A 61,877-nucleotide genomic window follows, 5' to 3' on the forward strand; every position below is an offset into this window, starting at 1 on the left:
TTGAGCCAATCCTGCAGCTGCTGCCCCCCGAACCTCAGGACGAACCTTCAGCTGTCATTCTGGTAAACAAATCATTCATTTATTTACTAAAACCAATCAATAGATTTTACAAGGTTGTGTTTACTGTAAAGAATGTTAGTATGAATCTGATTTGATAAGAAGCACTTATGATCTTCATGCTCTCCATTTCACAGCCGCTCGATGCTGATGAGCCGAACAACGCCTGCCGCGATGTCCAGTGCGTGTCTGCAGACTCCTCTCTCTCCCAGTCTGGGGTATTCTACAGTGCTGCAGCTGAGATACAAACACACAAACACCCTTCTTTACAAGTTCTAATGTTTACTTTTGTTTCTCTATTTCTAGCCAGTGGACATTAGAAGAGACATAGCTGGAATGATAAGGGGTCCAGAGAGTCGGCTCTACTGCTTTGACACTGCAGAGACATGCTGCTTGACTCTCGAGGTAATCACAGTCTTTATTACTCTGGTGAAGGGAATGGACATTTTTAAATTGACATGGTTTTTAGCATTTTGTTGAAATGTGGTTCTTGAACTTCATCTAATTGTCATTTGCAGGGATTCCCTTATTATACCAGCTATGAGGGTAGATTCACTGGCATTCAGGTAAGGGACTATTCATTGTGGCATTGTAAAATTATGGTAATTGCGGTGACTAATTTTGTTTGTGTGTTTTAAGGTTGTTGAGCCAACTGTTCAGCTGCTGCCTACTGAAGAAGACCAAGACTCTTCACCTGTTTTTCTGGTAACCAGAGCTTTAAGGAAAGCTATAGAATATTAGTATGAAGCTGCTATGATCAGAAGCATTCACGATCTTCCTGCTTTTCTTTACACAGCCACTCGATGCTGGTGAGCTGATCAGCGCCCACCGAAACATACAGTTCCTCTCTTCAGACCCCTCCATCTCCCAGTTTAAGGTATTCTACAGTGCAGCAACTGAGATACAAACACACAAACACCCTTCTTTACAAGTTCTGATGTCTAGTTTTGTTTCTCTATTTCCAGTCAGTGGACATAAAGTCCTACTTCTTGGGGATGATAAGGGGCCCACAGAGTCGTCTGTGTTGGTTTAAAACCACCACGACACACTGCTTGACTCACCTGGTAATCACAGACTTGATTATTCTGAGGAAGAGAATTGACCTTGATGATTATTAGATGCTCACGTTTGTGAAATAGATCTTGAGTTCCATCTATTTGTCATTTGCAGGGATTCCCTTATCACACCACCATAGAGGATTGTTTCTCTGGCATACAGGTAAGGGATTATTCGTTGTGGCATTAGGAAACTTTTGCTAATTGCAGTGACTAATTGTGTTCACTTTAAATTGTTCTTTTAAGTCTGAATCTGGGAGGGTTACAGAGTTCATCTCCTGTAACCGAGTGGAGACATCGTTCATCGTGCCACATTATAACACGGTAAATTTATTGCACTGTCATGAAGTGTATATTGTAGTTAGTAACTTTTGGAATTTTGTCAGATGTACTTTTATTTGTCTGCAGTAACAATATATTTTTTTATTCAGCACAAAACCGTTAAAACGGTAACCTGCGATTACCTGTATGTGGCTGGAGATGGGCAGCTGTACACCTCCACCTGGGAGTATGACCAGAACGACTCTGAGGTAATTCCGAGCTTCAGATCTGATGTGTATCTACATATGTTGCTATTCCCCTGATTCGGATCCTGTAAAATTTACTGTGTGAGTTTTAATGATTTAATGATTCGGACTGCAGGAGAATGAGGAGGAGGTGGAGATGGAGGTGCCCTTTATTTGGTACGATCCTATTCACTGTTTATTGATGTAATAGTGTATTGTATGTTTAACACACACTAAGCATTTACATCTCTTCTTCCTTAGCTGCCATCTCTTAGAAAGAGGGGTGACTGACATCGGCCTGAAGGTGCCCGCTGTCCGTGAGGCGTTCGCTGTGAGTAAAACCTTTCTTCAGCTGCTGTTATTGCGCAGGTAAAGTCCACTCTGCTTTAACGTATATTGTGTGCTGTCTTATATTCAGACTTTGCTTGCCAGCATCCACATCCAGGACTTCTTGTTCGTGGTGGGAAAAAGGATTGTCATGCGACTGGCAGCAGCTAACAACCAGGTGACTTTAGAATGATGAAAGACTGTTTGATTTTTGTGATGAAAATCCTTTCAGTTACTCAGTCATAGCCAAAGTGAGTTACAGAGATTTTCTTGTTTGTTTGAACAGGATGTAGTTGGTGTGCAGTTGGCATACGAGGCCCTGATTCGATTCCTGAGGACGCCTTCATATCAGGATTCGATTAAAGCAGAGCTCTCCGGGCCCGATGTAAGCTAATAAACGCCTGTGTGAAATGACAGATGTTTAAACAGAAAAGATTTTGATAATATAGAAAACTGAACGTCAATATGTGAAGCTAATTTCTTTTTGTACCTTTACTCCTCTGTGCAGGTCTACCACTACAACTTGCTGGATATTTTTTATGAGCTGATTCTCTTCGGCTTCTTTAAAAATGGCTCAACACCTCAGCTAGTAAGTGTCTCATCAGGAGATTTAAGTTTCAGAACATGGTCTATTTTACCTCATTTTGTTTTCCCTTATTTTTTAATCCTGATAAAACATGGCATTAATGAAATCTGTTGTCTTTCTTTTCTGAAGTTTAAGGGAGGATTCTTGGAGCGCCTGCTTCAGCTCATCAGCATGTGGGATATAGACGTGTGGGAGCCTGCAGCAGAGCTGTACTTCAAAGTGCTTATTGTAAGTGTTCCAATATCTTCTGATGCCACGATACACAAATTCTCAGGATTGTACCTTAAACTCAGTGACACTATGTTGAATCTGTGTGTCATTTGTCAATAGGATCACCTTACACAGCTTTTTGAAGTACTGTTCACTCAGCCTCTGGAGCTCTACAGCAACCCAGCAGCCTTAGCCTCCATAGTTCAGATTCTCGTCCAGCAGAACGTCCAGCAGATGATGAACATTTTGGAGAAGCTCTGAGCAATGTCTTTCCCTTTGCCCTCTTCATCTTTTCTTCCTCTGTTTCATTTCATATTTCTTCTTTTCTCTCACTTCTTTTTCCTACATTGCTCAGGCTCTCCATACGTGAGTATGAATTAATTTTATTTCTATTTTAGATTAATGTGATATTTTTAAAATCTCTTTTTTTTTCCTACAGGTTGTACAGTGAACCCCAGGACTGAAGAAGGGCTTAACCCTATCTTAAGATCCCTTATCCCTTAATAATCATCCCTTATTAATCTATCCCTCTATTCCTGTCCCACTCCCTCATTCCCATAAATACCCTATAGTTCATAAATAGATAAGTAGAATTGATTGTAAATAAACTTATATCTGTATAGTGCTTATATGCTTTAGTTTAATAAATTTTTATATTTGTTCCTATTTCAGTCTCATTCTGAGTATTTTTAGTCATCAGTATGTCTGTATATTTTTCCTTTAAAAAGCAACACAAAATGAATTTTTCACTTACATACAGATCCTTTTTAAAGAATTTCACAGTCTTTAAATGGTTCACTAAAATGTAAAAAATAGCATTTTATATTATATAATGTATTTATGTATTATATAATATATTATTTAATCTAAAAACACAAGCATGAACACAATGGCAGAAAAGAATGGAGCTCCACATTGAAGTGATAAAACAAGATGAAGGTCTTACAATACACTATACAGTTACTGGGGTGTGGTATAAATAAAAAACATGAGGTAATTATCATTAATTGGTATTCATAGTAATGTAAATAATAGGATAAGGCTTTCAACCCTCCCTCTGCTTAGTGCAAAGCTGTTCCCCACCTTTTCTACATGAGGTATCATGCTGACCAGAGAAAGGGTCAGTGTACTGCTCATGATTTTTGAGTCAGTGGTAAACACAAGTCAGTGTCATAGGAAGTCTCTTTCTGTTCCCATCCTCTCCTGTCTTCACTACAGCCATGTAAGTTAAATGCTCTCTTTCTCTCTTCCCCTCTCTCTTTCTCTCTCTCTCTCTCTCTCTCTCTAGATTTAGTTGATACTGGAGCTGCACCCTCGTTGCCGGTCACCCCGACTTCCTGGCCTGCCCTTTAGATACACCTCTACTGTGTAATAATTTAAAATCTGTGTAATACTCTGTAATCTTGGCATAGAGTCTTCATCAATAAATAAAACCAGGGAGCAACAATCACTTGTGTATTATGTGGGAGAAACTCTTACTCAGATCATAAAGAGGCAATGTTTGTGACATGTAATCCTGGAAAAAGTGTTATATGAGATGGATATTATATCATTATTATTAACCTATCCTTTTTAATAAATGTAATATTTTGTAAAATTTTATTCATGTTAAAAAACATTATTCCATGTTATTTAATTCATTCATGTTCTTATTTTCTTTTGGGTAATAAACCAGTATTTTCTTTTACCACCTGAATAGCTTGTTCTCTTTCCATAGACAATTATGTACTCTTTATCTTGTCTTAGGCCTACAGACTGCATAATGCAGATTTATCTTTATAACTGTCTGTTAGACACATTTCAACAGTATCCATCTGACCAATAACCACAAAGAAATAAAAAGTGACATTCTTTACTTCTGCTTCATTCTTGATTTACTATTGTTGCAGTTTCAAGCTGCTTGATAAAACAACAGAAAAGAGATGTTGAAATGAACAATTCAGAATACCTTCAGAGGACCTTGTATTATATAAAGCTGCTATAAAAGTGCATGTGCAGAAATAATCACTCCTCATGGAAAGTTTATTGAATAGAGTATTAAGAAGAAGAAGTATTATAATGTGTGTGTGTGTGTGTGTTGTTTCACAAAGACAGTAAGACAGTACTTAGACAGTAAAGTCTGATCCTGAGGTTGATGAGATGAATGTGTGGGACACTCGGATGGATTATCATAAAGGAGATTCACTGTGAATACCACAATTTTCACAGTTTTAGTTAAGCTGTTCTTATTAAAATGATCGTTTTTATTTATTAATCTTTAGGAATTCACTGCTTAAGAAGTGATCTATGAGCAGTAGATATAAAGAGCTGTGCAGTAACTCCAGAGGAAATGAAAGCCATTATTGAGCTGAGTGAAATTTAACAGTTTTTTATTTTTTATTTTATTAGCAGTAACAACAACAAAAAAGTCTATTTTTAAGAATTTATCTTCAGATGTTTAATATAAAAGCTGTTTCTTGGTTGACAGGTAATTTCTTTATTTTCTGCTCTCTGGTTGAGCATCGCCTGGCTTGCTTTCTACAGCTTCAGCCTCAGCTTCTTCCTGAACCATGTTTTCAGCCTCATCCACTTCTAAAAAAAATTAGCATTTTAAATGTGGTGTAATGTTTAGATTGTATTCATTGACACAGATAAAATGTTGCACTTCAATTCCTCATTAATTTAATATCAGCAGATCTCCAGGTACATAACTGACATCATGACATGATATTAATATTCGATTCGATTCGATTCGATTCAACTTTATTGTCACTGCACATGTGGGTACAAGGCAACGAAATACAGTTAGCATCTAACCAGAAGTGCATTCTCGCAGTGCAAATAATTAGCATATATAATCAGTATATAAACAAATAAATAATTTGCATATATAAACAGTATATATACAGTATACAGAGGGAGGTAAATACAATGAGTGCAAATGAGCAAATGATTATAGGTGGTGCAATAAAGAAGGTATTGTATACCATGAAAATAAATCAAATTCAAATTCATATTCAAATTTTATTTGTCACATACGAAATCATACATAGTACGACATGTAGTGAAATGCTTTTTACGACTGTCTTACATAAAAGAGGAAAGAATAGAAAGAAAATGTGTAAAAGAAAAAGTGTAACAGATATAAAAGTGTAAAAATATAAAAGTATAAAAACAAACACAAAAAATATATATGTATATATATATCCTGCGTGATGTAGACACCTAGGTAACGGAAACTGTCCACTCTCTCCACTGGGGTCCCGTTGATGGTGAGGGGCTGGTAATTCCTCTCCTGCTTTGTGCTAAAGTCCACTATCAGCTCCTTAGTCTTGCTGACGTTCAGGAGGAGATTGTTGACCTGGCACCAGGTTTTTAATCTCCTCTAGGTAGGCCGTCTCGTCGTTATTGGAGATCAGGCCCACCACCACAGTATCGTCCGCAAACTTCACGATGTTGGTGGAGCTGGAAGTGGCCACACAGTCAAAGGTGTACAGAGAGTACAGCAGGGGGCTCAGAACACAACCCTGGGGGGCTCCAGTGCTGAGGGTGAGTGAGAGTGAGACATGGTTGCCCACCCGTACTGCCTGAGGCCTGTCTGCCATCACGACTGCTCCTACAACTTTTTCTTTGTTTTTGTGTTTTAAATTAAGTTTCAGTACAGTAATACCGGCTAATTCTCCATCATGGAGTACATTCGTTACAACAGAGATACTCTTATTTCTATTGGTGTACAATGTACTCACAATTCGACGTTTTTGACCCCAGATCCAAGCTGGCCGAGTGAGATCCTGAGGGAGAACAAAGGACGCGACCCAAAGCGGCGGCCCCGAGGGAAACGAGCCGGCATCAGGAACACCGCACACCGCACACCGCACACCTCTGCCTAGCATCCTGCTCGCCAACGTCCAGTCGCTGGAGAACAAGCTTGATGACCTCAGGGCCAGGGTAAAGTTCCAGAGAGACATTCGGGACTGCAATCTCTTCTGCTTCACCGAGACATGGCTGAACCCAGCAGTGCCGGACCACGCCATCCAGCCGTTTATTTATTTAATTATTTAATATTTAAATAATTAAATATGTAAACAGTATTCAGAGAAGGAGTTATGTACAATGAATGCAATGATTTAGATGTATGCAGTGAGGAAGATATTGTTTACCATGGTAAATATTTGCATATGTGAACTGTACACAGAAAGGGTTATATACAGAAAAGGTTATATACCCTGATAATAATGTGTTCAGTCAATGTGTGAGTGATCGGGTGGAGGCGGAGTTCAGCAAAGAAACAGCTGTGGGGAAAAAGCTGTTCCTAAACCTGCTTGTCTTGGTCCGGAGGCTCCTGTAGCGCCTCCCAGAAGGCAGGAGGGCAAAGAGCCTATTGGCAGGGTGAGAGAAATCCTTTATGATTTTGAGTGCTCTCAAACGCTTCCTGTAAGTGTCCTCGATCTTAGGAAGTGGAACTCCTATGATGCGTTGGGCGGTTTTACCACCCTCTGCAGCGCTTTCTGGGCTGACACAGTGCAGTTACCATACCAGACAGTGATACAGCCAATCAGGATGCTCTCGATGGTGCAACAGTAGAAGTTCACCAGGATGTCTGAAGAGAGATGGTTCTTCCTCAGAGCCCTCAGGAAGAAGAGGCGCTGGTGAGCCTTCTTGACCAGACTGGAGCTGTTGGTAGTCCAGGAGAGATCCTCGGAGATGTGGATACCCAGGAATTTGAAGCTAGTGACACGGTCCACCACCTCTCCATTGATATGAATGGGTGCGTGTGTGTCACCTTTCTCATTCCTGAAGTCCACTATGAGCTCCTTGGTCTTTGCAGTGTTGAGCAGCAGGTTGTTGTCAGCACACCACACAGCACTCAGCACACAGCTTTGAGGTACTCCAGTGCCAAGGATGAGGGTGGAAGAGCATTGGGGATCCATCCGAACATGCTGGGGCCTGTTGGTCAGAAAGTCCAGGAGCCAGTTGCATAGTGATGCATTGATGCCCAGGTCTCCAAGTTTGGTGACTAACTTGGAAGGGATGACAGTGTTAAACGCTGAACTAAAGTCCAGGAAAAGCATTCTGGCATAGGTGTCTTTATTGTCCACGTGAGAGAGTACTGAGTGCAGCGCTGTGGATACTGCGTCCTCCGTGCTCCTGTTCTGACGGTAAGCAAATTGATGAGGGTCAAGGGTGGCAGGAAGACAGGTTTTGAGGTGTGCCAGGACCAGCCGCTCAAAGCACTTAGTGATGATGGGGGTGAGCGCTACTGGGCGGTAGTCATTCAGGCAGGATGCAGTGGAGTTTTTTGGTACCGGCACAATGGAGGTGGTCTTAAGGCAGGTGGGCACAATAGCTAGAGACAGGTTGAATAAGTCCGTAAGGACCCCCGCCAGCTCCCCAGCACGTGCTCTGAGGACACGTCCGGGGACACCATCAGGCCCTGCAGCTTTCCATGCATTGATCCTGCTTAGTACTCCACTGACATCATTAGTGGAGAGTGTGAGTGGCTGGAAGTCTGCCGGGAGCTCGATTTTGATTGCTGGCTCCAGATTATCCCTTTCAAAGCGAGCATAGAAGTTGTTTAACTCATTGAGAAAGGAGATATCAGTAGGGTGAAGGGTTGATGGGCTTATAGTTGCTAATGGCCTAAATGGAAGTGTAGCCTTCAATATCCAAGTGGGAACCACAGGTCGCCTGAGTGGCAAACATGCTCCAGTCGGTGTGTTGAAACTGGTCCTGAAGTTCAGAGAGAATATTCATACCTGCTTTGTTGACCTGGACTTTCTTCTTTCCTCCTCCTCATGTCCCTCTCCTGGGCCTTTACTTCCTTTCCTTTTCTTTGATGCTACTTTCCTCAGCAACAGTCTTGGTTTCCTCATCTACTTCAGAAACAAAATCATGATTCACAATTAAAATCTGATATAAAGTTTTGACTAAATTAATTGACACAGATAAACATCATTATTATTGATATTTATTACGTAATTAGGAAATAATATACAATGTCTTAAACACTATCACTACTGATATTTTTGATTATTAATAATATTTTCTTTTTATAAATAAATGATGGAATTTTTATGCTCATTTGTTTAGTTACTTATTTCTTTGAGTAGTTGATGTTCAGAGGGATCGTGTGCAGTTTAGTTTACAGTTAAAGAGCTGTATCAGTGTGAGTGATTGCTTTTACAAACTTCTTCTGGAAAGTTACATGATACACAATTTATTTATTTTATTTTATTTTTCAGCTTCTGTCTGCAGCACCTTCAAGCATTTATCTTATGAACATTGTCCATGTCGGTTTTGTGGTATCCTGAACTAAATATTATTATCGCAATGGAAAATGCTTCCTGGATTGACCACTAGGTGTCACTGTGTGATTACTGCTGTTAATATGCTCTCACTAGTTACTGAGAGAGTTGAGTTTTTGGGCTGAAAATGAAGAAAATCTAATCGGTTGTATGCCAGGTTCATTTTTGTTCATTTACTTACTCATTTTCTGGCTGCTCGTCATTTCAGCGGTTTTCATAAAGACATTAATATAATTAACATTAAACTAGCATCCAGAGTCTGCTTGTCATACATTGCTGAGAGAAACATGGGGATCATGAGTGTCTGAGAAATTACAAGCTTCTTACAGATTTCTTTTTTTAATGTTAAAGTCAGCCCTGTTCTGTTGTTTATGTCCATAATAGGTAAACATTTCTGTGTCAGAGTTTCATACAGTTAGAGGATGAACTGATTTACATGAGAGCATTGTGTATAACATGCCCCATACAGGAAGTATTTATATTTATACATTTTTTATACTGTGTAGTAATTATACTTTGTTTATCAGGGAGAAAGAGTTACTGAAGGAGAAGAGGCGAAAAAGACTTAGTTACTTTTCCCCGAACAAAAGGTACAAACCTTTGCATAGTAAACTTTCATATTTAAGCAATGCAAATGTTTTAAAGTCTTTGTAATTGCCTAATGTTTCTAAGCTCTAATTATTACTCATGTATTGTTTAATGCTTCGAAGAAAAGCAGACTTTTACCAGAAGCTCTTTTAGAAAAGCTGGGGAACAATAGTCTGTTTCGGGTGGGGAAGAAAGGAAAAAAATGGGGAAGAAGGGGAAAGAGAGAAAAAGAGAAAAAAAGAGAAGAAAATGTGCGTTTTTACAAACAAATCAGAAAAAATTCAAGTCCCCCTCCCATCCACACTGATCCGGCTCGAATCCCACCTCAGACAAGGATTAAATATTGCATTCTGTTTAGAAATGGCAACTGTTATTCTACAGAAACAGTCCTGCTGTCAAAATGAGTCAAGTTCTAAGTCCGGTGTAGTTAGTTGACTTCAATTATTTAATTATCTGCAAAATATGACCTACTGTTAGAAATATTGTCTGACACACACCATAACAATATACATAAGTGATGAATTATTATAAAATACTAACAAAGTATAGAAATCTATAAACGAAAAACTACCAATATTTATATTATTAAGTATAGATTTAATAATATAAATAAAAAAAAAGTTAAGGATATTCGGCTTTGGGTGAAATTTCAGGATGCACCTAAAATGCACTATAACCTTTACAGGTGAACTTAATTTGACCTTCTCTACACTTTTGAATGCACATGTCCAACTGTTCAGTGTTTCAGTACTTTTTGCATAACTTGCTGTTTTCTAACAAGGTGCTTAACGGCAAAATTCACAACTGGTGTTTGATCCATGAATCGACCAATACATTTTCTGGTTCAATTAGAATTGGTATTTAAACAGTCCTCTTCATCATGCTGTTCACATTTTGACATCATGAGACCAAGACCATACCTAACAATTGATCAACAGTACCTCACCATTGTGAGGCTTCAGACAGGATGTTCTCAGAGGGAAGTGGCCACTGAGCTTAGAGTGTCACAGAGTGTCATCAGCAGGTTGCGAAAGAGATACAGAGAGACTGGAAGAGTCACAGAAAGGCATAGAAGTGGACGTCCTTTGGCCACATCCCGCGTTGATGACCGCTTCATTGTGAACAGTGCCCTGCGGTACCGGATGATGAATGCCACTCAACTCCAGGCACATTTAAGGGAGATGAGAGGCACCCAAGTGTCATGTCAGACCATTTGAAACCGTTTACATCAATGTGTTCTGTGTGCTAGACGACCTGCAAAGGGTACCTGACCACACCACCAGGCACAGGCGTCGGGCCAGGGAGCATTTACGCTGGATGAGGGACCAGTGGACCTCAGTGCTGTTCTCTGATGAAAGTCAATTCACGTTGAGCAGAAATGATGGCTGCCAACGATGTTGGAGACGTCAAGGAGAGCGCTATGCATCAGCCACTGTTGTGGTGGTGTTACAGTCTGGGCAGGTGTGTCTACTCAATACAGAACTGCCCTACATCTTGTGAATGGTACAGTGACAAGCCAATACTACCTGAATAACATCATTAATCCAGTTATTGTGCCCCTGCATGAACAACACAGGCCTAATTTCTTCATCATGGACGACAATCCTCCGGCTCAACGAGGTCGCATCATTAGGGAACAGCTGCTGGAGGCTGGGGTACCTCAAATGGAGTGGCCTGCACTTTCTCCAGACCTTCCAGAAATCTAACAGCAGCAGACATTCCCCTATTTACATCAACGGGTCTGAAGTAGAGCGTGTCTCCAGCTTTAAGTTCCTGGGTGTCCACATCTCTGAGGATCTGTCCTGGCATCTGAACACCTCAACTCTGGTTCGGAAGGCGCAACAGCATCTTTACTTCCTAAGGAGACTGAAGAAAGTTCACCTATCCCCCAAGATCCTGACCAACTTTTACCGCTGCATCATTGAGAGCATCTTGACGAGCTCCATCACAGTGTGGCATGGCAGCTCCACGATGTGTGAAAAGAAATCATTGCAAAGGGTTGTGAAAACCGCCCAACGCATCATCGGCACCCAACTACCTGCCATTGGGTCTCTTCACCACAGTAGATGTCTGCGCAGAGCACACAAAATAATCAAAGACTCCTCCCACCTGAGTCACAAACTGTTCAACCTTCCATCCAGGAGGAGATACAGGTCCATCCTCACCAGAACCAGTAGGTTTAGGGCCAGTTTTTTTCCTTCAACCATAAAACTACTGAACTCTACACTACACCGCTAGGACACTCATGTCTTTCTACACTTACCACTTTACAGTTCTGCTCCACCCTGTACATTCTGTTAATATAATATTTTTCTCTGTTAAACATTCTGTTGTACATTCTGTTATAATATAAGTTTTTCTCAGTGTGTAATATAATTAATGTACATATTGTCCATTTCATAGATTACACCTAGTATTATCTATTTGACTATCTATTTATATGAATTTACATATACTATATTTATACATACTATATAATATATGTATATTATCTGTTACTGTTGTACAAACATTGTACATAATGTACACATTTTTAGCACAATTATAATTACACCTGTCACTTTATCTACTGTAAATACTACTTGCACATACTTCTCTATGCACACTCTGACATAGCCTTATTTATCGATGTACATATTTACATATTTATCTGCACTTGTTCATTGGCAGAATTTCTATTATTTGCACTTCTGGTAGATGCTAAACAGCATTTCATTGCTATGTACCTGCACTCTGCAATGACAATGAAGTTGAATCTATCTATCTATCTATCTATCTATCTATCTATCTATCTATCTATCTATCTATCTATCTATCTATCTAATGCACAGGGTTTCACTTTGTCAACCAGGCGCCTCAAAAGCGATGGGCCAAAACGGGCAGATGTGAACGTTTGTGTGCATCGCTGCATGTCAAAGCTTTTCCGTAGGACAGAAATACCTGTTCTCGTCTAGACCTGATCGGTTAGCAGTACACCCCACATGGCTCGCCAGCTCATCACAGGGCACTGCGCAAACACATTCACGCCCTCGCTCATACCTAATAGCGATTTGTTTCAGCCTATCCACCTACTGGCGTGTCTTTTGCAGGTGAGAGGAAACCGGAGAACACCGAGTGTACACGCACGGGGACTCCGGACAGACTGCAAACTGGTGACCCTGCAGCTGAGAGGTGGGACCTCTTTTAAGTCTTTTGAGACAGTCTATGCAGACATTCTGTTTCATTCATCCCGCCTGTCCGTGTCTCCCTGGTGGTCTAGTGGCTAGGATTCGGCGCTCTCACCGCCGCGGCGCGGGTTCGATTCCCGGTCAGGGAAGCAAACTGTTTTTCGAGCTAGCGGCTGCGAGAAAACGCTTCACTGAAACGGCGCGCTTCCCGGCGGCTGGTAAAAGCTGTCCTTCGAGCCGGATTTGAACCAGCGACCTAAGGATGTCCATTTATAAGCACCTACAGTCCTCCGCTCTACCAGCTGAGCTATCGAAGGGCGGGTGCAGGGACACCTTTGGGCAGCGACCTGGCAAACAGGACCCCTGGCGATTTTGTCTGTTACGAGCCACGTAGTGCAGCGGAACAGAAACAGTGGAACAGAATTAGCGTAGCTGCTGTTCATAATATTAGCAGCACTAGATGATAGACACAGTCAAGTGGCTTTTACAAGGGCTTTTGCTCACAGAAAATACAGTTGTGTTCAAAATAATAACAGTCCAACATCACTAACCAGATCAATCACTGGTTTTGCTTAAAATTATATTTCTTCATGGCAAATATTTTACTAGTAGGTGTAGTAGAGCAATAGAAAACCAACAGACCCAACAGTAATGACATGCATGTTGCTTATTCTGTGTAATTGAATCATTAATTGAAAAGGGTGTGTTCAATATAATAGCAGTGTGGAGTTCAATTAGAGAGGTAAATTAGTCTGTGAAAAAAACTGGTGTCAAACATGTGTCCCTTATTTAAGGACGAAGGCAGCAAATGTTGTACTGTGCATTTCTCTCTGAAAATCAGAGTAAAATGGGTCGTTCCAGACATTGTTCAGAAGGACAGCGTACTTTGATTAAAAAGTTGATTAGAGAGGGGAAAACATATAAAAAAGTGCAGAAAATGATAGCCTGCTCAGCTACAATGATATCAAATGCTTTAAAATGGCAAATAAAACCAGAAAGTCGTGAAAGAAAATGGAAAACTACCATTCAAATGGATCGAAGAATAGCCAAAATGGCAAAGACTCAGCCAATGATCAGCTCCAGGGTGATCAAAGAAAGTCTAAAGTTACCTGTGAGTACTGTAACAATTAGAAGACGTCTATGTGAAGCCAAGTTATCGGCAAGAAGCGCCTGCAAAGTCCCACTGTTGAAAAAATGACACGTGCTGAAGAGGTTACAATTTGCCAAAGAACACACTGACCGACCTAAAGAGAAATGACACAATATTTTCTGGACTGATGAAAGCAAGATCATTCTTTTTGGGTCTAGGGGCCACAGACAGTTCGTCAGACGACCCCCAAACACTGAATTCAAGCCACAGTACACTGTGAAGGCAGTGAAGCATGGTGCTGCAGGCATCATGATATGGGAATGTTTCTCATACTATGGTGTTGGGCCTATTTATTGCATTCCAGGGATCATGGATCAGTTTGAGTACATTAAAATAATTAAAGACGTCATGTTGCCTTATGATGAAGAGGAAATGCCCTTGAAATGGATGTTTCAACAAGACAATGACCCCACACACACCAGTAAGTGAGCAGCATCTTGCTTCCAGACCTACAAGATTAAAGTTATGGAGTGGCCAGCCCAGTCCCTGGACCTTGATCCAATAGAAAACTTGTGGGGTGAAATCAAAAATGCTGTTTCTGAGGCAAAACCAAGAACTGCAGAGGAATTGTGGTGTGTAGTGCAAGTCGTTCTGGGCTGGAATAGGTTAAGTCCTACTCCATGCAACACAGATGCGAAGCAGTTCTCAGAAATAGTGGTTATACTAACTAAATATTAGTTCAGTGATTCACAAGAAAGCTAAATCTTCAAGCATTTTTCAGTTTATACTGTAAACATTTGACTTTGTAAAGAAACATGCAGACACTGCTATTTATTTTGAACAGCCTAATATTCTTTTTTCTTCACGTAATAACAAATTTGATCAATTTTTCTTCATGTTTTGATTTAGAATTGAATGTGCAGTTTTCCCAATGCATTTGCATGTATTGAAATTTTGAACTTTACTCTTTTTAACACACTGCTATTATTTTGAACACAACTGTATATCCCCAAATCAAACTAAATATAATGGGGTCTGTTTGGTATCAATGGCTCCACTTTTGGCAGCAGAAAATCCAGCTGAATGATGATGGGCCATTTAACAAGCATACCTGAATATAACGCGTCTTCTAGACTTTCAGCTGAAACTGAATTGTTAACTTAGCAGTTGTGAACAATGAATATTTGTTAAACAGACTTCATACAGAATACCAGAGTAAAACAGATTTTTACAAAATACCTAACACCTGCTCCCTTTTCACTAATAACAACAACAACAACAACAACAACAATAATAATAATAATAATAATAATAATAATAATAATAATAATAACATAAAACAGTAGCAGGCAATGTACAAATGAAAAATATATGTTGATTATCTAAAAATGTTCTCATTCAGCCCCGTACCCAAAATATATAAATAAAACAATTTCATTATTTAACAAAGTACAAAGAGACTACAGTCTAAACGCAAATGTTTCAAATCGTTATCATGTGGTTACACAATCGAGGAATTGCTTATGTACAAAAAAACTGCACTTATTTCAGTGCTTAACAAGAGAAAGATCAAGATCAAGTGCATAGAGTATTATGAACCCATAGCAAGAGTTTCTTCTGAAACTGAAAGCAGAACAAATGTGAAAGTGTTTTTTCAGAAGTGAAGAAAGGAAAAGTTATTTGAAATTAGCATCGTCTGAGAAAATATCTACAAAATCTTGTACCACTTTGTAGCAGAAGTCATACTGTTCCTGAAAGAATGAAAAAACATAATTGTTTACATGTTAGTACACTATCACATATTGATAAGAAGTATTAAACTAACAGTGACAGGACCTAGTTATTTTTCCACAAATCAGGCACTTGTGTGTAAAAGATTCTTACCACAGTTTGGACCATGTGTGGTCTCTGAGTGCGTAAACTCTTCACGTCCAGTAAGCCCTCGGCTTTAACCCGCTCCAAAATGTTACTGAGGACAATGAACGTTCAAGTCAGGCTTGCAGCAGCACTGATTAAAACCAAAACACATGTGGTAACTATTGTGTATAAAACAGCAATATAAAACAGTGAAAGTGTGATTATATATTGACACACAATAATAGTGTTGCAAATAATTGGATTGTTTCCTCAATCAGTCCTATGCCAAGCCAGCAAGGATTCTTGTTCACTTCAATTCTGAGCTTTAATCATCAGTTTGCAGCTTGAGTGTGTGAGTGGGTGTGTATGTGTACCTGCAGTGCACCACTATAGGGGGGTTGCCAGATTGCTGTTGTTGTTTCTGCACTGCAGCAATCAGATCAATCATTCCTTTTCCGTCCGATGAGATTCCAATCTCTGGCCAACCATGGAAATGAAAATGTCTGACCAGACGAGACTGCTTCTCCTAAAAACACATATAATATTTACTGTATGTAATGTGTGTATATAATGAAACATTTTATTCTGATCTTACAGCATGACAATATTCATATCTACAGGGCATGAGGGATCACTGAGTGGTTTAATGAGTATAAAAATGATGTAAATTATATGCTCTGGCCTTCTCTGTGACTACTGGAGATTCTGATATTCACATCAGCAGCCAACAGCCAGTGTTCCATCCAGCATCATCTCTACTCAAAATATAGCCTGAGTTTGATACCATTTCCCTTTCAAACAGCTCACTATCAAGCATTTGAAGCAGATATACACATTACTGGACAGTAAATACTGAACATTACAGCAAGGCTTACACGTATTTATCCCTTAGCGATTTTTTCTGTCCTATAAAATGTCATAGTAACTGAGCTGGTAATGTCCGTCTGGTTACAGTAACTGACAACTGTGAACGTCTCACAAGAATAATAAACATGCAGCGTTATCCAAAAACAATCTCTATGCACATGACAAATATTTCAGTATAAACTTAATGTGTTTCAGGGTGGAGTGTTCTGTTAAACACATATACACTGGCTTGTTTTGTTTCCTTACTGGTTGTTCTCTGGGTTCCTGAACCATACATATTGTAACACAACTTATTAAACCAGTGCCACATGTTGGATTGCTGTTTTTGTTTTTTCAACATGGCACTGTATGTAACATGGTATGTGGTAAAATGGTTCATTTTCCTGAGCCTAAGTGTTAGTATACTAAGAGTTAGCACTAAACCACAAGTTGAAGTGTTTGCCTCAAAAAGTATCATCCATTTTTTTTGCATTAATGCTACCAATCCCATTTCTGACAATACTGATACTGAACTCTGAGTATCAGCCACTAGCTGATCCAGTACAGACATCCTCACAGCAACAGTCACTACCTTCTGTAGCTGTTATGCCAGAAATCACAGATGTTGTGCATCAAGCTGCAGTTTAACACAATTTGTGCTCCTGTGCAAAAGCACTGCTGTGCCAGTCTACATCCAGGTGCATTCTAGCCACATGGATTAGACTGAACACATCGAATTTTACTGCAGTCATTTTGTTCTGTACACTTCCTCATAATCATGTGCAAGAACATCTAGTTGTATTCATAAATGTTTCAGCCTACCGTTTGGACACTTTCTTCGACTTCTTCACTTTTATTTCTTCTCCTTCTGCTGCTCAGCTGCAGGACAAAATAGCCTCCAAAAGTACTGTCTACCAACTAAAGAAATAATGCCTGATCTATTCAAAGTTGGGAAACTACCAGAAGAATTTTAGATCTTACCTTGATCATCTGGCAATGATGGTGGTCTAAACAGAAACAACAAGAATACACAATTATGCAAATGAATGTGAAGTGTGTGTGTGTGTGTGTGTGTGTGTGTATACATAAACAGATCCCGCATAACATTATGAGCAGTGACAGGTGAAATGAATAACACTGATGATCTCTTCATCATGGCACCTGTTAGTGGGTGGGATATATTAGAGGCAACAAGTGAACATTTTGTCCTCAAAGTTGATGTTAGAAGCAGGAAAAATGGGCAAGTGTAAGGATTTGAGCGAGTTTGACAAGGGCCAAATTGTGGTGGCTAGATGACTGGATCAGAGTATCTCCAAAACTGCAGCTCTTGAGGGGTGTTCCCGGTCTGCAGTGGTCAGCATCTATCAAAAGTGGTCCAAGGAAGGAACAGTGGTGAAATGGCGACAAGCCATGGGCGGCCAAGGCTCATTGATGCACGTGGGGAGTGAAGACTGGCCCGTGTGATCCAATCCAACAGACGAGCTACTGTTGCTCAAATTGCTGAAGAAATTAATGTTGGTTCTGACAGAAAGGTGTCAGAGTGCACAGTGCATGATGGGTCAGGGCTGTTTTAACAGCAAAAGGGGGACCAACACAATATTAGGCAAGTGGTCATAATGTTATGCCTGGTTGGTGTATGTTAGTATAAAAACATCACTTACTTCTGGACCACTGTCTCAAATTCTTCTACAAGAGCTTCTGGTAAAAGTCTGCTTCTCTTCAAAGCATTAAACAATACATGAGTAATAATTAGAGCTTAGAAACATTAGGCAATTACAAAGACTTTAAAACATTTGCATTGCTTAAATATGAAAGTTTACTATGCAAAGGTTTGTACCTTTTGTTCTTGGAAAAGTAACTGTCTTTTTCGCCTCTTCTCCTTCAGTAACTCTTTCTCCCTGATAAACAAAGTATAATTACTACACAGTATAAAAAATGTATAAATATAAATACTTCCTGTATGGGGCATGTTATACACAATGCTCTCATGTAAATCAGTTCATCCTCTAACTGTATGAAACTCTGACACAGAAATGTTTACCTATTATGGACATAAACAACAGAACAGGGCTGACTTTAACATTAAAAAAAGAAATCTGTAAGAAGCTTGTAATTTCTCAGACACTCATGATCCCCATGTTTCTCTCAGCAATGTATGACAAGCAGACTCTGGATGCTAGTTTAATGTTAATTATATTAATGTCTTTATGAAAACCGCTGAAATGACGAGCAGCCAGAAAATGAGTAAGTAAATGAACAAAAATGAACCTGGCATACAACCGATTAGATTTTCTTCATTTTCAGCCCAAAAACTCAACTCTCTCAGTAACTAGTGAGAGCATATTAACAGCAGTAATCACACAGTGACACCTAGTGGTCAATCCAGGAAGCATTTTCCATTGCGATAATAATATTTAGTTCAGGATACCACAAAACCGACATGGACAATGTTCATAAGATAAATGCTTGAAGGTGCTGCAGACAGAAGCTGAAAAATAAAATAAAATAAATAAATTGTGTATCATGTAACTTTCCAGAAGAAGTTTGTAAAAGCAATCACTCACACCGATACAGCTCTTTAACTGTAAACTAAACTGCACACGATCCCTCTGAACATCAACTACTCAAAGAAATAAGTAACTAAACAAATGAGCATAAAAAAAATACAAATTCATCATTTATTCATAAAAAGAAAAAATTTTTAATAATCAAAAATGTCACTAGTGATAGTGTTTGACATTGTATATTATTTCCTAATTATGTAATAAATATCAATAATAATGAAGTTTATCTGTGTTTAATTAATTTAATCAAAACTTTTTATCAGATTTTAATTGTGAATTGTGATTTTGTTTCTGAAGTAGATGAGGAAACCAAGACTCAGGCTGTTGCTGAGGAAAGTAGCATCAAAGAAAAGGAAAGGAAGTAAAGGCCCAGGAGAGGGACATGAGGAGGAGGAAAGAAGAAAGTCCAGGTCAACAAAGCAGGTATGAATATTCTCTCTGAACTTCAGGACCAGTTTCAACACACCGACTGGAGCATGTTTGCCACTCAGGCGACCTGTGGTTCCCACTTGGATATTGAAGGCTACGCTTCCTCTGTACTGGATTACATTAACACCATGACAGACAGGGTCACCACCCAGAAACAGATCACCATGTACCCAAATCAGAAGCCTTGGATTAACAAAGAGGTTCGCCTCTTACTGAAGGCGCGCAACACCGCCTTTAGATTTGGTGATGCACAGGCCTACAGTACAGCCAGGGCCAATTTGAGGCGGGGCATTAAGATGGCCAAGTACTACTACAAGCTGAGTATTGAAGAACACTTCTCCAACTCCAATCCCCAGCAGATGTGGCAGGGCATTCAGGCTATTAGCAACTACAAGCCCATCAACCCTTTACCCTACTGATATCTCCTTTCTGAATGAGTTAAGCAACTTCTATGCTCGCTTTGAAAGGGATAATCTGGAGCCAGCAATCAAAATCGAGCTCCCGGCAGACTTCCAGCCACTCACACTCTCCACTAATGATGTCAGTGGAGTACTAAGCAGGATCAATGCATGGAAAGCTGCAGGGCCTGACGGTATCCCCAGACGTGTCCTCAGAGCACGTGCTGGGGAGCTGGCGGGGGTCCTTCGGACTTATTCACCCTGTCTCTAGCTATTGTGCCCACCTGCCTTAAGACCACCTCCATTGTGCCGGTACCAAAAAACTCCACTGCATCCTGCCTGAATGACTACCGCCCAGTAGCGCTCACACCCATCATCACTAAATGCTTTGAGCGGCTGGTCCTGGCACACCTCAAAACCTGTCTTCCTGCCACCCTTGACCCTCATCAATTTGCTTACCTTCAGAACAGGAGCACGGAGTATCCACAGCGCTGCACTCAGTACTCTCTCACGTGGACAATAAAGACAGAATGCTTTTCCTGGACTTTAGTTCAGCGTTTAACACTGTCATCCCTTCCAAGTTAGTCACCAAACTTGGAGACCTGGGCATCAATGCATCACTATGCAACTGGCTCCTGGACTTTCTGACCAACAGGCCCCAGCATGTTCGGATGGATTGCCAATGCTCTTCCACCCTCATCCTTGGCACTGGAGTACTTCAAGGCTGTGTGCTGTGTGGTGCGCTGACAACAACCTGCTGCTCAACACTGCAAAGACCAAGGAGCTCACAGTGGACTTCAGGAATGAGAAAGGTGACACACACGCACCCATTCATATCAATGGAGAGGTGGTGGACCGTGACACCACAGCTTCAAATCCACATCCACATCTCCGAGCTACCAACAGCTCCAGTCTGGTCAAGAAGGCTCACCAGTGCCTCTTCTTCCTGAGGGCTCTGAGGAAGAACCATCTCTCTTCAGACATCCTGGTGAACTTCTACCGTTGCACCATCGAGAGCATCCTGACTGGCTGTATCACTGTCTGGTATGGTAACTGCACTGTGTTAGCTCGGAAAGCGCTGCAGAGGGTGGTGAAACTGCCCAACGCATCATAGGAGTTCCACTTCCTAAGATCGAGGACACTTACAGGAAGCGTTGTCTCAGCAGAGCACGCAAACTCATAAAGGACTTCTCTCACCCTGCCAATAGGCTCTTTGCCCTCCTGCCTTCTGGGAGGCGCTACAGGAGCCTCCAGACCAAGACAAGCAGGTTTAGGAACAGCTTTTTCCCCATAGCTGTTTCTTTGCTGAACTCCGCCTCCACGCGATCACACAGACACTGACTGAACACATTATTATCAGGGTATATAACCTTTTTCTGTACATAACCCTTTCTGTATACAGTTTACATACACAAATATTTACCATGGTAAACAATATCTTCCTCACGGCATACATCTAAATCATTGCATTCATTGTACATACCTCCTTCTCTGAATACTGTTTACATATTTAATTGTTTTCATGGTATACAATACATTCTTTATTGCACCACCTATAATCATTTGCTCATTTGCACTCATTGAATTTACCTCCCTCTGTATACTGTATATATATGCAAATTATTTATATATTTTTATATATTGTTTATATATGCAAATTATTTATTTGTTTATATACTGATTATATATGCTAATTATTTGCACTGCGAGAATGCACTTCTGGTTAGATGCTAACTGTATTTCATTGCCTTGTACCCACATGTGCAGTGACAATAAAGTTGAATCGAATCAAATCGAATCGAATCGAATCGAATCGAATCGAATCGAATCTAATCGAATCGAATCTAATCTAATCTAATCTAATCTAATCTAATCTAATCTAATCTAATCTAATCTAATCTAATCTTAATATCATGTCATGATGTCGGTAATGTACCTGGAGATCTGCTGATATTAAATTAATGAGGAATTGAAGTGCAACATTTTATATGTGTCAGTGAATACAATCTAAACATTACACCACATTTAAAATGCTAATTTTTTTAGAAGTGGATGAGGCTGAAAACATGGTTCAGGAAGAAGCTGAGGCTGAAGCTGTAGAAAGCAAGCCAGGCGATGCTCAACCAGAGAGCAGAAAATAAAGAAATTACCTGTCAACCAGGAAACAGCTTTTATATTAAACATCTGAAGATAAATTCTTAAAAATAGACTTTTTTGTTGTTGTTACTGCTAATAAAATAAAAAATAAAAAACTGTTAAATTTCACTCAGCTCAATAATGGCTTTCATTTCCTCTGGAGTTACTGCACAGCTCTTTATATCTACTGCTCATAGATCACTTCTTAAACAGTGAATTCCTAAAGATTAATAAGTAAAAACGATCATTTTAATAAGAACAGCTTAACTAAAACTGTGAAAATTGTGGTATTCACAGTGAATCTCCTTTATGATAATCCATCCGAGTGTCCCACACATTCATCTCATCAACCTCAGGATCAGACTTTACTGTCCAAGTACTGTCTTACTGTCTTTCTGAAACAACACACACACACACACACACACACATTATAATACTTCTTCTTCTTAATACTCTATTCAATAAACTTTCCATGAGGAGTGATTATTTCTGCACATGCACTTTTATAGCAGCTTTATATAATACAAGGTCCTCTGAAGGTATTCTGAATTGTTCATTTCAACATCTCTTTTCTGTTGTTTTATCAAGCAGCTTGGAACTGCAACAATAGTAAATCAAGAATGAAGCAGAAGTAAAGAATGTCACTTTTTATTTCTTTGTGGTTATTGGTCAGATGGATACTGTTGAAATGTGTCTAACAGACAGTTATACAGGGATAAATCTGCATTATGCAGTCTGTAGGCCTAAGACAAGATAAAGAGTACATAATTGTCTATGGAAAGAGAACAAGCTATTCAGGTGGTAAAAGAAAATACTGGTTCATTACCCAAAAGAAAATAAGAACATGAATGAATTAAATAACATGGAATAATGTTTTTTAACATGAATAAAATTTTACAAAATATTACATTTATTAAAAAGGATAGGTTAATAATAATGATATAATATCCATCTCATATAACACTTTTTCCAGGATTACATGTCACAAACATTGCCTCTTTATGATCTGAGTAAGAGTTTCTCCCACATAATACACAAGTGATTGTTGCTCCCTGGTTTTATTTATTGATGAAGACTCTATGCCAAGATTACAGAGTATTACACAGATTTTAAATTATTACACAGTAGAGGTGTATCTAAAGGGCAGGCCAGGAAGTCGGGGTGTCCGGCAACGAGGGTGCAGCTCCGGTATCAACTAAATCTAGAGAGAGAGAGAGAGAGAAAGAGAGAGGGGAAGAGAGAAATAGAGCATTTAACTTACATGGCTGTAGTGAAGACAGGAGAGGATGGGAACAGAAAGAGACTTCCTATGACACTGACTTGTGTTTACCACTGACTCAAAAATCATGAGCAGTACACTGACCCTTTCTCTGGTCAGCATGATACCTCATGTAGAAAAGGTGGGGAACAGCTTGGCACTAAGCAGAGGGAGGGTTGAAGGCCTTATCCTATTATTTACATTACTATGAATACCAATTAATGATAATTACCTCATGTTTTTTATTTATACCACACCCCAGTAACTGTATAGTGTATTGTAAGACCTTCATCTTGTTTTATCACTTCAATGTGGAGCTCCATTCTTTTCTGCCATTGTGTTCATGCTTGTGTTTTTAGATTAAATAATATATTGTATAATACATAAATACATTATATAATATAAAATGCTATTTTTTACATTTTAGTGAACCATTTAAAAGAAATTCTTTAAAAAGGATCTGTATATAAGTGAAAAATTCATTTTGTGTTGCTTTTTAAAGGAAAAATATACAGACATACTGATGACTAAAAATACTCAGAATGAGACTGAAATAGGAACAAATATAAAAATTTATTAAAATAAAGCATATAAGCACTATACAGATATAAGTTTATTTACAATCAAATCTACTTATCTATTTATGAACTATAGGGTATTTATGGGAATGGGAGAGTGGGACAGGAATAGAGGGATAGATTAATAAGGGATGATTATTAAGGGATAAGGGATCTTAAGATAGGGTTAAGCCCTTCTTCAGTCCTGGGGTTCACTGTACAACCTGTAGGAAAAAAAAGAGATTTTAAAAATATCACATTAATCTAAAATAGAAATAAAATTAATTCATACTCACGTATGGAGAGCCTGAGCAATGTAGGAAAAAGAAGTGAGAGAAAAGAAGAAATATGAAATGAAACAGAGGAAGAAAAGATGAAGAGGGCAAAGGGAAAGACATTGCTCAGAGCTTCTCCAAAATGTTCATCATCTGCTGGATGTTCTGCTGGACGAGAATCTGAACTATGGAGGCTAAGGCTGCTGGGTTGCTGTAGAGCTCCAGAGGCTGAGTGAACAGTACTTCAAAAAGCTGTGTAAGGTGATCCTATTGACAAATGACACACAGATTCAACATAGTGTCACTGAGTTTAAGGTACAATCCTGAGAATTTGTGTATCGTGGCATCAGAAGATATTGGAACACTTACAATAAGCACTTTGAAGTACAGCTCTGCTGCAGGCTCCCACACGTCTATATCCCACATGCTGATGAGCTGAAGCAGGCGCTCCAAGAATCCTCCCTTAAACTTTAGAAAAGAAAGACAACAGACTTCATTAATGCCATGTTTTATCAGGATTAAAAAATAAGGGAAATCAAAATGAGGTAAAATAGACCATGTTCTGAAACTTAAATCTCCTGATGAGACACTTACTAGCTGAGGTGTTGAGCCATTTTTAAAGAAGCCGAAGAGAATCAGCTCATAAAAAATATCCAGCAAGTTGTAGTGGTAGACCTGCACAGAGGAGTAAAGGTACAAAAAGAAATTAGCTTCACATATTGACGTTCAGTTTTCTATATTATCAAAATCTTTTCTGTTTAAACATCTGTCATTTCACACAGGCGTTTATTAGCTTACATCGGGCCCGGAGAGCTCTGCTTTAATCGAATCCTGATATGAAGGCGTCCTCAGGAATCGAATCAGGGCCTCGTATGCCAACTGCACACCAACTACATCCTGTTCAAACAAACAAGAAAATCTCTGTAACTCACTTTGGCTATGACTGAGTAACTGAAAGGATTTTCATCACAAAAATCAAACAGTCTTTCATCATTCTAAAGTCACCTGGTTGTTAGCTGCTGCCAGTCGCATGACAATCCTTTTTCCCACCACGAACAAGAAGTCCTGGATGTGGATGCTGGCAAGCAAAGTCTGAATATAAGACAGCACACAATATACGTTAAAGCAGAGTGGACTTTATCTGCGCAATAACAGCAGCTGAAGAAAGGTTTTACTCACAGCGAACGCCTCACGGACAGCGGGCACCTTCAGGCCGATGTCAGTCACCCCTCTTTCTAAGAGATGGCAGCTAAGGAAGAAGAGATGTAAATGCTTAGTGTGTGTTAAACATACAATACACTATTACATCAATAAACAGTGAATAGGATCGTACCAAATAAAGGGCACCTCCATCTCCACCTCCTCCTCATTCTCCTGCAAGCCGAATTAAATCATTAAAACTCACACAGTAAATTTTACAGCATCCGAATCAGGGGAATAGCAACATATGTAGATACACATCAGATCTGAAGCTCGGAATTACCTCAGAGTCGTTCTGGTCATACTCCCAGGTGGAGGTGTACAGCTGCCCATCTCCAGCCACATACAGGTAATCGCAGGTTACCGTTTTAACGGTTTTGTGCTGAATAAAAAAATATATTGTTACTGCAGACAAATAAAAGTACATCTGACAAAATTCCAAAAGTTACTAACTACAATATACACTTCATGACAGTGCAATAAATTTACCGTGTTATAATGTGGCACGATGAACGATGTCTCCACTCGGTTACAGGAGATGAACTCTGTAACCCTCCCAGATTCAGACTTAAAAGAACAATTTAAAGTGAACACAATTAGTCACTGCAATTAGCAAAAGTTTCCTAATGCCACAACGAATAATCCCTTACCTGTATGCCAGAGAAACAATCCTCTATGGTGGTGTGATAAGGGAATCCCTGCAAATGACAAATAGATGGAACTCAAGATCTATTTCACAAACGTGAGCATCTAATAATCATCAAGGTCAATTCTCTTCCTCAGAATAATCAAGTTTGTGATTACCAGGTGAGTCAAGCAGTGTGTCGTGGTGGTTTTAAACCAACACAGACGACTCTGTGGGCCCCTTATCATCCCCAAGAAGTAGGACTTTATGTCCACTGACTGGAAATAGAGAAACAAAACTAGACATCAGAACTTGTAAAGAAGGGTGTTTGTGTGTTTGTATCTCAGTTGCTGCACTGTAGAATACCTTAAACTGGGAGATGGAGGGGTCTGAAGAGAGGAACTGTATGTTTCGGTGGGCGCTGATCAGCTCACCAGCATCGAGTGGCTGTGTAAAGAAAAGCAGGAAGATCGTGAATGCTTCTGATCATAGCAGCTTCATACTAATATTCTATAGCTTTCCTTAAAGCTCTGGTTACCAGAAAAACAGGTGAAGAGTCTTGGTCTTCTTCAGTAGGCAGCAGCTGAACAGTTGGCTCAACAACCTTAAAACACACAAACAAAATTAGTCACCGCAATTACCATAATTTTACAATGCCACAATGAATAGTCCCTTACCTGAATGCCAGTGAATCTACCCTCATAGCTGGTATAATAAGGGAATCCCTGCAAATGACAATTAGATGAAGTTCAAGAACCACATTTCAACAAAATGCTAAAAACCATGTCAATTTAAAAATGTCCATTCCCTTCACCAGAGTAATAAAGACTGTGATTACCTCGAGAGTCAAGCAGCATGTCTCTGCAGTGTCAAAGCAGTAGAGCCGACTCTCTGGACCCCTTATCATTCCAGCTATGTCTCTTCTAATGTCCACTGGCTAGAAATAGAGAAACAAAAGTAAACATTAGAACTTGTAAAGAAGGGTGTTTGTGTGTTTGTATCTCAGCTGCAGCACTGTAGAATACCCCAGACTGGGAGAGGGAGGAGTCTGCAGACACGCACTGGACATCGCGGCAGGCGTTGTTCGGCTCATCAGCATCGAGCGGCTGTGAAATGGAGAGCATGAAGATCATAAGTGCTTCTTATCAAATCAGATTCATACTAACATTCTTTACAGTAAACACAACCTTGTAAAATCTATTGATTGGTTTTAGTAAATAAATGAATGATTTGTTTACCAGAATGACAGCTGAAGGTTCGTCCTGAGGTTCGGGGGGCAGCAGCTGCAGGTTTGGCTCAACGACCTTAACGTGCACACACACACACACACACACTTAGACAAAAGTGACCTACAGGTTTCAAATGAAGTTAAATATTACTATTTATCAGACACATACCTGGAGGACAGAGGGAGTACCTACTGATTCCCCCAGCACATCCACAGGCTCTGTAACAAAATCACTTTTATGGGACTCAGAATTCTGACTCTTCAATTACACAACATCAAACTTTCCTATTAATGCTTAATAACCTGTCAAGTTTGATAATTAGTTAACTTGTGAAGAAACAGACAAATTGTAGCAGTCAGATTGTGTAAATTCACTGTACATGTGAACTGATTAAACTCTCTAAAACCTCCTGCCCCTATCCGCCACCCAAATCTATACAAATATTATACTGTGTAATTATTAAAACTGAGTTCATCAAGCTAACTAGCTTCATACTCACTATGATATTGTGTAAATAAAATGATTAGTGAAGTTCTCTAGGTAGATAACATACACCTGTAACCAAGCCCTTTAGGAGAGCTGATTAATCAGTAGTCTAAACATGATTTAGTGTAAAACCAGTAGTCAGGGTTGTTAAAAGTCACTTTTTAATGGGGATGAATATTATATTGTAGAAATAAATGAAATTCTCGTTGTTCAAGCTCATCAACTCGGTTCAGGATTTTAGTGTCTTTAAACCAACAGCCAAGTTCGCTAGCAGCTTAACTAACATTAGGCTAAACATTATATTTATATTATATTTACCAATTAATTGCGTAATAATTACAACAAATAGACAGGTTCTCTAGAGCTTGAGAATATGATAAGTTGTAGATATGATTAGTCCAACTATTACAGTGTCATTTAAATCGCTAAAAATCGGCTAAAGTCTGTTAGCGCGCTAGCTGGAGAATCACAAGGCTAAGCATGATTTAGTGTAAAACCAGTAGCCAGGGCTGTTAAAAGTGACCTACTAACAGGGTAAATTATTCATTGTAGAAATAAAATACATTCTTGAACCAAGTTTAAGGACTTTATTGTGTAATTTAAACCAGTAGCCAAGTTCGCTAGCACGATAACTAGCATGAGGCTAATTGTTAGCAGTAGATGAGGTCGCTTGTTAGCTACATAACATTAGACTGTAACACTGTACCTTCTACTGGATTCATTGTAAAATCAGTGAGACAATAAAGTCACGAGGTAGGATAAAGCTCCTCCTACCTTGAGGAAGCTCAGTGTGGTCAGGAGGAGCTCTTTCTGTCCGGAGGCTGCGGTAAATGAAGTATCCCGCACCGGCAGACAGAGTGACCAGACCCGCAGCACAGGCGATCTCACCCAGAGTCCAGTTCTTCAGTCCCTGAAGAAATCCTCGGATAGACATGGTGTGTTCAGAAGTCCTTCGTTGAAAGTCGCTGATTGTAGAGTTGACTTGTAGAGTTGTAGATCTGTAGAGTTGTGGTGATGGAGACGATGTTTATCTGTTGCCACGCAGAAACTCAATGCAGGTTTTGACTTGAAACTACTCGATGAACGCGTCATCACCATGGAGACAGTTTAAATACAAATAAACAACTCTACAGCAGCGATGACGCAGATGACGTCAAAGATGAAGAGATGCGACCCCACGTGCGGATTGGGGTCACGGAGATGATGATGATGATGATGATGTTTGTTATTATTATTATTATTATTATTATTATTATTATTATTATTATTATTGTTAGTCTTGTTATCGTCACTATTTATCATTATTATTATTAGTGTGATTGCGTCAGCTAGAGTGAGTGAAGAGGTTTGTTTTTTTTAATTCGTATCGTCTTTAAACTGACATTTAAGCAGAGCGCACACGCTGGTTCGTTTAGACTTCATATTTTAACTTTAGTTTGTGTTTATTATTCGATAATTTTTTGCAATAGCTTTATAGATAATAGATAATTTTTGAAATAACTTTTGGAGTATTATAATCATGTGCTGTGAGTAACCTTAATTTTTAGGAGGATTTGGAACATTATACCGCCCCAGGTAAGAGCTGTTTTTTGTTTAAATCCATGCCTCGATGTGTATCATGTATTGATAAGTGTTATAAATAAACAAAAAAATTATACATCATAGTGTACTGGTATTATTCATCATAGTGTACTGGTATTATTCATCATAGTGTACTGGTATTATTCATCATAGTGTACTGGTATTATTCATCTCAGTATATTACATCTGAAATATCTCACCTAAACTCTTTACCCACTGCTTAAATTTTACTGCCATATATGTAGACTGTTAATGTATATTTTTTTCATCATGTTTTAGTCATACTGGCGCAAGCTGGTGCTGTTTCCATCGAGCCCAGCACTTTTATCAAGCATGGTCCCCACACCGAACCCACATTCGGACCCTGGACATGGACCCTGGAGCCTCAGCAACCAGCACTCCCCAGCCCAGCAGTACTCCACCCTACGTGATGGTCCATCAACCAAGCCGTGTTCCTCCAACAGCATTTCAACCACCTGTGCCATGTCAACCACGTGCATACATTAAGTGAAGGCTGACACTTGCAGAAAGTGTGGTCGTTCTAGGACATCAGCAACTGGACATAGCCAGGACAAGGCCAGAATTTATTGTCCAGTGACAGAGACGAAACAGCAGTTGCTCAAAAAAATAAAGAAAATATAGATTATGTTGCATATAGTGCTTGTATTCTTACAAAGTATTTTATTGTATTTTATATTTCAACATTTGATGTTTAAATAGTATTTTTCTGTTTTGTTTATAGTTTAATATATTGCTATTTTATAATTTGTCACTTGTATTTATTATTAGGGTACATGTATTAAATAATGTATTATTTGAATTGTATTTGCTCATTATTCAACTGCTGCTATACGTACTGTATTATCTCTTTGCACTGTCTTTTGTCTTGCACTGTTAGCACCAAGTTGCACACGATGTACTTTATGAAGCTAGGACAGCTTACTTTCCGTCCTTAGCTCTGTGTTTTGTAATTATGTTATGTTGTTTATGTAGCACCAGGGTCCTGGAGGAACGTGGTCTCATTTCACTGTGTACTGCATCAGCTATATGTGGTCAAAAGGACAATAAAAGATTCTTGACCTGACTTGAATGTATTCTTTGTTTTATCATTATAAGTTTATTTAGGTGTGTGCTTCAACATATATATTTAATAATATAAATATTGGTAGTTTTTTGTTCATAGATTTCTATACTTTGTTAGTATTTTATAATAATTTATCACTTATGTATATTGTTATGGTGTGTGTCTTGTGCTGTATTCTTATCTATGTAAAATAAAAAAAGACAATATTTCTAACAGTACGTACTGAGCCATATTTTACAGATAATTAAATAATCAAAGTCAACTAACTACACAGGAGTTAGAACTTGACTCATTTTGACAGCAGGAAGGTTTCTGTAGACTAACAGTTGCCATTTCTAAATTGAATTAAATTATATTAATTAATTTAATCCTTCTCTGAAGTGGGATTCGGTCGGTCTGGGTCGGTGTGGATGGGAGGGGGACTTATTTTTAGCACATATTTTTAAAAAAATTACAAAACAGGTGCATATGAATCACACGTGGCACTCTGTCTCTCCTTTGCTTTCTTCCTTTCTTTCTCTTCTTCTCTTTTTTCTCTTTTCTTCTCTTTTTTCTTCCTTCCCCTCCTTTTCCTTTCTTCCCCACCCGAAACAGACTATGGTTCCCCAGCTTTGGCACAGCTGGTAGCGCGGAGAGAAGGGTCCAACATCGACAAGCACATTTATAGGCCCCAGTAAATCTGGCCTAGTGCCCCTGAAACCGCTGCACTACGTGGCTCGTAACAGACAAAATCGCCAGGGGTCCTGTTTGCCAGGTCGCTGCCCAAAGATGACCCTGCGCCTGCCCTTCGATAGCTCAGCTGGTAGAGCGGAGGACTGTAGGTGCTTATAAATGGACATCCTTAGGTCGCTGGTTCAAATCCGGCTCGAAGGACAGCTTTTACTAGCCGCCGGGAAGTTTCAGTGAACCCACTTCTTGCAGCTGCTAGCTCTAGCCGGACACGAAAAACAGTTCGCTTCCCTGGCCGGGAATCGAACCCGGGCCGCGGCGGTGAGAGCGCCGAATCCTAGCCACTAGACCACCAGGGAGACACAAACAGATGTGTGGGCCTCGTGCAGCTGTGCGCAGCACCCAGGATTGGCCTCTAGTGGCAATTTACGGCAATTCCGGATGAGTTACACCTGAGGAAACAGCAGTTTAAACAATTCGCTTTAAGATCAACAGAATGTCTGCACAGACTGTCTCAAAAGACTTAAAAGAGGTCCCACCTCTCAGCTGCAGGGTCACCAGTTTGCAGTCTGTCCGGAGTCCCCGTGCGTGTACACTCGGTGTTCTCCGGTTTCCTCTCACCTGCAAAAGACACGCCAGTAGGTGGATAGGCTGAAACAAATCGCTATTAGGTATGAGCGAGGGCGTGAATGTGTTTGCGCAGTGCCCTGTGATGAGCTGGCGAGCCATGTGGGGTGTACTGCTAACCGATCAGGTCTAGACGAGAACAGGTATTTCTGTCCTACGGAAAAGCTTTGACATGCAGCGATGCACACAAACGTTCACATCTGCCCGTTTTGGCCCATCGCTTTTGAGGCACCTGGTGGACAGGGTGAAACCCTGTGCATTAGATAGATAGATAGATAGATAGATAGATAGATAGATAGATAGATAGATAGATAGATAGATAGATAGATAGATAGATAGATTCAACTTCATTGTCATTGCAGAGTGCAGGTACATAGCAATGAAATGCTGTTTAGCATCTACCAGAAGTGCAAATAATAGAAATTCTGCCAATGAACAAGTGCAGATAAATATGTAAATATGTACATCGATAAATAAGGCTATGTCAGAGTGTGCATAGAGAAGTATGTGCAAGTAGTATTTACAGTAGATAATGTGACAGGTGTAATTATAATTGTGCTAAAAATGTGTACATTATGTACAATGTTTGTACAACAGTAACAGATAATATACATATATTATATAGTATGTATAAATATAGTATATGTAAATTCATATAAATAGATAGTCAAATAGATAATACTAGGTGTAATCTATGAAATGGACAATATGTACATTAATTATATTACACACTGAGAAAAACTTATATTATAACAGAATGTACAACAGAATGTTTAACAGAGAAAAATATTATATTAACAGAATGTACAGAGTGGAGCAGAACTGTAAAGTGGTAAGTGTAGAAAGACATGAGTGTCCTAGCGGTGTAGTGTAGAGTTCAGTAGTTTTATGGTTGAAGGAAAAAAACTGGCCCTAAACCTACTGGTTCTGGTGAGGATGGACCTGTATCTCCTCCTGGATGGAAGGTTGAACAGTTTGTGACTCGGGTGGGAGGAGTCTTTGATTATTTTGTGTGCTCTGCGCAGACATCTACTGTGGTGAAGAGACCCAATGGCAGGTAGTTGGGTGCCGATGATGCGTTGGGCGGTTTTCACAACCCTTTGCAATGATTTCTTTTCACACATCGTGGAGCTGCCATGCCACACTGTGATGGAGCTCGTCAAGATGCTCTCAATGATGCAGCGGTAAAAGTTGGTCAGGATCTTGGGGGATAGGTGAACTTTCTTCAGTCTCCTTAGGAAGTAAAGACGCTGTTGCGCCTTCCGAACCAGAGTTGAGGTGTTCAGATGCCAGGACAGATCCTCAGAGATGTGGACATCCAAAAACTTAAAGCTGGAGACACGCTCTACTTCAGACCCGTTGATGTAAATAGGGGAGTGTCTGCTGCTGTTAGATTTCCGGAAGGTCTGGAGAAAGTGCAGGCCATTCCATTTGAAGTACCCCAGCCTCCAGCAGCTGTTCCCTAATGATGCGACCTCGATGAGCCGGAGGATTGTCGTCCATGATGAAGAAATTAGGCCTGTGTTGTTCATGCAGGGGCACAATAACTGGATTAATGATGTTATTCAGGTAGTATTGGCTTGTCACTGTACCATTCACAAGATGTAGGGCAGTTCTGTATTGAGTAGACACACCTGCCCAGACTGTAACACCACCACAACAGTGGCTGATGCATAGCGCTCTCCTTGACGTCTCCAACATCGTTGGCAGCCATCATTTCTGCTCAACGTGAATTGACTTTCATCAGAGAACAGCACTGAGGTCCACTGGTCCCTTGTCCAGCGTAAAAGCTCCCTGGCCCGACGCCTGTGCCTGGTGGTGTGGTCAGGTACCCTTTGCAGGTCGTCTAGCACACAGAACACATTGATGTAAACGGTTTCAAATGTTCTGACATGACACCTGGGTGCCTCTCACCTCCCTTAAATGTGCCTGGAGTTGAGTGGCATTCATCGCATTCATCATGAAGCGGTCATCAATGCGGGATGTGGCCAAAGGACGTCCACTTCTATGCCTTTCTGTGACTCTTCCAGTCTCTCTGTATCTCTTTCGCAACCTGCTGATGACACTCTGTGACACTCTAAGCTCAGTGGCCACTTCCCTCTGAGAACATCTTGTCTGAAGCCTTGCAATGGTGAGGTACTGTTGATCAATTGTTAGGTATGGTCTTGGTCTCATGATGTCAAAATGTGAACAGCATGATGAAGAGGACTGTTTAAATACCAATTCTAATTGAACCAGAAAATGTATTGGTCGATTCATGGATCAAACACCAGTTGTGAATTTTGCCGTTAAGCACCTTGTTAGAAAACAGCAAGTTATGCAAAAAGTACTGAAACACTGAACAGTTGGACATGTGCATTCAAAAGTGTAGAGAAGGTCAAATTAAGTTCACCTGTAAAGGTTATAGTGCATTTTAGGTGCATCCTGAAATTTCACCCGAAAGCCGAATATCCTTAACTTTTTTTTTAATTTATATTAATAAATCTATACTTAATAATATAAATATTGGTAGTTTTTCATTTATAGATTTCTATACTTTGTTAGTATTTTATAATAATTTATCACTTATGTATATTGTTATGGTGTGTGTCTTGGGCTGTATTATTCTTATCTTTGTAAAAAAAATAAAAAAAGACAATATTTCTAACAGTAGGTCGTACTTAGAAGCCATATTTTGCAGATAATTAAATAATCGAAGTCAACTAACTACACAGGACTTAGAACTTGACTCATTTTGACAGCAGGACTGTTTCTGTAGACTAACAGTTGCCATTTCTAAACAGAATGCAATATTTAATCCTTGTCTGAGGTGGGATTCGAGCCGGGACAGTGTGGATGGGAGGGGGACTTGAATTTTTTCTGATTTGTTTGTAAAAAAGCACATTTTTAAATAAAAATTTACAAAACAGGCGCACATAAATCACACGTGGTATTCTGTCTCTCTTTTGTTTTCTTCCTTTCTTTTTTTCTTCTTTTTTTTTTCTCTTTTTCTCTCTTTCCCCTTCTTCCCCATTTTTTTCCTTTCTTCCCCACCCGAAACAGACTATTGTTCCCCAGCTTTTCTAAAAGAGCTTCTGGTAAAAGTCTGCTTTTCTTCAAAGCATTAAACAATACATGAGTAATAATTAGAGCTTAGAAACATTAGGCAATTACAAAGACTTTAAAACATTTGCATTGCTTAAATATGAAAGTTTACTATGCAAAGGTTTTTGTACCTTTTGTTCTTGGAAAAGTAACTGTCTTTTTCGCCTCTTCTCCTTCAGTAACTCTTTCTCCCTGATAAACAAAGTATAATTACTACACAATATAAAAAATGTATAAATATAAATACTTCCTGTATGGGGCATGTTATACACAATGCTCTCATGTAAATCAGTTCATCCTCTAACTGTATGAAACTCTGACACAGAAATGTTTACCTATTATGGACATAAACAACAGAACAGGGCTGACTTTAGCATTAAAAAAAGAAATCTGTAAGAAGCTTGTAATTTCTCAGACACTCATGATCCCCATGTTTCTCTCAGATATGTATGACAAGCAGACTCTGGAGGCTAGTTTAATGTTAATTATATTAATGTCTTTATGAAATGAACAAAAATGAACCTGGCATACAACCGATTAGATTTTCTTCATTTTCAGCCCAAAAACTCAACTCTCTCAGTAACTAGTGAGAGCATATTAACAGCAGTAATCACACAGTGACACCTAGTGGTCAATCCAGGAAGCATTTTCCATTGCGATAATAATATTTAGTTCAGGATACCACAAAACCGACATGGACAATGTTCATAAGATAAATGCTTGAAGGTGCTGCAGACAGAAGCTGAAAAATAAAATAAAATAATTAAATTGTGTATCATGTAACTTTCCAGAAGAAGTTTGTAAAAGCAATCACTCACACCGATACAGCTCTTTAACTGTAAACTAAACTGCACACGATCCCTCTGAACATCAACTACTCAAAGAAATAAGTAACTAAACAAAATAAAAAAAAAGTTTAAAAAAAAATACAAATTCATCCTTTATTAATAAAAAAGTATTATTAATAATCAAAAATGTCAATAGCGGTAGTGTTTAAGACATTGTATATTATTTCCTAATTATGTAATAAATATTAATAATAATGAAGTTTATCTGTGTCAATTAATTTAGTCAAAACTTTATATCAGATTTTAATTGTGAATCATGATTTTGTTTCTGGCCCACGAGATCTGTTGATATTAAATTAATGAGGAATTGATATGAAACATTATATCTGTGTCAATGAATACAATCTAAACATTACACCACATGTAAAATGCAAATTCTTTTCAGAAGTAGATGAGGCTGAAAACTTGGTTCAGGCTGAAGCTGAGTCCGAAGCTGTAGAACCAGAGAACAGCACATCTGCTGTGGAAAGCACCAGCTGTGAAAAGGAGAAGAAGAAATGGACCAAAAAGGGACACGAGGCAGAAGAAAGAAGAAAGTCCGGGTCATCAAAGCAGGTATTAATATCATGTCATGATGTCGGTAATGTACCTGGTGATCTGCTGATATTAAATTAATGAGGAATTGAAGTGCAACATTTTATCTGTGTCAATGAATACAATCTAAACATTACATCATATTGAAAAAGCTAATCAAGATTTTTTTTTAGAAGTGGATGAGGCTGAAAACATGGTTCAGGAAGAAGCTGAGGCTGAAGCTGTAGAAAGCAAGCCAGGCGATGCTCAACCAGAGAGCAGAAAATAAAGAAATTACCTGTCAACCAGGAAACAGCTTTTATATTAAACATTTGAAGATAAATTCTTAAAAATAGACTTTTTTTTTGTTGTTACTGCTAATAAAATAAAAAATAAAAAACTGTTAAATTTCACTCAGCTCAATAATGGCTTTCATTTCCTCTGGAGTCACTGCACAGCTCTTTATATCTACTGCTCATAGATCACTTCTTAAGCAGTGAATTCCTAAAGATCATTTTAATAAGAACAGCTTAACTAAAACTGTGAAAATTGTAGTATTCACAGTGAATCTCCTTTATGATAATCCATCCAAGTGTCCCACACATTCATCTCATCAACCTCAGGATCAGACTTTACTGTCTAAGTACGATGGTTTGTGTTGAATTTTGTGAAACAACACACAGACACACACACACACACACACACACACACATTATAATACTTCTTCTTCTTAATACTCTATTCAATAAACTTTCCACAAGGAGTGATTATTTCTGCACATGCACTGAGTCGTCTAACAGGAAGGTGGTCAGTTTTAACCTTTTGAAGGCAGCTCGACCAAACAGCGTGTTCAGGGCAACCTCTCAATGGAACAGTCACTAATCCCCATGTGAAAAAAAACACTGCACTACTCTTCCAGTCGTGAAAAAGCTAGGCAGGGTCTTTACCACCGTAGACCATTCACAGACTTCCAACTGAACTAAAAATGGAAGAAAAATTTCATAGGGCACCAACAATATGTATATAGCTCGTGTATGTTGGAGTAAAATGTTTCTTTAGGATCATGGTGTAACAAATAATTTCTTGTTGAAAACGTGGCATTCGAAATCAACTTCTCTTTTTTTAACAGGAGCTGACATTTTTAGGGGTAGCTGACCAGCAATAATGTGCCAGCATCACCTGTTGCTGTTCAGACACGCATGCACGTCCATAGGTAAATAATAAAACGCCAGGCTTTTCAAAATAAAAGCAAAACAGTTGTATTGCGTGCACAGCATAAATACTTGTTCATTTATGTTTAATGTCTTCTTCCCATAGTGCATCCTGGTGCCATGTGTTCCCCAGGTAAGCGACTCACACGCACCCAGGCATCCATGTGATGTAAAAGAAAACGTGATTCATCAGACCAGGCCACCTTCTTCCATTGCTCCGCGGTTCAGTTCTGATTCTCACATGCCCATTGTTAGCGCTCTTGGCGGTGAACAAACTGTGATGCACTGTGTATCCTGACACCTTTCTATCAGAACCAGCATTAACTTCTTCAGAAATTTGAGCAACAAATTATATTTCAATTTTCACTCCTGAAAAATCAATACTTTCAAATCCTCAGTACTTCTTTCATCCCTGATCTTTTCCTCCAGTTCACCTTTTAGACTGCAATATTCTGCCACAGAAGAGAGCATCATGTTTTGTGCTGCATCACATGTGCACATCTGGTCCACAGTGTCAGTGTAAAATGCCATTATTTGTTTCTGTAATAGCCTGGATTAGCATATTTATTTTTACATTCAGATGAAGAATGTTCAGATTGATGGCCACTGTCACCTGCAGTGAACTATGATGTGTCCGGCGTGTGCTGGGTTAACACGCTTGACTTTCTTAAGAAACTTGAGCATACCGATAGGCGAGAGTGGAACACCAAAATAAAGCCAGCTGGTGAAGTGGAGATGTGTGACCAACCTCACGGACCTGCAGCCTTCTGGAGATTGCTAGGATCACGTACATCAAGACATGTGCACATCATTTCTATGTAAAAACTACATATATGAAACTCCTCACACATCACCATGAGCCAATGTATATACCTTAGAAACATTGCCAAGCTTAGGAACAATTTATATGTATCTGATGCAGAAAAGCTAGTTCATCCATTCCTGACCTCCAGACTGGACTATTGTCATGCATTACTAGGTGGTTGTCCTGCATTCTCAATAAACAAGCTACAGTTAGTCCAGAATGCAGCTGCCAGAGTTACCAGATCAAGAAAATATGGTCATATAACCCCAGTATTACCATCCCTGCACTGGCTACCTGTTAAGTTTAGATTTGATTACAAACTAACACTACTTGTGCTACTACTTTACTTTACTACTACTAAATAGTTTAGCTCCCACGTATCTAGCCAGTCTTCTGACACGCTACAATCCACCGCGCTCTTTAAGATCACAAAACTCTGGACTTCTGGTAGTTTCCAGAATATCAAAGTCTACAAAAGGGGGTAGAGCGTTTTTAAACTTTCCCATAAACACACTCCTAAACCTTGTGGACAGCCTTCCCAGAAGAGTTGAAGCTGTTATAGCTGCAAAGGGTGGACCGATGTCATATTGAACCCTATGGATTAGGAATGGGATGTCACTTAAGTTCATATGCGAGTCAAGGCAGGTGAGCGAATACTTTTGGCAATATAGTGTACCTTAGAAACATTGCCAAGCTTAGGAACAATTTATATGTATCTGATGCAGAAAAGCTAGTTCATCCATTCCTGACCTCCAGACTGGACTATTGTCCAGAATGCAGCTGCCAGAGTTCTTACCAGATCAAGAAAATATGATCCCTGCACTGGCTACCTATTAAGTTTAGATTTGAATACAAACTAGCACTACTTACGTACAAAGCTCTAAATAGTTTAGCTCCCACGTATCTAGCCAGTCTTCTGACAAGCTACAATCCACCGTGCTCTTTAAGAACACAAAACTCTGGACTTCTGGTAGTTTCCAGAATATCAAAGTCTACAAAAGGGGGTAGAGCGTTTTTAAACTTTGGAATAGCCTTCCTGACAGTGTTCAGGGCTCAGACACCGTCTCCCAGTTTAAAAGTAGATTAAAGACATATCTCCTTAGCCTGGCATACACATAATACATCCCATAACCTTGTGCTCCAGTACATCTGATTAAATGCACATTATCATCTAGTGCTGCTAATATCATGAACAGCAGCTATGCTAATTCCTTTTCACCTGTTCCTTTTTTTATTCCCATCCTGAGGCATCTGGAGATTGTGCCAGCTTCAGTAGACAGAGGCCAATCCTTCAAGGATCCTGAGGCACCCAGAGATGGACCAGCTTCAGCTGGGTTCTGCTTGGTGAGGATTTGTGTATATCAAAGCAATGCTGCTAGCCCAATGTGGACTTAGAGGACGACAACAACCTCCTAATTAATACACACACTAACATTCTACATATGCTGGATCTGCATCACACTGTAGACTGTACATAACTGCAGAAATGACATTGTTCATAATCACACTCTTCGGTGTTTAGAATAATTTATAATCACACTCTCTGGTGTCACCCAAATGAGGATGGGTTCCCTTTTGAGTCTGGTTCCTCTCAAGGTTTCTTGCGTAAACCAATTTTTCCTTGCTACTGTCGCCATAGGCTTGTTCACTAGGGATGATTTTGTCTAACATCTATGTTTTTTGTTCCGATGTTCTGTAAAGCTGCTTTGAGACACTGTTCATTGTTAAAAGTGCTATACAAATATAATTGAATTGAATTGAATATATGTGCAATTCTGCATTCTTTATTCTTCTGTTCATTTGTTTATTTCAGACTTACATATTGCACACAGAAATTCTGGATAGTGCAGTCGATCAGCACCGTTACATCCTCCAAGGACACATCTGTACAGCCAGCAGCCCTGCTCTGGCCAGTACTGACAGCATTATTCCTAAAAGCACATGCAGATTCAAAACCATTTAACCCTTTCGAGTATTTCCAGAGCAAACTGTGTGCTATATTTATGTATTTTACCTCTTTTCTCTCCCGTATGTTAGTCAGCATGACTATGGTGGCAGATTTGCGTTCTCAAACCATTCTCCAGAAATCAGCCACTGTCTCCGGTTTCGGACCTGCAAACAGACCTTTTTAAAGTTTTCCTAAAGAAAGTCGTGATGGTCAGTAAATTCACTCTGACATGCACTCTTCTGATCTGTATGCTGTGTAATGTGTGGGTGACTGCTTCTGTGTAATAATCTTGAAAACTGATGAAACCCTCAGATGAAAGGTCACTTACACTAACTACAAGCTGGTGTTAATTGTAGAACCGCACAACACTAACTTGGTTTCACAAAACAACCCTTTACTCCTTTTTATCATCATACTGGCATTCCTTCCATTTGACTTATCAAACATTTTTAATTAATATAAACAAATGAATTAATTTCCCCCCACAAATCTGATCCAGAATTAGTCAGAATACTGTTGGCTTTCAATGTGTAAAGTATCATGACTCTGTGTTTAGCTGCTGCTGACCAGTGCACTGAGAAGTGGGCGGTGTTTGAGCCCCTGCTGGGCAAATAAACCACACTTATCCACAGTAACACTGGTACAGAGATAAAACATTCAAAACATCTCAAACGTTTTTGATAGTAAAACACTGTACAACTGCTACAATAAAATTATAACATTTAAACCCAAGAATTAAGTAAATAAAATATAAATGAATAAAACTACACATTATTAAAGTCCTGAATGTCACCTTTCATATGACCATCCATTAACTACCACTGTGGAGTGTAACACAACAAAATGATTCAACACTGAACCCCCAAAACAGACAGAGTATTTTTCCTCTTGTAAGCTGTGTTGAAGCATGCCATTTCTTTCTAGGGTGAGCATACATAGTGAGGAATGATTTAGTGGCTTTACAGCTGGAACCAGAAATTTACATACACTGTATAAAAAGACACATAACCACTTTTTCTCACCTTCTGACATTAAATCAGACTAAACTTTTCACATTTTATGTCAGTTAGGATTTCTAAAATTAATTCTATTTGCTAAATATCAGAATAATGAGTGAGAGAATTTTTTAGATATTTTTTATTACTTCCTTCAAAGTCAGAGGTTTACATACATTTCCTTAGTATTTGGTAGCATTACCTTTAAACTGTATGACATGGGTCAAACGTTTTGGGCATCCTTCCACAAGCTTCTCACAATAGTTTAGTGGAATTTTGGCCAATTCCTCCTGACAGTACTGCCTTTTCAGCTCTCCCTACAAATTTTCTATTGGATAGAGATCAGGGCTTTGTGATGGCCACTCCAAAACAGTTATACTTCAGCCATTTTGTAATTAATTTGGCAGTATTCTTAGGGTCATTGTTCATTTGGAAGACCCATTTGCACCCAAGCTTTAACTTCCTGGCTGATGGCTTGAGATGTTGCTTCAATATTTCTACATAATGTTCTTTCCTCATAATGTCATCTATTTTGTGAAGTGCACCAGTCCCTCCTGCAGCAAAACACCCCCACACCATGATGCTGCCACTCTCGTACTTCACAGCTGGGATGGTGTTCTCAGGTTTGCAAGCTTCCCCCTTTTCCTCCAAATGTAACGATGATCACTATGGCCAAACAGTTCAAATTTAGTTTCATCAGACCACAGGACATGTCTCCAAAAATTAATGTCTCTGTCCCTGTGTACATTCGCAAAGTGTAATCTGGCTTTTTTTATGTTCCTTTTGGAGTAATGGCTTCTTCCTTGTGGAGTGGCCTTTCAGCCCATGTCAGTACAGGACTCGTTTCACTGTGGATAATGACACTCTCTTTCCAGCTACAGCCAGCATCTTCACTAGTTGTTTTGCTTTTGTTCTGGGGTTGATGCACACATTTCGCTCCAAAGCACGTTCTTCTCTGTGACACAGAACCCGTCTCCTTCCTGAGCAGTAGGATGGCTGGACATTCCTATGGTGTTTATACTTGTGTATAATTGTTTGAACAGATGAACATAGCACCTTCAGGCATCTGGAAATTGTATGCAAGATGAACCAGGCTTGTGGAGGTCCACAATTCTCCAGATATCTTTGCTGATTTTCTTTTGATTATTCCACGATGTCACACAAGGAAGCAGAGTGTTTATAATACATCCACAGGTGTACCTCCAATTGACTCAAATGATGTCAATTAACCCATCAGAAGCTTCCAAAGCCATGATATCATCATCTGGGCTTTCCCAACAGGAAAGTCTGATTTAATGTCAGATAGTGAGAAAAAAAAGGTTATGTGTCTTTTTATACAGTGTATAAAACCTTACACTGACTCTGTGGTAGCATCTGGCTTTTTTTTTTTTTTCTGCTGGGGCAGTGGCATCTCTGCTGCACACAGGAAGAGAGTGGATAAAATCGTAAAGATAAAGATCTGTCCTTCGATGCAATCTCAATCCAGTGGAAGAAAGGAGGATGATAGCCAAGCTATCATGTATGTTGGAGAACGACTCTCACCTCATGCATGAGACTCTGGGCAGCTCCAGAAGTGGCAGACTACTTCACCCCAAGTGTGTGAGAGAGCAGTACCGTAGGTCTTACCTCCCTGCTGCTGTGAGACTGTACAACCAGCACTGCTACCAGCAGACCCTTCCACAACCTGGACAACACATCATTGGGATTTCTACTATATAAGATTACATTTCATTATTATTATTACTAATTCAATTCAATTCATTTTATTTGTATAGTGTTTTTAACAATGGGCGTTGTCTCAAAGCAGCTTTAAAGAAGTAGAGAAACAGAGAAAGAAAAAATATATATATTTATAAGTTTAAACTTACTATTTTATCTCTATTTTATCCCTAATGAGCAAGCCTGTGGCTATGGTGCCAAGGAAAAACTACGTGTGATGATATGAGGAAGAAACCTTGAGAGGAACCGGGCTCAGAACGGATCTCATCCTCATTTGGGTGAAACTGGAAAGTAAATAATGTAACTGTAACTGATTAATGTCCTTTCTACAACAACAAACAAGAGCTCATGGGGAACTATTAGGTTAGTGTAGTAACTGAGCCCATTATAGACATTAATTCCTTGCTGTCGCAAGCTGACAGATCTAACGGCACATCCGTGACAGTGTGAAAGTCCCCAAGTGGCTCTGTCCACAGCTGTCTCCTAGTCACAGGCTGTCCACACAGATCCATTCACAGCATCAGTGAGCACCACCAAGCACTGAGACTCCGACCAGGGGTAGAGCCAGTGATCACACTGTAAACTCAGAACACTGGGAGCTCTGGAGTGGGACATAGAGCTCGATGGAGAAAGACAGAGGGAGAGAGAAATATATTAGGTATGCTTGTGATCGTGTGATGTTTAAAGACAATGTAGATTAAGTGTAAAGTGCAGGCAGGGACTCCGGCAAGACTAGCCAAGACAGCATAACTAAAAGGGAGAGCCAGAAGTTGACAGACATGAAGGCTTCCTGGGAAATAAAGCATCCAACCACTTCACAGTCAGCAAACCTGAGCGACTTGTGAGGGTGGTAAGATGACAGCATCCAAACATCCCAGTACACCAAACACTCTATGACCATGAATCTTCCAGATCTGCTCCTTTACCTAAGAAAAACTATACATTGAAAGCTTCACTAAACAAATGTGTCTTTAGCCTAGACTTAAACATTGAGACTGTGTCTGAATCCCGAACACTATTTGTTAGGCTGTTCCATAACTGTGGGGCTTGAGGTATTACCAAATAAACAGCAACCTTGGATCGGAGTAGGTGTGGCAGATCATAAACAACCAAAAGATCACTCAGGTACTTTTACTAGTCCATATTATTATTATTATTATTATTATTATTATTATTATTATTATCTTCTGTATATTTAAATTTTATATTTATATATTTATCTGTTTGTCTTTTTAAATCTATAATATCAGTTACAATTTATAAAAGTCACTTTGTCTTGATATTATCCTTTTCTTTAGCTGCTATACCTTTACCGCTGCAACTATGCAAATTTCCTCGCTGTGGGCCGAATAAAGAATGAGAAATGGAGAAAAAGGATTGTTGAATTTTTTAGTGACGCATTTATGAGTACTGTGTTCACATTTACAAAGCTCTTCACACAGTTAGAGCAACAACAGTCTATGTGGACTAAATTGTATATCACCTTTCATTGTTTTGACACAAAGCATTAAATAACCTCAACTTTCAGCTTCATCTATTCTTTTCTCGTTCAAACTCACCCTTTAACAAAACTATGTGTATCTACAGATCTACATTTACATTCTGTTTTCAAAACTAATCAATATCATTAAAAACAAGCAGATTATTTGTCTAATGAAATATATTTATTTAAAGTTGTAAACATTTAAACATAGAAACCAATAGATTAAAAAATAAATAAACTAATAAAGAAGTAAAGTTTATTATTAAGTAAGTGAATTGTTAAAGGATTAAGTATATATTAATATATAAGTGTAATTAAAGTAAATTAGTGCATTAAAGTGTGTGTTAACAATAAGAACACCATAATAGTCATTTTTATTACAGTCATTAATAACGATAACAACAACCAATAATAATAATAATAATAATAATAATAATAATAATAATAATCGACATAATCATCATCATCTCCGTGACCCCAATCCGCACGTGGGGTCGCAGCTCTTCATCTTTGACGTCATCTGCGTCATCGCTGCTGTAGAGTTGTTTATTTGTATTTAAACTGTCTCCATGGTGATGATGCGTTCATCGAGTAGTTTCAAGTCAAAACCTGCATTGAGTTTCTGCGTGGCAACAGATAAACATCGTCTCCATCACCACAACTCTACAGATCTACAACTCTACAAGTCAACTCTTCAATCAGCGACTTTCAACGAAGGACTTCTGACCACACCATGTCTATCCGAGGATTTCTTCAGGGACTGAAGAACTGGACTCTGGGTGAGATCGCCTGTGCTGCGGGTCTGGTCACTCTGTCTGCCGGTGCGGGATACTTCATTTACCGCAGCCTCCGGACAGAAAGAGCTCCTCCTGACCACACTGAGCTTCCTCAAGGTAGGAGGAGCTTTATCCTACCTCGTGACTTTAATGTCTCACTGATTTTACAATGAATCCAGTAGAAGGTACAGTGTTACAGTCTAATGTTATGTAGCTAACAAGCGACCTCATCTACTGCTAACAATTAGCCTCATGCTAGTTATCGTGCTAGCGAACTTGGCTACTGGTTTAAATTACACAATAAAGTCCTTAAGCTTGGTTCAAGAATGTATTTTATTTCTACAATGAATAATTTACCCTGTTAGTAGGTCACTTTTAACAGCCCTGGCTACTGGTTTTACACTAAATCATGCTTAGCCTTGTGATTCTCCAGCTAGCGCGCTAACAGACTTTAGCCGATTTTTAGCGATTTAAATGACACTGTAATAGTTGGACTAATCATATCTACAACTTATCATATTCTCAAGCTCTAGGGAACCTGTCTATTTGTTGTAATTATTACACAATTAATTGGTAAATATAATATAAATAAAATGTTTAGCCTAATGTTAGTTAAGCTGCTAGCGAACTTGGCTGTTGGTTTAAAGACACTAAAATCCTGAACCGAGTTGATGAGCTTGAACAACGAGAATTTCATTTATTTCTACAATATAATATTCATCCCCATTAAAAAGTGACTTTTAACAACCCTGACTACTGGTTTTACACTAAATCATGTTTAGACTACTGATTAATCAGCTCTCCTAAAGGGCTTGGTTACAGGTGTATGTTATCTACCTAGAGAACTTCACTAATCATTTTATTTACACAATATCATAGTGAGTATGAAGCTAGTTAGCTTGATGAACTCAGTTTTAATAATTACACAGTATAATATTTGTATAGATTTGGGTGGTGGATAGGGGCAGGAGGTTTTAGAGAGTTTAATCAGTTCACATGTACAGTGAATTTACACAATCTGACTGCTACAATTTGTCTGTTTCTTCACAAGTTAACTAATTATCAAACTTGACAGGTTATTAAGCATTAATAGGAAAGTTTGATGTTGTGTAATTGAAGAGTCAGAATTCTGAGTCCCATAAAAGTGATTTTATTACAGAGCCTGTGGATGTGCTGGGGGAATCAGTAGGTACTCCCTCTGTCCTCCAGGTATGTGTCTGATAAATAGTAATATTTAACTTCATTTGAAACCTGTAGGTCACTTTTGTCTAAGTGTGTGTGTGTGTGTGTGTGTGCACGTTAAGGTCGTTGAGCCAATCCTGCAGCTGCTGCCCCCCGAACCTCAGGACGAACCTTCAGCTGTCATTCTGGTAAACAAATCATTCATTTATTTACTAAAACCAATCAATAGATTTTACAAGGTTGTGTTTACTGTTAAGAATGTTAGTATGAATCTGATTTGATAAGAAGCACTTATGATCTTCATGCTCTCCATTTCACAGCCGCTCGATGCTGATGAGCCGAACAACGCCTGCCGCGATGTCCAGTGCGTGTCTGCAGACTCCTCCCTCTCCCAGTCTGGGGTATTCTACAGTGCTGCAGCTGAGATACAAACACACAAACACCCTTCTTTACAAGTTCTAATGTTTACTTTTGTTTCTCTATTTCTAGCCAGTGGACATTAGAAGAGACATAGCTGGAATGATAAGGGGTCCAGAGAGTCGGCTCTACTGCTTTGACACTGCAGAGACATGCTGCTTGACTCTCGAGGTAATCACAGTCTTTATTACTCTGGTGAAGGGAATGGACATTTTTAAATTGACATGGTTTTTAGCATTTTGTTGAAATGTGGGTCTTGAATTTCATCTAATTGTCATTTGCAGGGATTCCCTTATTATACCAGCTATGAGGGTAGATTCACTGGCATTCAGGTAAGGGACTATTCATTGTGGCATTGTAAAATTATGGTAATTGCGTTGACTAATTTTGTTTGTGTGTTTTAAGGTTGTTGAGCCAACTGTTCAGCTGCTGCCTACTGAAGAAGACCAAGACTATTCACCTGTTTTTCTGGTAACCAGAGCTTTAAGGAAAGCTATAGAATATTAGTATGAAGCTGCTATGATCAGAAGCATTCACGATCTTCCTGCTTTTCTTTACACAGCCACTCGATGCTGGTGAGCTGATCAGCGCCCACCGAAACATACAGTTCCTCTCTTCAGACCCCTCCATCTCCCAGTTTAAGGTATTCTACAGTGCAGCAACTGAGATACAAACACACAAACACCCTTCTTTACAAGTTCTGATGTCTAGTTTTGTTTCTCTATTTCCAGTCAGTGGACATAAAGTCCTACTTCTTGGGGATGATAAGGGGCCCACAGAGTCGTCTGTGTTGGTTTAAAACCACCACGACACACTGCTTGACTCACCTGGTAATCACAGACTTGATTATTCTGAGGAAGAGAATTGACCTTGATGATTATTAGATGCTCACGTTTGTGAAATAGATCTTGAGTTCCAGCTATTTGTCATTTGCAGGGATTCCCTTATCATACCACCATAGAGGATTGTTTCTCTGGCATACAGGCAAGGGATTATTCGTTGTGGCATTAGGAAACTTTTGCTAATTGCAGTGACTAATTGTGTTCACTTTAAATTGTTCTTTTAAGTCTGAATCTGGGAGGGTTACAGAGTTCATCTCCTGTAACCGAGTGGAGACATCGTTCATCGTGCCACATTATAACACGGTAAATTTATTGCACTGTCATGAAGTGTATATTGTAGTTAGTAACTTTTGGAATTTTGTCAGATGTACTTTTATTTGTCTGCAGTGACAATATATTTTTTTATTCAGCACAAAACCGTTAAAACGGTAACCTGCGATTACCTGTATGTGGCTGGAGATGGGCAGCTGTACACCTCCACCTGGGAGTATGACCAGAACGACTCTGAGGTAATTCCGAGTTTCAGATCTGATGTGTATCTACATATGTTGCTATTCCCCTGGTTCGGATGCTGTAAAATTTACTGTGTGAGTTTTAATGATTTAATGATTCGGATTGCAGGAGAATGAGGAGGAGGTGGAGATGGAGGTGCCCTTTATTTGGTACGATCCTATTCACTGTTTATTGATGTAATAGTGTATTGTATGTTTAACACACACTAAGCATTTACATCTCTTCTTCCTTAGCTGCCATCTCTTAGAAAGAGGGGTGACTGACATCGGCCTGAAGGTGCCCGCTGTCCGTGAGGCGTTCGCTGTGAGCAAAACCTTTCTTCAGCTGCTGTTATTGCGCAGGTAAAGTCCACTCTGCTTTAACGTATATTGTGTACTGTCTTATATTCAGACTTTGCTTGCCAGCATCCACATCCAGGACTTCTTGTTCGTGGTGGGAAAAAGGATTGTCATGCGACTGGCAGCAGCTAACAACCAGGTGACTTTAGAATGATGAAAGACTGTTTGATTTTTGTGATGAACATCCTTTCAGTTACTCAGTCATAGCCAAAGTGAGATACAGAGATTTTCTTGTTTGTTTGAACAGGATGTAGTTGGTGTGCAGTTGGCATACGAGGCCCTGATTCGATTCCTGAGGACGCCTTCATATCAGGATTCGATTAAAGGAGAGCTCTCCGGGCCCGATGTAAGCTAATAAACGCCTGTGTGAAATGACAGATGTTTAAACAGAAAAGTTTTTGATAATATAGAAAACTGAACTTCAATATGTGAGGCTAATTTCTTTTTGTACCTTTACTCCTCTGTGCAGGTCTACCACTACAACTTGCTGGATATTTTTTATGAGCTGATTCTCTTCGGCTTCTTTAAAAATGGCTCAACACCTCAGCTAGTAAGTGTCTCATCAGGAGATTTAAGTTTCAGAACATGGTCTATTTTACCTCATTTTGTTTTCCCTTATTTTTTAATCCTGATAAAACATGGCATTAATGAAGTCTGTTGTCTTTCTTTTCTAAAGTTTAAGGGAGGATTCTTGGAGCGCCTGCTTCAGCTCATCAGCATGTGGGATATAGACGTGTGGGAGCCTGCAGCAGAGCTGTACTTCAAAGTGCTTATTGTAAGTGTTCCAATATCTTCTGATGCCACGATACACAAATTCTCAGGATTGTACCTTAAACTCAGTGACACTATGTTGAATCTGTGTATCATTTGTCAATAGGATCACCTTACACAGCTTTTTGAAGTACTGTTCACTCAGCCTCTGGAGCTCTACAGCAACCCAGCAGCCTTAGCCTCCATAGTTCAGATTCTCGTCCAGCAGAACATCCAGCAGATGATGAACATTTTGGAGAAGCTCTGAGCAATGTCTTTCCCTTTGCCCTCTTCATCTTTTCTTCCTCTGTTTCATTTCATATTTCTTCTTTTCTCTCACTTCTTTTTCCTACATTGCTCAGGCTCTCCATACGTGAGTATGAATTAATTTTATTTCTATTTTAGATTAATGTGATATTTTTAAAATCTCTTTTTTTTCCTACAGGTTGTACAGTGAATCCCAGGACTGAAGAAGGGCTTAACCCTATCTTAAGATCCCTTATCCCTTAATAATCATCCCTTATTAATCTATCCCTCTATTCCTGTCCCACTCTCCCATTCCCATAAATACCCTATAGTTCATAAATAGATAAGTAGATTTGATTGTAAATAAACTTATATCTGTATAGTGCTTATATGCTTTATTTTAATAAATTTTTATATTTGTTCCTATTTCAGTCTCATTCTGAGTATTTTTAGTCATCAGTATGTCTGTATATTTTTCCTTTAAAAAGCAACACAAAATGAATTTTTCACTTATATACAGATCCTTTTTAAAGAATTTCTTTTAAATGGTTCACTAAAATGTAAAAAATAGCATTTTATATTATATAATGTATTTATGTATTATACAATATATTATTTAATCTAAAAACACAAGCATGAACACAATAGCAGAAAAGAATGGAGCTCCACATTGAAGTAATAAAACAAGATGAAGGTCTTACAATACACTATACAGTTACTGGGGTGTGGTATAAATAAAAAACATGAGGTAATTATTATTAATTGGTATTCATAGTAATGTAAATAATAGGATAAGGCCTTCAACCCTCCCTCTGCTTAGTGCCAAGCTGTTCCCCACCTTTTCTACATGAGGTATCATGCTGACCAGAGAAAGGGTCAGTGTACTGCTCATGATTTTTGAGTCAGTGGTAAACACAAGTCAGTGTCATAGGAAGTCTCTTTCTGTTCCCATCCTCTCCTGTCTTCACTACAGCCATGTAAGTTAAATGCTCTATTTCTCTCTTCCCCTCTCTCTTTCTCTCTCTCTCTCTCTCTAGATTTAGTTGATACCGGAGCTGCACCCTCGTTGCCGGACACCCCGACTTCCTGGCCTGCCCTTTAGATACACCTCTACTGTGTAATAATTTAAAATCTGTGTAATACTCTGTAATCTTGGCATAGAGTCTTCATCAATAAATAAAACCAGGGAGCAACAATCACTTGTGTATTATGTGGGAGAAACTCTTACTCAGATCATAAAGAGGCAATGTTTGTGACATGTAATCCTGGAAAAAGTGTTATATGAGATGGATATTATATCATTATTATTAACCTATCCTTTTTAATAAATGTAATATTTTGTAAAATTTTATTCATGTTAAAAAACATTATTCCATGTTATTTAATTCATTCATGTTCTTATTTTCTTTTGGGTAATGAACCAGTATTTTCTTTTACCACCTGAATAGCTTGTTCTCTTTCCATAGACAATTATGTACTCTTTATCTTGTCTTAGGCCTACAGACTGCATAATGCAGATTTATCCCTGTATAACTGTCTGTTTGACACATTTCAACAGTATCCATCTGACCAATAACCACAAAGAAATAAAAAGTGACATTCTTTACTTCTGCTTCATTCTTGATTTACTATTGTTGCAGTTCCAAGCTGCTTGATAAAACAACAGAAAAGAGATGTTGAAATGAACAATTCAGAATACCTTCAGAGGACCTTGTATTATATAAAGCTGCTATAAAAGTGCATGTGCAGAAATAATCACTCCTCATGGAAAGTTTATTGAATAGAGTATTAAGAAGAAGAAGTATTATAATGTGTGTGTGTGTTGTTTCACAAAGACAGTAAGACAGTACTTAGACAGTAAAGTCTGATCCTGAGGTTGATGAGATGAATGTGTGGGACACTTATGGATTATCATAAAGGAGATTCACTGTGAATACCACAATTTTCACAGTTTTAGTTAAGCTGTTCTTATTAAAATGATCGTTTTTACTTATTAATCTTTAGGAATTCACTGTTTAAGAAGTGATCTATGAGCAGTAGATATAAAGAGCTGTGCAGTAACTCCAGAGGAACTGAAAGCCATTATTGAGCTGAGTGAAATTTAACAGTTTTTTATTTTTTATTTTATTAGCAGTAACAACAACAAAAAAGTCTATTTTTAAGAATTTATCTTCAGATGTTTAATATAAAAGCTGTTTCCTGGTTGACAGGTAATTTCTTTATTTTCTGCTCTCTGGTTGAGCATCACCTGGCTTGCTTTCTACAGCTTCAGCCTCAGCTTCTTCCTGAACCATGTTTTCAGCCTCATCCACTTCTAAAAAAATTAGCATTTTAAATGTGGTGTAATGTTTAGATTGTATTCACTGACACATATAAAATGTTGCACTTCAATTCCTCATTAATTTAATATCAGCAGATCTCCAGGTACATTACCGACATCATGACATGATATTAAGATTCGATTCGATTCGATTCGATTCGATTCGATTCGATTCGATTCGATTCGATTCGATTCGATTCGATTCGATTCAACTTTATTGTCACTGCACATGTGGGTACAAGGCAATGAAATACAGTTAGCATCTAACCAGAAGTGCATTCTCGCAGTGCAAATAATTAGCATATATAATCAGTATATAAACAAATAAATAATTTGCATATATAAACAATATATAAAAATATATAAATAATTTGCATATATATACAGTATACAGAGGGAGGTAAATTCAATGAGTGCAAATGAGCAAATGATTATAGGTGGTGCAATAAAGAATGTATTGTATACCATGAAAACAATTAAATATGTAAACAGTATTCAGAGAAGGAGGTATGTACAATGAATGCAATGATTTAGATGTATGCCGTGAGGAAGATATTGTTTACCATGGTAAATATTTGTGTATGTAAACTGTATACAGAAAGGGTTATGTACAGAAAAAGGTTATATACCCTGATAATAATGTGTTCAGTCAGTGTCTGTGTGATCGCGTGGAGGCGGAGTTCAGCAAAGAAACAGCTATGGGGAAAAAGCTGTTCCTAAACCTGCTTGTCTTGGTCTGGAGGCTCCTGTAGCGCCTCCCAGAAGGCAGGAGGGCAAAGAGCCTATTGGCAGGGTGAGAGAAGTCCTTTATGAGTTTGCGTGCTCTGCTGAGACAACGCTTCCTGTAAGTGTCCTCGATCTTAGGAAGTGGAACTCCTATGATGCGTTGGGCAGTTTCACCACCCTCTGCAGCGCTTTCCGAGCTAACACAGTGCAGTTACCATACCAGACAGTGATACAGCCAGTCAGGATGCTCTCGATGGTGCAACGGTAGAAGTTCACCAGGATGTCTGAAGAGAGATGGTTCTTCCTCAGAGCCCTCAGGAAGAAGAGGCACTGGTGAGCCTTCTTGACCAGACTGGAGCTGTTGGTAGTCCAGGAGAGAACCTCGGAGATGTGGATACCTCGGAGATGTGGATGTGGATTTGAAGCTGTGGTGTCACGGTCCACCACCTCTCCATTGATATGAATGGGTGCGTGTGTGTCACCTTTCTCATTCCTGAAGTCCACTATGAGCTCCTTGGTCTTTGCAGTGTTGAGCAGCAGGTTGTTGTCAGCGCACCACACAGCACACAGCCTTGAAGTACTCCAGTGCCAAGGATGAGGGTGGAAGAGCATTGGCAATCCATCCGAACATGCTGGGGCCTGTTGGTCAGAAAGTCCAGGAGCCAGTTGCATAGTGATGCATTGATGCCCAGGTCTCCAAGTTTGGTGACTAACTTGGAAGGGATGACAGTGTTAAACGCTGAACTAAAGTCCAGGAAAAGCATTCTGTCTTTATTGTCCACGTGAGAGAGTACTGAGTGCAGCGCTGTGGATACTGCGTCCTCCGTGCTCCTGTTCTGAAGGTAAGCAAATTGATGAGGGTCAAGGGTGGCAGGAAGACAGGTTTTGAGGTGTGCCAGGACCAGCCGCTCAAAGCATTTAGTGATGATGGGGGTGAGCGCTACTGGGCGGTAGTCATTCAGGCAGGATGCAGTGGAGTTTTTTGGTACCGGCACAATGGAGGTGGTCTTAAGGCAGGTGGGCACAATAGCTAGAGACAGGGTGAATAAGTCCGAAGGACCCCCGCCAGCTCCCCAGCACGTGCTCTGAGGACACGTCTGGGGATACCGTCAGGCCCTGCAGCTTTCCATGCATTGATCCTGCTTAGTACTCCACTGACATCATTAGTGGAGAGTGTGAGTGGCTGGAAGTCTGCCGGGAGCTCGATTTTGATTGCTGGCTCCAGATTATCCCTTTCAAAGCGAGCATAGAAGTTGCTTAACTCATTGAGAAAGGAGATATCAGTAGGGTAAAGGGTTGATAGGCTTGTAGTTGCTAATAGCCTGAATGCCCTGCCACATCTGCTGGGGATTGGAGTTGGAGAAGTGTTCTTCAATACTCAGCTTGTAGTAGTACTTGGCCATCTTAATGCCCCGCCTCAAATTGGCCCTGGCTGTACTGTAGGCCTGTGCATCACCAAATCTAAAGGCGGTGTTGCGCGCCTTCAGTAAGAGGCGAACCTCTTTGTTAATCCAAGGCTTCTGATTTGGGTACATGGTGATCTTTTTCTGGGTGGTGACCCTGTCTGTCGTGGTGTTAATGTAATCCAGTACAGAGGAAGTGTAGCCTTCAATATCCAAGTGGGAACCACAGGTCGCCTGAGTGGCAAACATGCTCCAGTCGGTGTGTTGAAACTGGTCCTGAAGTTCAGAGAGAATATTCATACCTGCTTTGTTGACCTGGACTTTCTTCTTTCCTCCTCCTCATGTCCCTCTCCTGGGCCTTTACTTCCTTTCCTTTTCTTTGATGCTACTTTCCTCAGCAACAGCCTGAGTCTTGGTTTCCTCATCTACTTCAGAAACAAAATCACAATTCACAATTAAAATCTGATAAAAAGTTTTGATTAAATTAATTAAACACAGATAAACTTCATTATTATTGATATTTATTACATAATTAGGAAATAATATACAATGTCAAACACTATCACTAGTGACATTTTTGATTATTAAAAATTTTTTCTTTTTATGAATAAATGATGAATTTGTATTTTTTTTATGCTCATTTGTTTAGTTACTTATTTCTTTGAGTAGTTGATGTTCAGAGGGATCGTGTGCAGTTTAGTTTACAGTTAAAGAGCTGTATCGGTGTGAGTGATTGCTTTTACAAACTTCTTCTGGAAAGTTACATGATACACAATTTATTTATTTTATTTTATTTTTCAGCTTCTGTCTGCAGCACCTTCAAGCATTTATCTTATGAACATTGTCCATGTCGGTTTTGTGGTATCCTGAACTAAATATTATTATCGCAATGGAAAATGCTTCCTGGATTGACCACTAGGTGTCACTGTGTGATTACTGCTGTTAATATGCTCTCACTAGTTACTGAGAGAGTTGAGTTTTTGGGCTGAAAATGAAGAAAATCTAATCGGTTGTATGCCAGGTTCATTTTTGTTCATTTACTTACTCATTTTCTGGCTGCTCGTCATTTCAGCGGTTTTCATAAAGACATTAATATAATTAACATTAAACTAGCATCCAGAGTCTGCTTGTCATACATTGCTGAGAGAAACATGGGGATCATGAGTGTCTGAGAAATTACAAGCTTCTTACAGATTTCTTTTTTTAATGTTAAAGTCAGCCCTGTTCTGTTGTTTATGTCCATAATAGGTAAACATTTCTGTGTCAGAGTTTCATACAGTTAGAGGATGAACTGATTTACATGAGAGCATTGTGTATAACATGCCCCATACAGGAAGTATTTATATTTATACATTTTTTATACTGTGTAGTAATTATACTTTGTTTATCAGGGAGAAAGAGTTACTGAAGGAGAAGAGGCGAAAAAGACAGTTACTTTTCCAAGAACAAAAGGTACAAACCTTTGCATAGTAAACTTTCATATTTAAGCAATGCAAATGTTTTAAAGTCTTTGTAATTGCCTAATGTTTCTAAGCTCTAATTATTACTCATGTATTGTTTAATGCTTTGAAGAGAAGCAGACTTTTACCAGAAGCTCTTGTAGAAGAATTTGAGACAGTGGTCCAGAAGTAAGTGATGTTTTTATACTAACATACACCAACCAGGCATAACATTATGACCACCTGCCTAATATTGTGTTGGTCCCCCTTTTGCTGTTAAAACAGCCCTGACCCATCATGCACTGTGCACTCTGACACCTTTCTGTCAGAACCAACATTAATTTCTTCAGCAATTTGAGCAACAGTAGCTCGTCTGTTGGATTGGATCACACGGGCCAGTCTTCACTCCCCATGTGCATCAATGAGCCTTGGCCGCCCATGGCTTGTCGCCATTTCACCACTGTTCCTTCCTTGGACCACTTTTGATAGATGCTGACCACTGCAGACCGGGAACACCCCTCAAGAGCTGCAGTTTTGGAGATACTCTGATCCAGTCATCTAGCCACCACAATTTGGCCCTTGTCAAACTCGCTCAAATCCTTACACTTGCCCATTTTCCTGCTTCTAACATCAACTTTGAGGACAAAATGTTCACTTGTTGCCTCTAATATATCCCACCCACTAACAGGTGCCATGATGAAGAGATCATCAGTGTTATTCATTTCACCTGTCACTGCTCATAATGTTATGCGGGATCTGTTTATGTATACACACACACACACACACACACACACTTCACATTCATTTGCATAATTGTGTATTCTTGTTGTTTCTGTTTAGACCACCATCATTGCCAGATGATCAAGGTAAGATCTAAAATTCTTCTGGTAGTTTCCCAACTTTGAATAGATCAGGCATTATTTCTTTAGTTGGTAGACAGTACTTTTGGAGGCTATTTTGTCCTGCAGCTGAGCAGCAGAAGGAGAAGAAATAAAAGTGAAGAAGTCGAAGAAAGTGTCCAAACGGTAGGCTGAAACATTTATGAATACAACTAGATGTTCTTGCACATGATTATGAGGAAGTGTACAGAACAAAATGACTGCAGTAAAATTCGATGTGTTCAGTCTAATCCATGTGGCTAGAATGCACCTGATGTAGACTGGCACAGCAGTGCTTTTGCACAGGAGCACAAATTGTGTTAAACTGCAGCTTGATGCACAACATCTGTGATTTCTGGCATAACAGCTACAGAAGGTAGTGACTGTTGCTGTGAGGATGTCTGTACTGGATCAGCTAGTGGCTGATACTCAGAGTTCAGTATCAGTATTGTCAGAAATGGGATTGGTAGCATTAATGCAAAAAAAATGGATGATACTTTTTGAGGCAAACACTTCAACTTGTGGTTTAGTGCTAACTCTTAGTATACTAACACTTAGGCTCAGGAAAATGAACCATTTTACCACATACCATGTTACATACAGTGCCATGTTGAAAAAACAAAAACAGCAATCCAACATGTGGCACTGGTTTAATAAGTTGTGTTACAATATGTATGGTTCAGGAACCCAGAGAACAACCAGTAAGGAAACAAAACAAGCCAGTGTATATGTGTTTAACAGAACACTCCACCCTGAAACACATTAAGTTTATACTGAAATATTTGTCATGTGCATAGAGATTGTTTTTGGATAACGCTGCATGTTTATTATTCTTGTGAGACGTTCACAGTTGTCAGTTACTGTAACCAGACGGACATTACCAGCTCAGTTACTATGACATTTTATAGGACAGAAAAAATCGCTAAGGGATAAATACGTGTAAGCCTTGCTGTAATGTTCAGTATTTACTGTCCAGTAATGTGTATATCTGCTTCAAATGCTTGATAGTGAGCTGTTTGAAGGGGAAATGGTATCAAACTCAGGCTATATTTTGAGTAGAGATGATGCTGGATGGAACACTGGCTGTTGGCTGCTGATGTGAATATCAGAATCTCCAGTAGTCACAGAGAAGGCCAGAGCATATAATTTACATCATTTTTATACTCATTAAACCACTCAGTGATCCCTCATGCCCTGTAGATATGAATATTGTCATGCTGTTAGATCAGAATAAAATGTTTCATTATATACACACATTACATACAGTAAATATTATATGTGTTTTTAGGAGAAGCAGTCTCGTCTGGTCAGACATTTTCATTTCCATGGTTGGCCAGAGATTGGAATCTCATCGGACGGAAAAGGAATGATTGATCTGATTGCTGCAGTGCAGAAACAACAACAGCAATCTGGCAACCCCCCTATAGTGGTGCACTGCAGGTACACATACACACCCACTCACACACTCAAGCTGCAAACTGATGATTAAAGCTCAGAATTGAAGTGAACAAGAATCCTTGCTGGCTTGGCATAGGACTGATTGAGGAAACAATCCAATTATTTGCAACACTATTATTGTGTGTCAATATATAATCACACTTTCACTGTTTTATATTGCTGTTTTATACACAATAGTTACCACGGGTGTTTTGGTTTTAATCAGTGCTGCTGCAAGCCTGACTTGAACGTTCATTGTCCTCAGTAACATTTTGGAGCGGGTTAAAGCCGAGGGCTTACTGGACGTGAAGAGTTTACGCACTCAGAGACCACACATGGTCCAAACTGTGGTAAGAATCTTTTACACACAAGTGCCTGATTTGTGGAAAAATAACTAGGTCCTGTCACTGTTAGTTTAATACTTCTTATCAATATGTGATAGTGTACTAACATGTAAACAATTATGTTTTTTCATTCTTTCAGGAACAGTATGACTTCTGCTACAAAGTGGTACAAGATTTTGTAGATATTTTCTCAGACGATGCTAATTTCAAATAACTTTTCCTTTCTTCACTTCTGAAAAAACACTTTCACATTTGTTCTGCTTTCAGTTTCAGAAGAAACTCTTGCTATGGGTTCATAATACTCTATGCACTTGATCTTGATCTTTCTCTTGTTAAGCACTGAAATAAGTGCAGTTTTTTTGTACATAAGCAATTCCTCGATTGTGTAACCACATGATAACGATTTGAAACATTTGCGTTTAGACTGTAGTCTCTTTGTACTTTGTTAAATAATGAAATTGTTTTATTTATATATTTTGGGTACGGGGCTGAATGAGAACATTTTTAGATAATCAACATATATTTTTCATTTGTACATTGCCTGCTACTGTTTTATGTTATTATTATTATTATTATTATTATTATTATTATTATTATTGTTGTTATTGTTGTTGTTAGTGAAAAGGGAGCAGGTGTTAGGTATTTTGTAAAAATCTGTTTTACTCTGGTATTCTGTATGAAGTCTGTTTAACAAATATTCATTGTTCACAACTGCTAAGTTAACAATTCAGTTTCAGCTGAAAGTCTAGAAGACGCATTATATTCAGGTATGCTTGTTAAATGGCCCATCATCATTCAGCTGGATTTTCTGCTGCCAAAAGTGGAGCCATTGATACCAAACAGACCCCATTATATTTAGTTTGATTTGGGGATATACAGTTGTGTTCAAAATAATAGCAGTGTGTTAAAAAGAGTAAAGTTCAAAATTTCAATACATGCAAATGCATTGGGAAAACTGCACATTCAATTCTAAATCAAAACATGAAGAAAAATTGATCAAATTTGTTATTACGTGAAGAAAAAAGAATATTAGGCTGTTCAAAATAAATAGCAGTGTCTGCATGTTTCTTTACAAAGTCAAATGTTTACAGTATAAACTGAAAAATGCTTGAAGATTTAGCTTTCTTGTGAATCACTGAACTAATATTTAGTTAGTATAACCACTATTTCTGAGAACTGCTTCGCATCTGTGTTGCATGGAGTAGGACTTAACCTATTCCAGCCCAGAACGACTTGCACTACACACCACAATTCCTCTGCAGTTCTTGGTTTTGCCTCAGAAACAGCATTTTTGATTTCACCCCACAAGTTTTCTATTGGATCAAGGTCCAGGGACTGGGCTGGCCACTCCATAACTTTAATCTTGTAGGTCTGGAAGCAAGATGCTGCTCACTTACTGGTGTGTGTGGGGTCATTGTCTTGTTGAAACATCCATTTCAAGGGCATTTCCTCTTCATCATAAGGCAACATGACGTCTTTAATTATTTTAATGTACTCAAACTGATCCATGATCCCTGGAATAGGCCCAACACCATAGTATGAGAAACATCCCCATATCATGATGCCTGCAGCACCATGCTTCACTGCCTTCACAGTGTACTGTGGCTTGAATTCAGTGTTTGGGGGTCGTCTGACGAACTGTCTGTGGCCCCTAGACCCAAAAAGAATGATCTTGCTTTCATCAGTCCAGAAAATATTGTGTCATTTCTCTTTAGGTCGGTCAGTGTGTTCTTTGGCAAATTGTAACCTCTTCAGCACGTGTCATTTTTTCAACAGTGGGACTTTGCAGGCGCTTCTTGCCGATAACTTGGCTTCACGTAGACATCTTCTAATTGTTACAGTACTCACAGGTAACTTTAGACTTTCTTTGATCACCCTGGAGCTGATCATTGGCTGAGTCTTTGCCATTTTGGCTATTCTTCGATCCATTTGAATGGTAGTTTTCCATTTTCTTTCACGACTTTCTGGTTTTATTTGCCATTTTAAAGCATTTGATATCATTTTAGCTGAGCAGGCTATCATTTTCTGCACTTTTTTATATGTTTTCCCCTCTCTAATCAACTTTTTAATCAAAGTACGCTGTCCTTCTGAACAATGTCTGGAACGACCCATTTTACTCTGATTTTCAGAGAGAAATGCACAGTACAACATTTGCTGCCTTCGTCCTTAAATAAGGGACACATGTTTGACACCAGTTTTTTTCACAGACTAATTTACCTCTCTAATTGAACTCCACACTGCTATTATATTGAACACACCCTTTTCAATTAATGATTCAATTACACAGAATAAGCAACATGCATGTCATTACTGTTGGGTCTGTTGGTTTTCTATTACTCTACTACACCTACTAGTAAAATATTTGCCATGAAGAAATATAATTTTAGGCAAAACCAGTGATTGATCTGGTTAGTGATGTTGGACTGTTATTATTTTGAACACAACTGTATTTTCTGTGAGCAAAAGCCCTTGTAAAAGCCACTTGACTGTGTCTATCATCTAGTGCTGCTAATATTATGAACAGCAGCTACGCTAATTCTGTTCCACTGTTTCTGTTCCGCTGCACTACGTGGCTCGTAACAGACAAAATCGCCAGGGGTCTTGTTTGCCAGGTTGCTGCCCAAAGGTGTCCCTGCACCCGCCCTTCGATAGCTCAGCTGGTAGAGCGGAGGACTGTAGGTGCTTATAAATGGATATCCTTAGGTCGCTGGTTCAAATCCGGCTCGAAGGATAGCTTTTACCAGCCGCCGGGAAGCGCGCCGTTTCAGTGAAGCGGCTTCTTGCGGCCGCTAGCTCTGGCCGGGCGCGAAAAACAGTTCGCTTCCCTGACCGGGACCTGGCCGCGGCGGTGAGAGCGCCGAATCCTAGCCACTAGACCACCAGGGAGACACGGATAGGCAGGTGGGCCTCGTGCGGCTGTACGCAGCACCCAGGATTGGCCTCTAGTGGCAATTTACGGCAATTCCGGATGAGTTACACCTGAGGAAACAGCAGTTTAAACAAATTCGCTTTAAGATCAACAGAATGTCTGCACAGACTGTCTCAAAAGACTTAAAAGAGGTCCCATCTCTCAACTGCAGGGTCACCAGTTTGCAGTCTGTCCGGTGTCCCCGTGCGTGTACACTCGGTGTTCTCCGGTTTCCTCTCACCTGCAAAAGACACGCCAGTAGGTGGATAGGCTGAAACAAATCGCTATTAGGTATGAGCGAGGGCGTGAATGTATTTGCGCAGTGCCCTGTGATGAGCTGGCGAGCCATGTGGGGTGTACTGCTAACCGATCAGGTCTAGACGAGAACAGGTATTTCTGTCCTACGGAAAAGCTTTGACATGCAGCGATGCACACAAACGTTCACATCTGCCCGTTTTGGCCCATCGCTTTTGAGGCGCCTGGTTGACAAAGTGAAACCCTGTGCATTAGATAGATAGATAGATAGATAGATAGATAGATAGATAGATAGATAGATAGATAGATAGATAGATAGATAGATAGATAGATAGATAGATAGATTCAACTTCATTGTCATTGCAGAGTGCAGGTACATAGCAATGAAATGCTGTTTAGCATCTACCAGAAGTGCAAATAATAGAAATTCTGCCAATGAACAAGTGCAGATAAATATGTAAATATGTACATCGATAAATAAGGCTATTTCAGAGTGTGCATAGAGAAGTATGTGCAAGTAGTATTTACAGTAGATAAAGTGACAGGTGTAATTATAATTGTGCTAAAAATGTGTACATTATGTACAATGTATGTACAACAGTAACAGATAATATACATATATTATATAGTATGTATAAATATAGTATATGTAAATTCATATAAATAGAGAAAAATAGATAATACTAGGTGAAATGGACAATATGTACATTAATTATATTACACACTGAGAAAAACTTATATTATAACAGAATGTACAACAGAATGTTTAACAGTGAAAAATATTATATTAACAGAATGTACAGAGT

At 39.2% G+C, this 61,877-nt stretch overlaps 5 non-coding genes across 5 annotated transcripts; 3 read left to right on the plus strand and 2 right to left on the minus strand.

The window, feature by feature from the left end:
• The first annotated feature begins 12,857 nt into the window (after positions 1-12,857).
• Positions 12,858-12,929, plus strand: trnae-cuc (transfer RNA glutamic acid (anticodon CUC)). The gene has a single exon. It is a non-coding gene; the product is annotated as a tRNA-Glu (tRNA).
• A 79-nt stretch (positions 12,930-13,008) lies between these two features.
• On the minus strand, positions 13,009-13,097 carry trnay-gua (transfer RNA tyrosine (anticodon GUA)). The gene is given in 2 exon segments: positions 13,009-13,044; positions 13,061-13,097. It is a non-coding gene; the product is annotated as a tRNA-Tyr (tRNA).
• Positions 13,098-31,179: 18,082 nt separating this feature from the next.
• On the plus strand, positions 31,180-31,268 carry trnay-gua (transfer RNA tyrosine (anticodon GUA)). The gene is given in 2 exon segments: positions 31,180-31,216; positions 31,233-31,268. It is a non-coding gene; the product is annotated as a tRNA-Tyr (tRNA).
• An 83-nt stretch (positions 31,269-31,351) lies between these two features.
• On the minus strand, positions 31,352-31,423 carry trnae-cuc (transfer RNA glutamic acid (anticodon CUC)). The gene has a single exon. It is a non-coding gene; the product is annotated as a tRNA-Glu (tRNA).
• Positions 31,424-60,550: 29,127 nt separating this feature from the next.
• On the plus strand, positions 60,551-60,639 carry trnay-gua (transfer RNA tyrosine (anticodon GUA)). The gene is given in 2 exon segments: positions 60,551-60,587; positions 60,604-60,639. It is a non-coding gene; the product is annotated as a tRNA-Tyr (tRNA).
• Positions 60,640-61,877: the final 1,238 nt, after the last annotated feature.

The sequence above is a fragment of the Hemibagrus wyckioides genome, linkage group LG07, assembly GCF_019097595.1.
Source record: "Hemibagrus wyckioides isolate EC202008001 linkage group LG07, SWU_Hwy_1.0, whole genome shotgun sequence".
NCBI lineage: Eukaryota > Metazoa > Chordata > Actinopteri > Siluriformes > Bagridae > Hemibagrus > Hemibagrus wyckioides.